This window comes from Eucalyptus grandis, chromosome 9 (genome assembly GCF_016545825.1).
Source record: "Eucalyptus grandis isolate ANBG69807.140 chromosome 9, ASM1654582v1, whole genome shotgun sequence".
Classification (NCBI taxonomy): Eukaryota; Viridiplantae; Streptophyta; class Magnoliopsida; order Myrtales; family Myrtaceae; genus Eucalyptus; species Eucalyptus grandis.
In genome coordinates this window covers 5,370,124-5,442,212 of record NC_052620.1, presented here as the reverse complement: position 1 = coordinate 5,442,212, position 72,089 = coordinate 5,370,124, and the positions used below count along the sequence as shown (strand labels likewise).

The following is a 72,089-nucleotide window of genomic DNA, read 5'->3' as shown; positions in this document are numbered from 1 at the left end:
GTGAAATATGGTTATTGAAGTATATAAAAAATAGAGAAGCGAGACTTATGTGAGTACTACATTTTTAGGAAGTGACGCGAAATTAAGTATACTATAGCTATTTATTCGACCAAGTGACTAGTTGAATACATTTATTCAGACATTTAGAGCCCATCTCCGATTCCTTTAAAAGGAGGTGCCCGATATATGCTGACATTTATCGATAATTATTTGAGAAATGTATGTGCATACTTTCTAAAGCACAAATATGATGTGGTCAATCAATTCAAGAAATTGAAGACATTAATTGAGAAGTAGTCAGGTAACATATCTAATGCCTAAAAATCAATAATGGCATGAAGTTCTATGGCATAGATTTTACCAAGTTCTATGAAAAAGAAAGCATTGTGGGATACCGTACAATACCTAGGCACCATAGCAAAATGGCGTAGCAACATGGAAAAAACATAACTTCACTTAAGTAAGCTCGATGCATGCTCTCACATGCAGGACTTGGCAAGGGATTTTGGGCTGAAGTAGTGAACATGACATGTTACCTTGTTAATTGATCTCCATCATTTGTTATTGAGTGGAAGACTCTTGAAGAAGTATGGTCGAGGAAACTTGTTGATTACTTCGAATTATGCATATTCGGGTGTCCTATATATGTTCATGCGAGTAATGGTAAACTTGAGCCGAGAGCGAAGAAGTGTATATTTCTAGGTTATGCACATGGGTAAAAGGTTATTGATTGTTGTGCACCAATTCTAGATCACCTGATTTTCTAATCAGTAATGACGTAATCTTCAATGAGACTACAATGTTTCAACATAGGAGTTTTGAGACATAATCAACAGAGTAGATAAACCATGGTGTCATTAGTGAGGCGAAGCTTCAAGTATAAACTCCAGAGATGTCGAAGGTAATGAAAGTTGAGACTGCAGATGAGGCTGTAGTTCCCAAAATTGGTAATAATAGACAATTAGTATAGCCATAGCACACTATAACTACAGATAGACAATAAATGTAAATTAAATCACTAGTACATCATAGTTATACATATATTACTTATGCATTGACTATAGATAATGAGCTGGAGATAAATGAACCTTCGTCTTACTCTGAGGTGATGGCTAGTTCATAGTCATCATAGTGGCTAGGAGCTATGAGAGAAGGGATGGAATCACTCTATCGAAATTAGACATGAGAGCCAGTTAAAGTACTCAAGAGCTAAAAGATTGTTGGAAGTAAATGGGTCTTTAAACAAAACAAGATCATTCCCGATGTCAAAATAGCGAGGTATAAGACGAGGGATATACACAGTGAAAGGGCATTAACTATGACAAGGTGTTCTTGAGTTAGAGTAACTATTCATGTTTTACTTGCCTTAATTGCTTTGAAGGATCTTGAGTTAGAGTAGCTAGATGTGAAAATTGCGTTTCATCATTGTGAGTTAGAGAAGTGGATTTACATGGGGTAGCTAGAGGGATTTGCTTTTCCGGGTAAGGAATATCACATTTGCTTATTAAAGAAATTTTTGTATGCACTGAAATAGTCTCCTAAGTAATGATATAAGCGTTTTAATGCTTTCATGGCTAGTCAAGATAACTCAAAAAGTCATATGGATAGTTGTGTTTACTTAAGGAGATTGGAGAATGGGTTTTTATTTTTTTTGTTTATTACTATATATTGATGATATGTTAATAGTAGCTAATAATATGTCTGATATTAATGTGTTGAAGAGGTAGTTAAATGCTGAATTTAAGATGAAATATTTAGGTGTTACAAATAGTATATTAGATATGGAAATTTTGCGTGATAGGGCTAAAGAAGTTTTACGTCTATCTCAAAAGAAATATATTCAGAAAATTGTGGCATGTTTTAACATGCATCAATGAGATTTTTGAGTATACCTTTAGCGAAGCATTTTGAACTTTTAGTTAAATTATTTTCACAGACTGAGGAGGGAGAGGAGCATATGTCTCATATTCCTTATTCTAATGCCATGAGTAGTATTATGTATGTTATGGTATGCACTAAGTCCAATATTTCACAAGTTATAAGCGTAGTTAACCGTTGTATGAAGCGTCTTGGTGAAGCTCATTGGAAAGCTATGAAGTAGATCCTCAAAAGAAGACAATAAACATGGGTATAGTGTATCAGAGGGATAGCAATAGTAGTAAGACCACTTGTTTTGTGGATTTAGATCACTCACCAGTGACTTTGATGATTGTAAGACTTTAGCAAGGTATGTGTTTATGCTAGCAAGTGTTGTAGAGAGTTGGCAAGCGTCGTTATAGGATAACGTTGCCTTATCTTCAATTGACATGGAGTACATGACACTGACCTTTATAGCGAAGGAGACAATATGGTTATAAAATTTGCTATTGGCTTTGGGCTAGATCAAAAGGTATTGATATACACTATGATAACATATTTGGCATATAATCAAGTCTATCACAAGCGAACAAAGCATATCCACATCAAATACCACTTCATTCAAGATGCCTCAGCAAAATGCAATGTTATTGTGAAACAGATTATTACAATAGATAACCTAATAGACATAATGGCTAAGTTTGTTTGTTTGGCGAAGTTCAAGTTCTGCTTGAGCTCAATTGATGGCTATGGAGAATGAGCGCCCGTTGGAACGTTGGGAGAGCAACATGAATGATGAACATTATAACTTGGCTTCAAACATTGAGCTAATGTAGAGAATTATTAAATTAATGTCTCAAGTTTGAATTCAGATATTAATTTGTGAAAATGAATTTGTTGAAAAAGATTTTCTAAAACAGATTAGATTTTTCGCTCTTGAAAACGTTTTCTAAATTGTATATACGAATGAGCATTAAAGGAAAAAAGATGGGCACACTATCTTTTATTATATTTTGCATATGAGAGCAAAATGGCAATTGTCTAAGAAAGAAATAAAGCATGGGTTTCTTTTGCTTTTATTTCTCCTGTAGCTATACTTGGTCTCTTTATAAAAGTGGCATGAAAGGTGAGGACTTTGCAATATATATGTTGCTGAGTCTTTATTGAAGTTGAACACAATGGGGCTAGGTCAAATTTGTCGACTTGACGCACATATAAAGCTGCCTGGGTTTTTCTTCAGAGTGTAGAGTGCCACACAAGAAAGAAGAACGCAAAGCCATACACAAAGAAAATAACAAGCACACAAGTTCTTGTTTTTGGTGTACGCAGAGCATTTTGCTTTGAGCTTTACGTGCAGTGATTTTGTGTGGCACCCCTCGACGGCCCCCGAACCGTTAGGGTCGCCACAGTTCGATTACCATTCGCTTGACCTAATAACATGTCATTCTGATACCATTTCAATTGCAGCGGGTTCATATAACCTGGGGGTTTACATCATTTATAACGGAAACATATCCAACATCTCCCTTCCCTATATTCAGAAAACGATGCATACACACTAAACATTTATAGGTAAAAGCCGTACACTTTTATTTACTTAAACCAGATGGACATCATTCATCGGTACATCAAAATGTCATAGTTTTCTATACTTGTCTATACTTCAAAAGATGACCGACATCTCCTCCAACAGTCGTATACTTAGAGTCCATCAATCAGTGTCGGCATCTAAAAGTTCCTTCCTTTGCTATCCTCCTCCTCGTGGTCATATCCAACCACTTAATCCATCTACCGATGGCAGTGGCAGCAGAGGTATCTTATCTAGTCTAAAATATTAATCTCCAAAATGAGTGAGTACAACCACTCAGCAGTAAAGATCCACCAAACTACTCATTGCGTCACACAAAACACTAAAGGCATCATACAAAGCACGTATCATTCATGCATTCAAGCACAACTTACCTTACAACCATGCATATGTCATCACACCATATGTGCATATATCATCATGCACTCATCATCATTCGTGCATATATCACCACGTCATATGTGCATATACCACCATACACTCATCATCAATCATTCATGCATATATCACCATGCCATATGTGCATATACCACCATGCACTAATCATCAAGCATTCATGCATATATCACCATGCCATATGTGTATATACCATAATGCACTAATCATCAAGCATTCATGTATATCCATGCCATATGTGCATATACCACCATGTAATCATGCATATCTCACCATGCCATCGTGCATATACCACCATGATTCATATCATCCATGCTATCAAGCATACATTACCATGAGATCCATTCATGCCTTTATGATCACATTTTCAATATCAAATAGCATTAATTTACTTTCATAAACAGATTATGCATCATGCCATATGCATACACCCATGCACATGATTCATTTTCAATTCTCATTTCACAAGGATCCCATCAGTTTTTCTTTCTAGGGACCAATGTTTGCATCCCACAATTTATCGCTCGCATCCAACCAAGCATCGCGAGAAACCTCTGGGCATGTATTCAAATTACAACCGAGCATCCGACCCCCCACATTCCAGGCATTTCGCATCCCAGCTAGCATCACGAGGCATCCCCCTGGGCACAAATCTTCAGGGTTTCCGGAATTACGTATCAACATACCACCAGGATTCCCCCCTATGGAATTACGTACCGTATACCACCAGACATCTCGAAACTCCCGAGAAATAACCTCCGGCATTCAGCCATTTAAGGCCACCGGGCATCCGGCACCCCCACATTCCGGGCATCCCGACACTCCCAGGGCATCGTCGGCCCACACCTCCGACGGCCTTCTCATCACCACAATGCATATTCCCATACATCTCATTTTCAATTTCACATTTGATGCAACAATGCCAATGATTTGACAGCAGCCCTTTTTAAAATCATATAATATGCCTTGGGAAAAGTATCATTTGATGCAATGGTTTTGAAAACTTAATTGAGTTCATGAAAATCCATCAATCCTTTGATGTCATAAGAAATGTATGAATGTCATCATGTCATTGCACGACTAATAATCCAGGATATCATGATTTACATAATAAATCCAATAAACAATAAATAAAACAATTTCCAGCTTAAACAGAATGCGTGCTATTCATGAAAAATTCTAGAAAATTAGTAAACGATCGAAATAAATTCTTAAAATTTACCACAATGTAGATAAGATCTAAGAAAACATATTTCATGAAGGACACTATATCAAAAAAGGCTTCACAGAATACGTACAGATTCATATATATCACTGAAAAGGGTTTTTAACATGACCCATGCACAGTTTTGAAAACAATTTCAATTGAACCCTTAAATAAACTCAGAAAATTATGAAATTTTGACATGCTGTATTTAAGACCTAGATATACAAGTTTTATGAAGAAATCATAGTCCAATTCGTTCTGGATTAAAAGATAAAATCGATTTACTTTTCCTATTCTCGGTCTCGTTTTCCAGATCTATCCGTGTTGAAGGAAAATCGTTTCCTTGGTCATTACTAATCTATTTACTCTGAAATTTCAGTATGTTGTTCCTCAGAATATTATCTACAACGTTCATTGAGGACACGCGATCCAATTTTAAATGTATGATTTTATAAAAAAATCCCGAAATCATACTAGGTCGAAGCAACGTTTTTCCCAGATCCAGTTTCTTCAAAAGACAACGGTTTCACCAACCTATTTTCGTTCCTTTCCTCTAATTGTTTGACATGTTCTACCTCAAGAAATATACTACAACTTTCGTTCAGAGATCAAAGTGAGATTTCTATAAGAAAGTTACTTTACAGACCATGAAACCACTGAAGGTCATCACGACAAATTCCAGACCTAGTCTCTCCAAAGGAAAATCGTTTCACCAAGAAATACTTGTTCATTTTATCTTAAATTTCAGTATGTTATTCTTAAAGATTTTTTCTACCACTTTCATGCAGAGGTAGAAGTGTAATTCCAACTAAAAAGTCACATGCAACACACGAAATCACCAAGAGGTCAACAAAACAGTTTCCAGATCTAATGTTTTCGTAGAAAAAGGATTTCACCCCTCAATACTTGTCCATTTTGTCTAAAATTTTAGTATGTTATAATTCAAGATGTTATCTACAACTTTCATGAAGAGGTCGAAACAATATTCCAACAAAAAAGTCACATGAAACACACAAACTCGCGGACGGTTGGACTGGTCTTTCCGAAATCAGCATGCATGACCAACGAATCTCTCTTCAAAGCTCCAAAATATCATCCCATCTACCACAACCAAGACTTACCATCTGCTACACATACACACAGCAAGGCAAAGAGTAGGTTTTAGGACTTCACTTGCCTTAGATTCAAGCACAAAACAGCAGCAAACAGAGGCAAAGCATCGACGAACGGCGGACGAACTCTCTTCCTTCTTCTTCGCACGGCCTCCTCCTCCTCTCTCGGTTTCCCTCTCTCACTCTCTCGACAACTCTGTCTCTCTCTCTCTCTCCCCCTTATGGTCGAAATCCCCCTCCCTTTTTGCTCTTTGATTAACAATTAATCTCTATTTTTGCATGTAAGGGACAAGTGGAAGATGCATGGACAAGTGGCTTCAAATAATGAGCAAGTGGAGGCAATTCAAAGACAAGTGTCCACCATGCTTCACCTCCTTCATGCGTTGCTACCCCATGGGCTCCATGGGCCAGGCCTCTTGGCCCACTTTAGGCCCAACACACTTGGGCTTAAGGTCCAAACTTAAATGGCCCAAGTTTATTTTTAATAATACATCTTAATCCTCATTTAAATAAATACCTAATTGCATAATAAAATGGCCAAAAGACTTTGTGACATTAATCCATAAAATCAAATCTATAAAGTGCATAGTCAAGAACAAAGTCTTCTTTATCAAATTGTCCTATAGCACCAACCTTGATCATCCATTAACATAAGATGTATTTCTACCCAAATAATTCTCCATTAAAATACTCGGCATTAATCTATTAAGATTCTTTGGTCTAAAGGCCATAATATAAATCAATAACACTCCCATCACCTATTCATGGTTCATGGTATATCCAGGGGTTATTATGAAATTTTGGGATGCCACATTTTGTGCTGTAAATTTATGTCCGAATGAGTTGTTTATTCATAACACTTTGGGTTTAGACCTAAATCTAAGTGTGGAAAGAGGGTGTGAATAACTGTAAACTTTGATTCTCCGATTATAGTAAATTATTTGCTAATGGCTATCCCCGTGGATATAGGTACCGACATTCGGATCTAATCACGTAAATCTCTTGTGTCCTTATTATTCATCATTTATTTCTTTGGTATTTTTCACATTGATTTATTTGTAACAACCTATCATTTTCGTGTATTATATTTTACCATCACTAACTATAGTTGGACATCGATCTTCAGCCACGGTTACTTTAAGGAAGTTACATAGGAAGATAGAAGCAGAGGATGTTGAAGCCCCACATTTTTTCACCTTCTGCAGCAAGTCTAATTTCCAGAATGAGAATGGACATAGAGCCATTTATTTGGTGAATTGTCTTGCCCATAAAGCAAGAGATGGGAATGGATCACATCTCCTTAGATAATGACTGCCTAAAGAAGTTGAAGAAACTTAAAAGAGAGAGTTACACGTCACAAAGAAATGCGTGGACAGGAGCAAAGCTCGAGAAGCAGACAAAATCCAAGGCCTAAGTGTGCAGACGTTCACCAGGTTTTGAGTTCCATGGAGTGACAACAGTCAAATGAAACGTTTAAAAAGAGCGATTTGCACACGAAAAAGAAATGTAAATACAAGACACCAGGAAAAAAGCTCGAGAAGCATACAAAATCTAAGCCTCGAGTGTGCATTCACCATGTTTTGAGTTGCATGGAGTGACGATAGCCAAAATGAACACTCAAAAAGAATGATTTACACGTCAAAAGAAATGTATGTACAAGATACCAGAATAAAAGCTCGAGAAGCAGACAAAATCTAAGCCCCAAGAGTGTAGACATTCACCATGTTTTGAGTTGCATGGAGTGACAATAGTTAAATTGAACATTCAAATGTGTTGGCAGACCTAGGGGTAAAATTTGTAATGCAAAATTTCACTGGCATTTACAGGAACAAACAAGTCACGTCAAGAGAATATAGGCAGTAGACAAAGAGCAACATAACCCGTGTGCAGCATATGATCAGTCCATACCTCTGAAATTTCTTGTCCTGGCATCAGCTGCATGATTTGCCTTAGGGTGTATCCAATCTCTCGCATTGTCAGTTGGGATTCGCTTCCTGGCTGAAGACAGCGAATAGCGAGCTCGGCTAAGTGAAATGCAGTGTCAGGAGGAGTAGATGTATTTGAGTTGGAATCCATCATCGTGTCAAGTTCAGTGTAGTGGAGATCCGTTTCTTAACCCACTTCACCTGACTATTCTGCAGATGGTCCTGTCTGTGCTCATCAAAAGGCAAGTGTCACAGACCGATTGAACCTCTGGACCGTGACACAACCCTGATATCATCTCAACCAGGAGAACACCATAGTCATATGCATTTTACTTCGAGTGTGCCATTTCTGTTCCATCAACTATGTAAAAATGCATTCACATCGAACCAAACAAGCTAGAGTTGAAAGACTTGCCAACATAGATGTACAATGCAAACATTGATGATTGATGACAAAGTAGAGCTTAAACAGGTTATCAAAATATTAGGCAGCTACATGTTCCATTAGAATCTTCAAGAGCTAGGCTCTTCACCGCAATTTCCGCATCAAAAGGAAAGCCCAATATCTTGACTTTATGGGACTGTACAGACACTGAACTCACTACATTTTAGCTGACAAACCTAGTGGGATTCTAAATTATACTACTCTCAATTTGTGCCAACATCCTATCCTACCATAAACCGTTTACAGAATTAAAGTGACTTCTATGAATTAAACGGATTTTGAAACATATCCATTCTTTTCCTTATGCTGACAATCTCAAGAGAAAGGAAGGACAGGGACTAAAACCACAGAGAAAGTAATACGTTGTGACGGAAAGACTAAACCAAAATGTTGACTGAAACCACAAAATGAGGACCAAAACAAGAAATAAAGATATGGGCATATTCAGGATTCTATTCCCTCAGAAGAGTGTCAATAGGTATGCATGAAGAGGCACGAAGTACGTTTCCACGTGCAACATATTATTAGGGTAAAGAAATTGACAGAATAGAAGGCTTAAATATAAAGCTGATCATGATACTCACATTGTGGGTATTGCTTATATTTGTTCTCTTTATTTGGACAAGTTGCTGAAAACAATGCGAAGCCTCTTTCTTATTTCGGTATAAGCAAGAAATTCTTTGAATGACGTATAAAGGGACTTAGCCAGCTACAACCTCAGTTGACGTCGCTTCAAGTTTAAATCAACTCATCTGAATCAACTTCTGCATTTCACAAGCCAATTTTTCAAGCATCCTTCCCACCATAACAAGATGATCTGTCATGACCGAAGCACTAAAATCTGTGTCTGTATGTGGATCTTTTGTCTTCTATTCACTTAGAGTTTCACCAAGAATGTCAACCGAATTTTTAGGTAAGACATTAAGATCATTGCACAGTTTTCACATGGAAAAACATGACAGATTCCTTCAAATGATTATAGACGACTGACAAGATAGTAAAACGAATTTGTGTTCTATCTGTCTTTCTGTTGCGCCACTTAAGCGGGAAACTTGAAAGATTAAGGACAGAAGATGAAGACGAAGCCAAAGCAGAAGACGAAAAGGGAAAACCACATGTCAGATCATCTAGTAGCATTTGGAGGATTTTTTCCTTCAACACAATATTCAGCTAAAATATGATTCAATGCCGTGTAATTACAAGATGCCACACATAAGAGATTAACGCTTTCCTTTAGCCAAGATCCTGGCCCTACGCCTGAACCTACTGCTATCCAAATACTCATCATAGAAATTGCGAGGTAGCTAGATTCACACTTTTGATGGGAGAATAATAATAATTCGAAAAATATCTAATCAACACAACGGAATAAAATAACGTCCCCTCTTATGTAAACCTAATAGGAATCGATATAGTAGAGTAAAATAAATACTAAGCACGCGAACACAAGATGATTTTTTACGTGGAAAAACCTCCTCGATGTGAGGAGATAAAAAACCGCGGGATGAGTCCACCCGAAATTCTTCACTATCAACAACATTGTTCTTCTCTAGCAAATACTAGAGGTACATAGCAGCAAACACCTCAAGAATATAATTCTTGGAAATACACATGAAATTCACAAGAGATCAAGGATAAATCTGACCAAAAATGCAGATTTTGATCAATCCACGAAAAACCTGATGTATAGAGCTTCAAACGAAAATCAAACCGTTCAGATTCGATAAAATTGCACCACAAACATGCTGACAAAATTTCAGCTCAATCGGACCACGAATCGACCTCCGACACCAACTTGATGTAAATCAGATATTGCCCCAAACCCCAAATTTTTTGCTTTATCTTTTTCTCTTGTTACTGTTTCCTTTTCTGCGGCTACCTCTTTATATAGATAGTGAGAAACCATATTTCCTCATATAACTTATTATATGGGCTCAAGCCCCTTTTAGAGCCCCTTTTAGGCTTGTAACTCATTGGACTTCATCCACATAGGAGTGAACCTAGCTAACAAATCTCCCCCTCACGACAATGTGGAGGGATTCACCATCCCTACTATCAATCGGCAATATTCAAGCTTTTCTTTTGGTAGAGTATTCGTCATCATATCAGAGCCATTATGATCTGTATGAATTTTCTCAAGTTCCAACAACTTTTCATCTAGAACATCTCTTATCCAATGATATCTAACATCAATATGTTTCGATCTAGAATGAAGAGATGAATTCTTACCAAGATGAATTGCGCTTTGATTATCACAAAATAGCACATACTTCTTTGCTTGAACCCAAGTTCTTCTAAGAACTTCTTCATCCATAGCATCTCTTTACTAGCTTCAGTCACTGCAATAAATTCAGCTTTGGTTGTAGAAAGTGCAACACACTTCTGCAATCTTGACTTCCATGACACAGCTCCACCCGCAAAAGAAATCAAATAACCAGAAGTAGATTTATGAGTATCAATATCTCCTGCCAAGTCAAAATCTGTGTATCCAACTAACTCAATTTTCCCGGTCCTGAAACTGAGTTTCAAATTTGAAGTTCCCCGAAGATACCTCATAATCCACTTCACTGCATTCCAGTGCTCTCTACCTGGATTTGACAAATAGTGACTAACAACGCCAACTGCGTGCGTCAAGTCTGAACGTGTACATACCATCGCATACATTAAGCTTCTTACAGCTGAAGCATATGGAACACTTTCCATATCTTTCTTTTTCTTTATCAGTTGTAGAACTTTGCATCATATTCAACTTAAAGTGGGCAGCAAGAGGAGTACTAACCACTTTAGCCTTGTCCACGTTTAATTTCTTAAGGATCTTCTAGATATATTTCTCTTACGACAAAAATAACTTTTTAGCATCTCTGTCTCGGGTAATGCTAATGCCAAGAATCTACTTTCGCCGAGCCCAAGTCTTTCATGGCAAAAGACTTGCTCAACTACTTTTTTAATAACTCAATTCTTGAAGTATTCCTGCCAACAATCAGCAAATCTTCAACATAAAGCAAGAAAATAATAAAGTCATCATCAGAAAATTTTTGGACAAACACACAATTATCCGAGGAAGTCTTCTTATAGTCTTGTTCTGTCATAACTGACGCAAATTTCTTATACCACTGCCTCAGTGCTTGTTTTAGGCAATAAAGACTTTTCTTCAATTTACACACATAAACCTCTTTCCCTTTCACTTTGAAACCCCCAGGTTGTTCCATGTATATCTCTTCCTCCAAGTCACCATGTAGGAAGGCTGTTTTAACATCCATTTACTCAATTTCCAAATCTAGGCTAGCTGCTAAGCCTAATACCACACGGATAGAAGACATTTTCACTACTGAAGAAAATATATCATCAAAATCAAAACCCTTTCTCTGACCGAATCCCTTAAGAACCAATCTAGCTTTGTACCGTGGTTGTAAAGTATGTTATATCCACTTGTTCTTCAAAGCCCTTTTACCTTTAGGTAAATTCACCAATTCAAAAGTATGATTATCATAAAGTGACTGCATCTCATCTCGCATAGCATCGAACCAATTGCTTTTGCACTCATCTTTTATTGCTTCTGCATAGCACTCTGGTTCACATGCATCAGTCAATAATACATACTCATCTTTAGAATACCTGATGGGAGGCCGTCAGTCTCTAATAGATCTCCAGATTGGAACATCCAATGGAACATCTAATTAAGCCTCGAGTTCAGGAATAGTATTATATGTTTCAACATGTTCAGGTTGCGTTATTTGGAACATTGACTTCCTGCTGCTCTTCATCAACCCGTGTAGGAATATTTGTAAGAGAAACTGGATCCAAATCAACCAAATTATCACTAACCTGTGGTGCTAAAATCATCTCTACTTTCTCAATATCCTCTATTGTTTGATCTTCCATAAACACAACGTTTCTGCTTCTTACAATTTTCTTTTCAAGTGGATCATAAAATTGTAGCCAAGCATATCTTGTCCATAACCAATAAATATGCACTGTCGTGTTTTCACATCAAGTTTAGACCTCTCATCTTTGGGAATATGCACAAATACTTTGCACCCAAAGACACGCAAATAATCATAAGAAATATCTTTGCATGTCCAAACTCTATTAGGAACATCAAACTCTCAAGGAACGCATGGAGTAAGATTTAATACATGCACAACTGTACTTAAAGCCTCACCCCAAAAGGATCCAAGAGCTTTAACTGTGAAAGTAAGCATCTTACCCTTTCAACCAATGTTCTGTTTATTCTCTCAGGTAAGCCATTTAACTGAGGCGTCTTGGGAGGTGTCTTTTGATGTCAAATACCTTGTTATCTGTAGTACTTATCAAAAGGTCCAATATACTCTCCCCCGTTATCAGTTCTGATGCATTTCAATTTCTTTCCAGTCTGTCTCTCAACTGAAGTTTGAAATTGCTTAAAAGCATCTAACACTTGATTTTTAGTTTTCAAGGTATAAATCCAAATTTTCCTTGAAAAAATCATCTATGAAGGTAACAAAATAAAGAGAGCCACCAAGTGATTTTGTTTTCATAGGACTGCAAACATCATAATGCACTAAATCTAGTATACTTGACTTTCTTGAATGAGGGGAGCTTTTAAATGCAACTCTGTTTTGTTTTCCTGCTAAACAGTGAGCACACTTCTTTAGAGCTGAACTTTTCAATCCTGAAAGGAGCTTCTTCTTGGCCAATATTGACAAACCCTTCTCACTGATGTCACTGAGCCTCTTATGCCATAGCTCGCCTGCATCTTCGCTATCTACTGCATTAATTTTGTCTCGTAGACAACTTTGCCTACATAATGTATAACGAAGAATATTTTTCACCTCTAGCCACAACAAGAGAACCTTTGGTGAGCTTCCATTGACCATCACTGAAGGTGCTGCAATACCTCTCATCATCCAACTTGCCTGTAGAAATCAAATTCAAGCGGATATCATATATATGTTTAACATTATTCAATACTAACCTTGTGTCATTGCTGGTTTTTAGGCACACATCACCGATGCTTACAGCTTGAGCTAGTCCATTGTTTCCCATCTTCACAAATCCGAAGTCACCTGACCTATATGATGTAAAGAAATCCCTACGAGACGTAGCATGAACGGATGCACCACTATCAATTACCCAACTGGTCTCATGAGATACAAAATTCACCATATCACCATAAAAAATAGTGAGAAAGTCTTCTTTAAGTGCAGCGACATGATTGTCACCACTGTCATTATCACTTTTCTTCTCTTTACCTTTCTCCTTTTGTTTCTCCCTTTTTAATTGGCAACAAAACCTCTGAATATATCTCTTCTGATGACAATAATGTCACTCAACATTAGCAAATTTATTATACTTACCTTTGCTTTTGTCTCGACTTTTATCTCTATTTCTCGAACCTCGAGACTCACTTCTCCCCCTTTTCTCAACAACCAAGGCATCAAAATGTGAAGAGGACCATCCATGTATCTTTCTTCTCATCTCTTCATTCAAAATACTACTCTTGGCCAAATCCATGGTAATTGTACCATCCGAGGCAGAATTAGACAAAGATGTTAGGAACGTCTCCCATGAGTCCGGCAAAGTACCAAGCAACCATATTGCTTGTATCTCATCATCAAACTTGATTCTCATCACAGCCAACTAATTTATAATTCCTTGAAAAGAATTTAAATGATTAGTCAAACGAGTACCATCATGATATATCAGAGCCATTATCTGTTTTATCAAAAATAACTTATTATTTCCAGTCTTTCGAGCATATAACTGTTCGAGCTTATCCCATAAACTGCGTGCATGTGTTTTCTCAATAATATGGTTCAAAACATTATCATCTACCCACCGCCTGATATAACCACACACTTGACGATGAAATATAGACCATTCAATATCAGTTTTATTCTCTAGTTTCTCCTCAGCAAATACAGGCAAATAAAAATCTTTCTCATATAAAAGATCTTCCATCTTCCCTTTCCAAATATGATAATTCGAACTATTCAGTATAACCATTCTACTCGTATTTGTTTCCATTGTTTAACACAAGGTAGAAAAATCAAGCAATAACCTGATACTCTGATACCACTCTAATGGGAGAATAATAATAATTCGAAAAATATCGAATCAACGCAATGGAATAAAATAATCTCCCCTCTTGTGTAAACCTAATAGGAATCGATATAGTAGAGTAAAATAAATACCAAGCATGAGAACACAAGACGATTTTTTACGTGGAAAAGCCTCCTCGATGTGAGGAGATAAAAAACCACGAGACCGGAGTCCACCCGAAATTCTTCACTATCAACAAAATTGTTCTTCTCTAGCAAATACTAGAGGTACATAGCAGCAAACACCTCAAGAATATAATTCTTGGCAATACAAATGAATTTCACAAGAGATCAAGGATAAATCGACCAAAAATGCAGGTTTTGATCAATTCATGAAAAAACCTTATGTATGGAGCTTCAAACGAAAATCAAACCATTTAGATTCGATAAAATTGCGCCACGAACATGCTGACAAAATTTTAGCTCAATCGAACCACGAATCAACCTCCGACGCCAGCTTGATATAAATCAAATATTGCCCCAAACCCCAGATTTTCTGCTTTCTCTTTTCTCTTGTTATTTATTTTCCTTTTCTGCGGGTAACTCTTTATATAGATAGTGAGAAACCCTATTTCCTCATATAACTTATTATATGGGCTCAAGCCCTTTTTAGGCTTGCAACTTATTGGGCTTCCTCCACATAGGAGTGAACCCAGCTAACAACTTTAGCATATAGAGAGACCAACCACACTATTCTTCAGCAAATATGGAACTGGCATAGTGCTTCTTGCCAGCCGCCTGGCAAGTGACTGGCAATATTGGAAACTTCATCCTATTGACTGCAATCAATCTCCATAGAGCCTGTTGAGAATAAGTCTCAAGTTTGAGCCTCTAAAGAAAATTTGATCCAAGTACATTACCTAGTTTGAATAGGTTTTCTAGTCTGAACGTTTCCAAGTTGAATGGTTTCCTAACAAGAGGTTTTCTACTTACAATACAAATATTATTTAAATATAGGAGATGGATTTCCACTCGGTAGACACACAATAAAGCAAACAAGAAGATTTTTAGGATTTTCTCTCAATGAGTTTTGTGAGTTAATTCCTTGTAAGAAATTGTAGGATAACACCAGTAAATTTGCTTTGGGTCTAATTGGGAGTTGGGATACACGTGGATCGAGTGTATACTCTTTGAGTGGCCCTTTAAATGAATGGATCATATTCAATGACCAATAACAATTTAACACATCACTATATATCAACTTGTAGATGTGTTTAGCATTCATTTTATTTTTAACTGAAATGGGGATAGATCCCTTTCTTTTAGAGAGAATAAATCATATAAACACTTAAAAGCCAAATCGTTAGTTTTAATTAATACACGTCTCTAAAGTGAAAAGATAGATGAAGGAGGAGGCGCTCTCTAACTCATTAAATGATACTAATCAAGGTAGGATCATACCAAAAAAAAAACAAGGGAAATTTTGTCACATAGGCGTTCACGCAGCTCTGCGTTGGATTAACCTACAAGTGGGATTTATTTTTAAGGATGAGATAAATTTACCTCAGTCACAACATAATCAGAATTTGATTAGAAGAATCAACGAGCAACACTTAGCAAATATTCAACCTAGTGGTCCCATTCTTCTACTCTTTTTTCGAGAGTTGATAATTATTCAAAGCTTTTACCTTGACAACAAAGAAGAGGTCAACACAATGCTTTATTACTAACCTAATTGATCCTGATTTGACATTGAAAATATATCAATAACTGAATATTTTTTATCTTTAAATACTACATATTTGATGTCATCCAAAAATTGATTTTCTTCCCATGAGTTCTAGCCTCAATAAGAATTCAAGTTCTTATTGTTTGTTCGCATGTTAGGATATTGATTGTTGACACCTAAATTATGCCCTTTTTTTTTTTATTTAGGACTTAATCACATAGAAAATTAAGAATTAGTCTTTAAAAATATAAAAGTAAAAAGTAAAGTAAATAATTTTCATTAAAATGTATCTTGTTTCAATTAAATTGCATCACATATAAATATTAGGAACGTTTGCATTATTAGAATTAAAAATTGGAAAGAAAAATAACTTTTTTAAATAACTTTTTAAAATTAATTTTTAAAAAAAAAAGAAAAAAGAAAAAAAGCAGCCAAGCTGAGCTAGGGCCAACCTTAGCCCAACCCCTCCTTTTTCCCTTTTCTTTCTCCCCACCTAGGCCAGCCCATCCCTTTTCTTCTTTTTTCTTTCGTCGGCCCAACCTCACTCTCCTCCTCCTTTCCCCTCTCTTGGATGCTTGTCGAACAACAAAGGAGAGAAGGATGGGGTAGAGGACAAAAGGATGGGGCTTTAGAAAGCTTAAAGGAGAAAATATTAGAAACGTCTTGTGTGCCAATGAGGCAAATAAGAAGACCCTTGAGAACACGACACGTGTCGTCTGCAGGACTTAAATTGTTAGATCTCTCTCTCTCTCTCTCTCTCTCTCTCTCTCTTCTCGTTGCATGTCTAACACCCTTGCATGCTCTCTCTCTCTCTTCTACCTCCCCTCCACACTCTCTCTCCGCTCTCTCCTCTCTCTCATGCAGACCTCTCTCACTCAACTCTCTCTCTCTGTTGCGGAAATGCCATTTTTTGCAATTTTTTCTTCAGCCAAAAAGAATTCCAGCATCGCCTAGCAGACAAGAAGAGATGAACAAAAACAATCGTTTCTAGTATTTCTCTATTCCTACCTAAAATTTGATCAAGTTCCCACTTCAACTCCGATCGTTGGTGTGGCATCCCAAAATTCAAGGCAACCTCTAGATGTATTAAAGCCTATGATTAGGTAATGAAATTACCCTTGGTTTATGCTTTAGTCATTGGTTTTCTTTTAAGACCGAGTGATATATTTTGTGTTCATGAGTTATTAAAATTAGTATTATAGGATAAATTAATAAGAAGAATTTATTCTTGGCTATGCACCTCATAGATGTAATCCCTATAGTTTAAATGCTACAAGATTTATGGCCATATGAAATTGAGAATTTGAAATCTATAAAAGAGAGAATTAAAAACGAATTATTAAAAGTGAAAATGGGATTTATTAAGATTAAACTTTAGGCCCAAGGGTATTGGACCTAAAGTGGGCCAAATTGGCTTGGCCCATGAGGCCCATGAAGAGGGCTGCCGTCGACCACAAGGGGGAGGAGCGGCCCAAACCTTCAAGCCCATCATGCAAGGGATTTGCCAAGTGGCAAAAGGAGGCTTCATCTATTGGTCTTCTTGGGTGGCTCCTAATGATGGCTAATGATGGTATTGAGGGGGAATAAAAGGAAGGAGTGACCGGTTATGGGGGGTTGTTGACCATAAGGGGAAGAGAGAGAGAGGGTTGCCGAGAGAGTGAGGAACCGAGAGAGAGGAGGAAGAAGCCGTGTGTCTGTCCGTCCGCTCGTCCATCGCCCGTTGCCGTGCGTCCGTCGTCCGCCGTGTTGCTTGTGCTTACTCGGTACAAAGGCAAGTTGGGATCTATATTCTGCTCTTGCATGTTGTATCTTGCATATGTGATTGAATGGTGGTGAATCTCGGACGTTTATGGTGTGAGAAACCGAAGCTTGAGTGTGTTGTTTTTGAAATAGCATTCTGTTTTCGAGTATACCGCCTGACCCAGAATGTTGTAGAGGCTTGCATGCAGGTTTTGAGTTGGATTTTGGCTTCGAATTCTTCACAAAAGTTGTAGAAAACATCTCAAAGTATAACATAATAAAATTGGGACAAAATGTCTGAGTTTTAAGGGGTGAAACCCTTTCTCTATGAAAACGCTAGATCTGAAACTGTTTTTTCGACCTCTTGGTGGTTTTGTATGTTGCATGTCACTTTTTACTGAGAATTTCACTTTGACTTCTTCATAAAGGTTGTATATAACATCCTAAATATTAACATAATCAAATTTGAAGCAAAACTAACAAGTGTAGCATAGTGAAACAATTTTTCCTTTGAAGACGATAGATCTGTAAGTATTGTACTGGACTCCAGCGACTTTGTGAACTATAAAGTGAATATCCGTTGAGAATATTACCTAGATCTCTTAATGAAAGTTGTAGTGGACCTCTTGAGTCAAAACATATAAAAAATTCAGAGGAAATGAAAGAAGATAAGTAGGTGAAACCTTGATTTTTCGGAGACAGCTAAACTGGACCGTTTGGTACTAGGAACAGGGGCTTCGACCGTCCATAGTTAATTATCTAGGACGAATCTGGTCTGGATGTCTGCATGAAAAATCTACCTTAGGCTCTTGAATATCACCTGGTAAAATTTCATAATTTTTGGAGGCAATTCGGGTATTTAAATCGAAATATTTCAAGAACTGCGCAATCTGATTTTATCCGAATTTTGCAAGCTGTATTGTGCGAGCTATATCTTTTTGTGTGAAGTTCTTTTGGGCATGTGTTATTCATGAAGTTGCTACCTTTATGTCTTGCCTATCACATGTTCTGATTTTATAATTTTTGAAGATCATATGGATATTTAATTTATATGTTTTCTGAAATTGTGCAAGCTGGAATTTGGTAAATTTCAAAAAGTCATGATGTATGGATTGTTCTAAGTTGTATGGACCCCATGGATTGTGTTGTCATGAGTGATTGGATCTTGCTGCATATATGATGATGATTGGAACTACATATAAGAATCAAATGTTGAAAATGATCTTGTTTGCCATCATATCATATGCCATGTTAAAATTGAGCCATAATTGTGAATGTGAACTATGATAAATGAGAAGGCCGTCGAAGGTGTGAGCTGACGATGCCCTAGGAGTGTCGGAATGCCCGGCCAGGGAGTGTAAATGCCGGATGCCCGGTGGCCTAGTGGCGTAATTCCGGAGGGTTCTCGAGAGTTTTGAGATGCCCAGAGAGTGGGGGTGCTGGAAGCTCGGAGGTGTGAGCCGGCGCATACCTCGTGATGCCAGTTGGGGTACAAGATGTCTGGAGTATGTGTGCAGGATGCCCGGAGGTTTGTGCCAGAGGTTCCTCGCAATGCCAGGTGGGGTGCGAGCGATAAATGTGGGATGCAAATACTAGTCCCGAGAAAGAGAAATGTGGCGGTTCAAAATGAAAGAATAAAATTTGGAAATTGAAATTGAATTATGCATGGTATGGCAACGTGTATGCATGGATGCATGATGGTGAGTGCATGGATGTATGTGCACCTATGGCATGATGGTATATGTGACATGATGATGGTAAGTGCATGGATGTATGTGCACCTATGGCATGATGGTATATGTGACATGATGATGGTGAATGCATGGATGTATGTGCATTTATGACATGATGGTAATGATTATATGAGGATGTATGTACATGCAATATGATGACATATGCATGACATCAAGGTAAGTTATGCATGGATGCATGAATGACATGTGTTATGCTATAATTGTTATGATTATATTGTGTGATGCATTGAGTGGTTTATTGGGTCATTTACCTGCTGAGTAGCTGTACTCACCCCTTCGAGGACCAACATTTCAAATTAGAAAGATGCCGCTCCCTACTATCACGCGGGTTGTCTTTTATGGCCTTCCTTCGGATGTGGAGGTCGAGTGTGTGGAGATCGACTGTCCCACCATCCCTGGTATGACGTTCATTCGAGTTTGCGAATTAGTGATGTATGACGTGGGCCTGGCTAAGAGCCCGGTCATTCAGGAGTTCATATCTGTTCACGTTCATCGAGACGGAGTGATGCGGGGGATGTTGCCGCCGCCACTGCCTGACGCACCGGCATGGGTGTGACTACCCGCGCGCAAGGAGTAGGAGCTGCTACTTTTTGGACAATAGCCGACATTAGTAGATGGAGGATTTTGCATGATCGACATAGAGGGTCGAGTTGTCTCTTTTTGAGGTTATGGCCGAGTGTAGTCAAAAGTCTCGGCCCTTCTTTTGTTATACCGACCCGAAAAAATCCATCATGAAAATATGTAAATAAAAGTGGTTCGGCTTTATCTTTTCCTATGGTGCTTAGTGGTGTGCATTGTATTATGATAGTTGGAGGGAGAGATGATGATATTTCAATTATGCTTCCGCTAATAAGTTGCGCTGGGATCGTTGTAAATATATACATATATATATATATATATATATATATATATATATGCCTATGAGCTGCAATGCTTCTATTAAGAGATGTGACTAGCGTTCATGAGGTATAGCGACAGGTACCTGTGGCGACCTTAGGTGTTTCGGGGTGCCACAGTTGGCTTTTTTGTGGGGGTTTCTATGCATTTTAAATCCAACCCAATTCAAGCTGTTTCCGTCTTCATCGATGCCAGGAATCGGGGCTTCTTGGAGGGGTGTGAGCTCTCCACCTCATTGTCCAAGCGCCGGGATGTTTAGATCAAACTTGTGGTGCCCTTGGCTCAACTTGTGCATGGACCTTACCCCTCAGAGATGCTCACCGTGCTAGCAACTAAGGCATCAAGGGAAAAAGAGGCAGGAATGGGGGCCTTGTAGTGGCACCGCTTGTGCTTGCCAAGAGCTTGGTTGGTGGAGAAGCTCTTATGGCAGATCGAGCACTCATGCGCCTTCACTGACACACCGGAGGAGGTGGTCACCACGAAGGTCAAGGTAATTAGCTATTTGTCCACGCCAACAGAGAGAGAGAGGGTGTTGGGGAGAGAGAGAGAGAGAGAGAGAGAGAGAGAGAGAGTGCACGAGTGTCAAAAGTGCAGCAAAAATAGAGAGATGAGAGAAGTGAGAGGCTTGGCAATGTGATGGGTGTCAAAAGTGCAGAAAGAATAGAGAGATGAGAGAAGTGAGAGGCTTCCCAATTTGGGTCCCACACAGACACATGTCGCATTTTCAAGGGCCTTCTTATTTGTCACGCTGGCACACAACACGTGCAAAAGGCACATGAGAACGCGACACATGTTGCAGGTGGATCGCACTTCTCTCAATATCAAGGGACCTTCCCGCCCGAGGGTGTTTTCTTCTTCTTCTTCCTTTGATCTTCTCACTGGTTTTTTAGGAGGCCTGATGGTCTAGGGATCTTCCTCACTCACTCACTGGGATCTTGGGAACTCTCTCTCTCTCTCTCTCTCTCTCTCTCTCTCTCTCTATATATATATATATATATATATATATATAAATGTCACTCTTGCAGATCAATCTTGGCACCAGCCAGCCTCGCCGTGAAGCTTGAACACCGCTGTCGCAAATGTCACTGCTCACTTGACTCCAACCCGCCTTATTGAACCTCCTTTGCTGCCACTTCCCATCATCATCGAAGGAGAAGACCCAGGTGGCGCATCCCCTCCTCGAGACTGAGAAGAAACCTGAGCGCATCGCTTCGTCTATTGCGATCTCAAATCTTCGGGGTGTTGTCTTAAGAGAACCAGCAAAGGGCGCTATTGTAGGAAACAAATTACAAATGCCTACTTCCATTTCCATTTGCAGAGAGGCTCTCCATGATTGCTCTTCTATTATCTCTCCGGCTGCTCTCACTCTCCAACGTTCAATCTCTTGCACATCTCCACCACCTCAGCTCGCAACTGCAGGCCACTCAGCCTGTGATTGGCAACCGCTGCTTGTCCCGGCTCTTCTCAGTGGTTCTTGACGACCCCATCTCTTGGTCGCCCTTTGATACTTCATCCTCTTTCCCTCTTGTTCAAGGTAGACCCCTCCTCTTTTTCTGTTGTTGCTGCTGAATGTTGTCTTCCGATGACCTTGGTGCTTGATGGATCTTGGGCCTAATTGGTTTTAGTATATCTGGGCTGGCCTTAGTTTTAGAGGCAGTTGGGCTGAGCTTTTTTAGCAAAATGGGCTTAGTGCTTTTTAATTTCAACAAAATGGACTTGGTGATTTTCTATTTGAACAGGCTTGTTTTGAATAAGCCCATCTATGTCCATGGTCCAGAACCAAGAGCCTACCTCAGCCCATATTCGGAGCGGGCCCTAGAGGCCCACCAGAGTCCTTTTTTCATATTAAAAATTAAGAAAATTCTGAAAAAAAATAAAAAATTAGGAAAAGGTTTACGAAAAGGTTTAGAAATTAGTTTTCAAGTAGTTTTCCTAGATTCTAGTGTCAATTCTAGTTTAGAATTAGTTTTAAATTTTCCAAAATTAGAATTCACATAGATAGGATTTTGGTTAAATCTTTGGACAAAAATTGCGCTTAAAATTGAATGAGTACTTAAGGCTTTACTTTAAGGTTTCAATTATTCTTAAAGACAATTGTCATTGATTACGCAATATCGATGCATTGATTTTAGCCTCCCTTTAGTTTAGTTGACATTGTCATTTATCTTTTTTCTTGGTGTTGGGTCTTTGCTATCCCATGCAATTTATTTAATGTTTTTCTTGATTGCTAATTGTTACGTTAATAATTATACACTTGTATAATCACCTCAATGTTAGTGAATAGGTATAAAGTCAATTCAAATTGCTTAACAAAAATGTCTTTTTTGAAATGAACGAGATTAAGTATCGAAATGATACTAATTAATTCATTAGTGTAATCAAATCTTTGACATAGATTCTCCAGTTACGTAGAAAGTGAAGTACGCTCGCACACTTAGTTTCTAACCAACCCTAATAGGCTAGTGGTGACCTTTGTTTAGGAAAATCTCATAGCGTCAATTTGAACACATCAATGTTGCATGAAGTATGGGCTTGAGAGAGCCCGCATTTAAATTATGGGTCGTTAGTCCATCATTTAGGTAATAACCTTAAACTTATGTTTTCCACCCTATCGAAGAATAGGTTGCAACATGGATATTCTACATCAATTCGTAGTGTATGAATGATGTTTTCCATTGACGCAAAGGAGATAGATTTACCTTCAACCGCAGCATGATTAGAGTTTAGTTCAAAGGATCCATGAGCAAACACTTGGGAAAGATTCAACCTAGTAATGATGCTAGAAAAGCTCCCCAGCTCATGACTAGCTCGGATAATGGGCATGTGTAAGGACCTCATCAAGAAAATCATGTCCATAATCGCAATGTTTTGTACTTGGTCAAAAAATTATTTACAATTAAAACTTAATAACACATTCTGGCGAGATGTTCAAATTGTTGGAGAAATCTTTCCAGAATATTTTGAAGCGACAAAACATTTCTATCGGTCTAAGTCTGGATATCGATAGTTAAAGTCTCAAGAATTTATAGTCTCAAGACTTTGTTATCTCAAGACTCAAGACTCAAGACTCAAGACTCAAGACTCAAGATTATTCTCACTCGGTCTTTCTAATCCAAAGTGTTGAAGGAAATCCAAAGTCGAGGTTTATGGTTAAGGATTTGATCCTATCCTCCGGAATAGATTCTTTGGTTGGATAATCATTTCGGATTCTTTAATTCTTATCTAAGATCGATTGAAGATCCGATGGTCGACGAAAATAATCTTGGATTATTCTATTCTTGGAAACCAAGATCCCGATTGTATGGGCGAACAGATTGATGGGCTATCATCGATTCCTTAAATAGCTCGGATGATCTTCTTGATTGATTCCGTCCAACGGGTAGATTGGAGGAATTCCTTTGGTAAGTGCCAACGGCTATGATGGCATGAATGAGTATAAAAGGAAGACGTTCTAGTTGTTTTAAGTGTGTGATCCATAGAAAAATTCCGAGTCCGAGGATCCTTGATTGTTAGTTGAGACCGAGCGAAATTGTATACCGAGAGTGTTTATACTTGGTGAAGCCTTGAGTGAGTGTGGTAGATCATCTACACCTAGAAATCAAGGAAGATCAACACCGTAACAACTCTTTGATTATAGTGGAATCCAGCCAATCGGCTCGGTGCGAAGAGTGGACGTAGGCTTGAATCAAGCCGAACCACTATAAACCGAGTGTTCAATTCTCTCTTTCCCTTACTCAGTCTTGCGATTGAATTTTTAACTGTTGCAAATTCTCTAATTGTTTAAATATCGTGCAAGCTTCGAGAAATTTTTTTTGTATACCTATTCACCCCCCTCAAGCAAAGCCTACAGAGTCTTCAACAAAAAAAGCCGTCTATGGAAGAATCAATGAATGTCAAATTCCAAGACTCAGTGCAAGATGAATCCAGCCCGGACTCAAGACGAAGAGACGAATCCGCTCTAGATCTTCAGATGTCTACATCTCAAGAAGCACCTCAGATTCTGGAAGTCCATCATCAAGACGCTCATGGAGAAAGAGATCATCAACCTAGTAACTGGAAGCACAAATCCAGTCATCCCAAAGATCTTATTATTGGCAAACTTAATGAAGGAATCCGCACCAGATCAAAAAGGCATGAAGAATCTAGTGCTGTGGCTCTCATCTCTGAAATTGAACCAAAAAGCATAGAAGAAGCTTTATCTGATGAAAGCTGGATCGAAGCTATGCAAGAAGAGCTTAGACAGTTCAACATCAATGATGTCCGGGAATTGACATCTAAACCAAAAGGTAAAACTGTATAGGAACCAAATGGGTATTCGGAACAAAATGAACGAAAAGGAAAAGTCGTACGAAACAAAGCAAGACTCGTGGCCAAAGGGTATACGCAAGAAGAAGGAATAGACTATGACGAGACTTACGCACCCGTTGCAAGGTTAGAAGCTATTCGTCTATTACTTGCGTTTGCTTGTTACAAAATTTCAGGTTATTCCAAATGGACGTCAAAAGTGCTTTCCTAAATGGATTTATCCATGAGGAAGTTTATGTGGAACAACCGCCTGGATTTGAAGACCCAAAGAAGCCGACTCGCCTTCGACTGAAAAAGGCTCTATGGTCTAAAGCAAGCACCTCGAGCTTGGTACGACAGACTAAGTAAGTTTTTATTACAAAATGGTTTTGTCAAAGGTAAAGTAGATACTACTTTGTTTATCAAAAAGGAAAACAAAAACTTTTTACTTGTTCAAATATATGTTGATGACATTATTTTTGGATCCTCTAATGAAAGTCTTTGCAAGAAATTTTCTAAGTCTATGCGGGATGAATTTGAAATGAGTATGATGGGAGAATTAACATTCTTTCTTGGACTCCAAGTGAAACAAATGAAGGAAGGAACTTTCATCCATCAAGAAAAATATGCGAATGATCTTGTCAAAAGGTTTGGATTGGAAAATGCAAAAAGATCGACATACCAATGTCATGTTCTCAGAAGATAGACAAGGATGAAGAAGGGAAGAAAGTAGATCAAAAGCCGTACAGAGCATGATCGGTTCACTTCTTTATCTTACCGCTTCTAGACCTGATATTTTGTTTAGTGTTTGTATCTCGTGCTAGGTTTCAATCAGATCCTAGAGAATCACATCTCATTACCGTGAAACGAATTATCAAATACGTTGCTTCATCTTCAAGCATCGGTCTTTGGTATCCAAAGAGGGAGACTTTAATCTTCTAGGATACTCGATGCAGATCTGGCCGGTTGCGAGTCGATAGAAAGAGCACTTCGGAACTTGTCAACTACTTGGAAACAGAACGGTGTCTTGGTTTTCGAGGAAGCAAAGCACCGTAGCTCTTTCAACGACGTAAGCGAGTATGTAGCTCTTGGAAGCCGCCGTTCGCAAATTCTATGGATAAAACAACAGCTACAAGACTTTGGCATTGAAGACTCATGCACGTAAACCGATGTGACAACACCAGCGCTATCAATCTCACCAAAAATCCAATCCTTCATTCAAGAGCAAAGCATATTGAGATTCGTCATCACTTTATTAGAGATCATATTCAAAATGGAGAAATCTCGATTCAATTTGTTGATTCAAAAAGTCAACTAGCGAACATATTCACAAAGCCTTTGGAGAAGAATCAGTTCGACTTTATCTGCTCGAGACTCAACATTTTGAAGCTTGAAGAAGTTAAAGTCTAGAGACTCACCATCTCTAAGACTCTGATCTCTTAGACTCTAAATCCTGAGACTCAATCATTCGTGGCTAAAGACTGTAAGTTGTATTTCATCTAAAAGGTATTAATTGTCATTTAGTTATATTAACTCGAAAAGGTACGATCTTTTGTTTAATAATTTTGGCGCTTATCGATTTTGAAAAGAAGTAATCGTTCACTTTCCTTGCACCGATTGAACTTCCTTTTTCAAAAACCGAGTTATATATATACAGTTTTTTTTCCTTTCCCCAATTTTCAAAACCCTAAAAGCACTCTCCTCTCGATCCTGTTTCTACTATTTGTTCATCGTCGAGAAAGTGGTCATTTTTCTTGGGAAAGCAAGTGAAGGAATCCTCCGATAGACAAAGAAAGATGTCGTCTTCGAGGAAATCATCAAGAATCGCAAACAGGGGACCACAAAGAATGAAGAAGGGACCGACTCATTTCGATCTCACCGAGGAAGAAGACTTACCAAGTCGCGACAAAGTCCGAATCGCTCTCCTCCACGTCATTCAGCATCTCCTGCCCCACAAAGTGCAAGTCACAATCTGGAAGAAGAGATAATCGAGGATGCCGACCCAGTAAGAGTTCAAAAGCCCTCCTTTTTGTATAATCTTTATCGTGCATTGAAAAGCACAGGTACTCCATTGAACTATATAGATGACTTCCTTAAGGACAAAAATTATGGGAATGAGTATCTTTTTCTAAAGAAAATGGAGGAATGGGGAATTGCCCCGAAAGGAAAAGCAAAGGAAGCACTTGCGAACATTCCAAGAGATCCTCGTATGCCAGGACAAAATCTGATTGATGGGAACGATGATGACAAAATGTTCCTTGAATTTAAACCTAGAATGGGTGTGGCGGCAAAGGTGAAAGGAAATCGATTGGATTTGTTTAAATCCAAGGATCAGAAAAAAGTGTATTTCAGTCCGTTGAAAAGAGGGGTAATCAACCCTAGAAGTGTCGATTTTGACTTCCCGGATTCCATCAACTTGAACCTAAGAGAGAAGTTGAATTTGCTTCAACTTGAGACTTTCTCGCTCCGACTCTACGACGGGTATGATCATCGACCGCTTATTTCTATTCAAATCTTAGCTTTTGGATGCGAATAGAATTTCATTCGATGTTCGAGACAAAGTCTATGTGGTAGATGTGAATATGTTGGCGGACATAGTTGGAGTTGAACGGGGACGCTATCTCCCAATCAAAGTCTCACCTGCTCGAACTACTCGGATCTTGTCAAAGATAGGGATGTAGATAAGAAAATTATCTATTCCAGATGAATGCTATCAACATTGTGCTTCACAAGATTGTGATCAATTGTCTCGAGACCTAAGTCTACTTCAAAGACTTCGTGTCTCTTTTCGAAGCAAAGTTGATGTATGCGATCAACTCGGACGGAAGTTCTCTCTCCCGCACACTATTCTTTTCCATATGTACGGAATGCAGTGTCAAAAGACAAAGGACAATTGCCTTATCCCGGTGCCCGTGACCAAGATCTTCGAGACATCTGAATATTGAACCGCCACATACTCTTTGTGTTCAACCGTGTGATAAGATGGTGGTAGGTTTGAAGATGTTAACGAAGATGCGTCTGCAAGAACTTTCCAAGGCAATGGAGAAATTCAAAGTGAAATCTCCTGTTCAGTCTGCTTCAAAGAGAAAAGGAAAGGAGGCCATTGGAGCCTCATCGAAAAAGAAGAGAAGAACTCTTATCCTGAAGGATGAGGATGAGGATGAGAATGAAGATGATGAAGATCCCTCTATTCCAGCACTGACAAGAACAAGACGTTCCGTGTCTTATCCGACAGAACTTCAGCGGAAAGCGAGAGAAGAAGAAGAACTCGAGAGAGAAGGAGAAAGAAGTTGAGGAAGAAGGAGAAGAAGTAAAAGAACAGTCTGCGATAACTGAGAGAAGGGAAATCAAGAGATTGATCATCACTCTTCCCCTTTCGATGTCCTAGAGACGGGGAGTTAGCGAGCAAGAGAGGTCTCCATCTCATGCTACAAGATCCAAGACAATCTCCGAAGACCCGGAAGAAGTTCAGGTCTCTCAATTGCACGAAGAAGATGATACGACGATTCCAAATCTGCCGGACCGTTCGAAGCACCATCGTCGCACACACACCATCCGAGAAAGCCAATGCCGCATACGAGACGGATGATTCGCAGATCTTCGTAGTATCATGAATATTCTTCGGAAATGCGTAACTGATATATATTCTGAATCGTGAAATCCAAGCTTTAAAGCATCTTTGGACAAGCATCTTCGTCTCTCGGAAGATAAATACAAAGACCTCGCTCTGCAACTTCAAGCCAATGCCAAGAGAGAAGAGGTAGCTCATCTGCGAGAAGATCTGAAGAAGCTCGAAGGAGTAGTCCGGTCCATTGGGGATTTCCAGATCGTGCGCATTCCCAAGGAGACATGACTCCTTTCTCACCCTCTTTTTAATGATGACAAAAAGGGGGAGAACCAATTTGAACAAACATTATTTTAAAACTTTATTTGACTTTTGTGTTTGAGTATGACTTGAGAACTTGAACTTGAGTGTTAGACTGAATTGGCTGTGGATTTTGATGCTTGACTGGTTGCATTCATATCAAGTATTGTTACATGGTATTACTCATGAAAGACTAACCAATTTGCTGTGGATGCGAGTCTGGTTGTTTATTAATCTTTATGAGTTAGCCATATTGCTTGAGAAATGTTTTTGCAGGTCAAAGTTGTTCAAATCTTCAAGAAAGTTTTGTCACCATCAAAAAGGGGAGATTGTTGGAGAAATCTTTCCAGAATATTTTGAAGCCGACAAAACATTTCTATCGGGCCTAAGTCTGGATATCGATAGTTAAAGTCTCAAGAATTTATAGTCTCAAGACTTTGTTATCTCAAGACTCAAGACTCAAGACTCAAGACTCAAGACTCAAGATTATTCTCACTGACAGTCTTTCTAATCCAGTGTTGAAGGAAATCCAAAGTCGAGGTTTATGGTTGAGGATTTGATCCTATCCTCTGGAATAGATTCTTTGGTTGGATAATCATTTCGGATTCTTTAATTCTTATCTAAGATCGATTGAAGATCCGATGGTCGACGAAATAATCTTGGATTATTCTATTCTTGGAAACCAAGATCCCGATTGTATGGGCGAACAGATTGATGGGCTATCATCGATTCCTTAAATAGCTCGGATGATCTTCTTGATTGATTCCGTCCAACGGGTAGATTGGAGGAATTCCTTTGGTAAGTGCCAACGGCTATGATGGCATGAAGGAGTATAAAAGGAAGACGTTCTAGTTGTTTTAAGTGTGTGATCCATAGAAAAATTCCAGAGTCTGAGGATCCTTGATTGTTAGTTGAGACTGAGCGAAATTGTATACTGAGAGTGTTTATACTTGGTGAAGCCTTGAGTGAGTGTGGTAGATCATCTACACCTAGAAATCAAGGAAGATCAACACCAGTAACAACTCTTTGATTATAGTGGAATCCAGCCAATCGGCTGTCGGTGCGAAGAGTGGACGTAGGCTTGAATCAAGCCGAACCACTATAAACCGAGTGTTCAATTCTCTCTTTCCCTTACTCGCCTTGCGATTGAATTTTTAACTTTGCAAATTCTCTAATTGTTTAAATATCGTGCAAGCTTCGAGAAATTTTTTTGTATACCTATTCACCCCCTCTAGGTACTCGTACTAGCTATCTCACAAATGCCTTTTGCCTTTTTGCCTTTGGTCATCTCATTGAGAGAAAATTCCGCAAATAACAATAGTTAGTCATAAAGGAGAGACTCATGGACAGATTTGTTTCCTAGTTGAAAAGTGTACATTGTCTTTTTCTCTAGTCATTTTGATTATTCAAAATCAATCGATTGGTCATAACACGAGAATCGAAACACAAGTTTCCCGTCGGGTAGTGTAACTACCTACCTCTTGGACTACTATCATTTCTATTTTTGCTTTTCACTTCTAAAGAGAAGGACCAATCCAAGGCAAATGAAACACCCCAATTCAAGATTACACTCAAATCCTCTCTTCAAATTCTTATTTCTCGTTTCAAGATGCTAACACCACCATTAGACTTGCTGCCTTCAAACAAGCAAGATAGTGAAATCTCATTGTCGACAGAAGCTTAAAGCCATCACAAAGGCCACCACTTGTTGCCCCATCTTGAATATGTTGGGTGTTGATTTCAAAAGAAAATAGTTTCCATGGCACTATATTAACTTGATTTGGAATTCAAACTAACTTAGTCACCTTGAGTTTAAGGGGATGATAAATGAAGATTTCTTTAGGATAATTTCCTTTGTTAGAAATGATTGTAATATTTATATTGATTATTCCTATTTCTTAAGATTGCACATATATCTCATGAATATCACACGTTTGTGGCACGAATGTTGCACATATATCTCCTTTTGACATATTCTTCATTAAAATATATCGAAATATATAAACATTCAAACTTTTGCAATTTTATCAACTAGATCAATCAATATGGGTGTTCATTAAAAGTTCACGATCCTTCTCTTTTTGCCTCTTTCGTTGTCTCAAACATTTTCTAGCTAATCCTTTAGTGATATGATATAGCCAAATGCTTTACCCACAACCATGTGAGTACATCTTGACTACCAACCCTAACCAGAGCCCTTTTTAGCGAAAATCTCATTTCCTTAAGGCCTCAATGAAAGTCAACCCCAAGATGACTCAACTCGCCCAAACCAACACATGCTTGCTAGGACCCAAGTGCCGTAACGAGCATGAGAAGACTACATGGGCCAACTGCCTCTAGCTTTACAAGCACTTGACCCTTTGCTTGGATTGCACCATTAACCGTTAGTGCACTAACAGGGCTTAGCACTACCTTGACAAACCTTGAGACTTGTTGGGCCAAGTTCGTCAAGCTTGGCGTCTTGATGAATGTGTGGCCCTTGATGTCTAATAACAATCTCTAAGTTCATAAGCAATGCTTTGTCCACAAACTATGTACCCTACATTATGCTGAACTACACTAATGAGTTCCCCACATGGGTAAGGCTAGGGAATCTGAAGCTCCAACAAACTTTATCCTTGGCATGTAAGGCCAACATGTTGGTGCTCCAAGATGGTTCAAGGAACTACAAAATGATTAGCAAATCTGTAATGTAGCATCAAAGCGATCTGGCATAGCAAGGTATATATGATTAGCAAATCTGTAACGCAGCATCAAAACGATATGGCATAGCAAGGCATATTATCTATAATAAGGCTAGTATGTATAGGTTACCGTGGTGACGAATTCATCTACCAAAAGACATCACTTTCCGGCACACCATCGGTGCAACAAATCACCAAACAGTTGCTTTACGCTCTGGCTCCAACCTCTTAGTCTACCATCGATCTAGCTTTGAGGGTTACCATGACACCCTTTATGTTCATCCTAAGCAACGGTTTTACAAAGAGTGCGACATCTATGGCACCATTAATTTATCTTTGGAATTGCTATAGTCATTCTCTAGAACTGTAACTTCCATGCTAGAAAACCCTGTACATTCACTGCATAGACCAAACTGACCCCAACCTGAATATAGACATCTCCATCCATAAGTGCAAAGGCACCACAACTTCATACCTAAATCTGATTAAAAGCTCTATCAAGATGTACCTTGGAAGGCCATGGCAAAAGTATTAAAGAAATGACAATTTTCATGAAGTCTTATCTTGATAGCCTAAATAACTCGAATGATTGGTTGGAGTGACATGGTGACTTTGCCCTTATGTCTTTGTACTATAGAGAGTATATGAACACGGGCCCCAGGTCATTGACCAAAAATGGGGTCAAGTGGGCAGGTTACCATGTCATCACAAGCACAATAGAGGCTTCAAAGTTCCTTGCCAATGGCATGCCTGATACATCTAGCCTTTAAGCTTTATGTGACATCCTAATTTTCCAATTCTGTTTTTGATTGAATGAGTTGGGCTTTTTATCAAAGCACCTATAATTCTTTTCTTTGAGTTGATCACTCATGAGATAACTCATCTATCAGGTGAACCCGTTAAGGAATTTAAACGCAATAGACTTGAGAATTCGATCAGAAATCAACTGCTTGACCGTGCTAACCTGCAAGAGTCAATATGACACCGTGAAAATCAATAAAAGATCAGATATAGGTCTGTTCAACTAAGGTGTGTGATTAAAGTGTGGGTGATTCCATCTAATTGCAAAATTCTCGTCAAACGGTACTAAACCGATTTATCTCTCATTTCTGTACCATATGCCCGTATTTGAAATCTCGAAATTTTTACGACAACCGAGAGTTGCCAATGTGTTAAAGATCTATAATGTGGCTCGAAAATAATCGACCACGGGTCAAATGCACTAAAAATTCCTAAAAGCTACCTAGTAGGTTAGAACACGCTAAAATCGCATTCAGTTGAAATTAACCGCGAAATTGAACCCAATTTCAGAAATTAAAAATTCTGCCATATCAAAATTTATTTTAGGAACGTCAATTCATCCTCCGAATATTTTTTTTGCAAACCTGAATTTTTGGCGAAAATCAAATTTATGCAGTTTTGGACCGGAAAAATTAAAGGACTGTTTTTTGTCGCATTTTTGGCATTCAAGTTGGACTAATTGGCAAGGAAAAATGTGGAATGTGATGTGGCACCTTGGTTGAATTTATGGGCACCAATTTGAGTCCAATTGAGTTGGAATTGGATGAAATTGGAGGGGGAAATGTTCAAAATTCATAGGACAAGAGGCTGCAACATTTTGGACACTTTGAATGTCTTGTTGAGGAAGTTTTGGCGTGCAAATGGCTGAGGATTGAGGCAGCCACAAGTGGGGGCCAAGCCATGAGTGTTTAGGATATTTTGTGGCCCCCCTCTTCAGCAGCTATATTCTACTGCTTCCTTAGGCTTGCTTTATCCATTATTGTGTTATTTGAGAACTTAAGAACCAGAGGAAAGCCAGCAACAACCCGTAGACCGCCCCCTGCCGCCGTCATGCGCCGTTGTCACTCGTTCGAGCCGCTGCAAGCCGCTCGCTAGAGTCCTGCCGTCATGCCTGCTCCTACTCACATCCTCGCCGTCTAACGAAGCTAGGCCCACGTCACAGCCATCCTAAGCGACCTCCGTCGTCCAGGCCATTCGTCCAACCGCCAGAGCCACCACCGTCGCTCGCTTGGACCAGCTGTAGCTGCCACCATCCCACCTTGCTGTTTCCAATCGCTCGGCGAAGCCCCTTTGGTCCTTGGACAAAACTGAAGGCCATCAGTGGCTGTTGGGCTTCGTGGCCCGTTTTAGGTCTCTTCCGAGCCTTGCTTGGTGTCATCACAGGCTTGTGTCTCACCCACCTTGGCGTCGCCATTGCTGTGAACTCATTGGCCAGAAAAACTGGTGAGTTTGCTCACTAAACCTTGCTTATGAGGTTAATGACGCTTAATGGGTGATTAAATTAAGTTAAGTGTGATTAGTATAAGTGTTAGCTTGTTTAGTTAAATTAGGTTAGTCAGATTAGTTAATTAAGTGGTTAGAAATGGTAGTTAGTTTAATATGCGGCCTCGTAGTTAGAATGGTTAGATTAATTTAATTAGTCTAATAGGTGGTTAGATTAGCATTATCGTGGCATAAGTATGTATTTATTGATTTAATTTGTATTTATTTAATTAATTTTGCTATTTATTTACTTAATTAATATTTTCCAAAATTATACCGGGATAGCCGGTGATCAGAATTTTGTGCTAATTACGTAGTGTATTTAGTTTATGCAATTGAATGTTAATTTGTGCAAATGGAGTGGTGATTGTAATGTTGAGTATTTATTTCAAAATTGTGAAATTTTGGTATTTAATTAAAAAATACCGGGTGTCGGGTTTTGACATTGAAAATGATTTTTAATGCTATATCAAATTATGAGATTTTAAAATGAAATATATCAATTTTTAAAGTTCGATCTAACCATGTACCCACACACGATTATTTTTATCGAGTGTTTTTAATACGAAGAAAATATGTCAAGTGCATTATCTTAATTAAGATATTTAAGTGTAATGCATGGTGTCCTTGGTCAGAATTGAATAATCGTGTGATGGTTAAGAGAACCCGTCCTCGATGTGCGTCGGGTGAACGATGCCCCTATATAGAATGCCCTAGTAATGGATGCCGAATTGCGGTAAAGGCCGGACCGAAGCTCCTTCGGGAATGCTGTCCTTGATGTGTGTCGGGTGGACGTTGCTGCGCTCAAAGGATGAGGTGAAGCTTGGCTACGCTAGAGGACCGATATGCGTCGGTTAAAACTGCCTGTGTAGATAGTAGTCAATTGGAACACGTGATTGATTGAGATAGACAAGCCGGATTATGGGACAAAATCATGTGACACGAAATAGGACGTGTCATAACGATTTGGCCCTATAATAGGACCCCTGTGATTGATTGAGATTGAGTAAGACGTTCCAATTAATGTGTGCATTTATTATATGCATCTATGATATGAATTGTACTAATTTATAGGAAGGAACTGAGGCGATGTGAGTCTTCTGTGATGTGTGGTTAGACTATCTCTAGATGTATTTTCTTCCTAATCAGGGTTTAGGGGGTGAACTTGCTGAGATATTGTCTCACCCGGTCATGAGCTTAACATTTTCAGGTCCTTAGATGGTGGTCCCTTCGGTTCATTTTAGACAACCTCGGGGAATTTCTAAGTGGAGTATAGACGCTCCTGTCCCCAAGAGTCACTAGATCGATGAGCTTGTTGTGACCACTATCTAGGTCGATGAGGGCCTACCTCAAAGGTTACCTCATCGATTCAGGGCGTGGTTTCACCATGGGCTTAATGGGTATAAGGAAGGTCCCCTTCAGGGTTTTGATATCCCCATCGTTGCGGTCAATGCCACTCCAAGCGAGGGTGCAGTTGACCCTCCTGATGGAGTTGTGGAGAACCCGAAGCCCCTGGAGCTTGTGGAGATGGAGTCCTAAGGATCGGTAAATGTATCCGACTAGTAGGTCGTAGGACAGCTTCTTTTTAAAAGCCGATCTTTTTGTAGACTTTTGTATATAAACCTAGTGTGTTTATAAAAAGTGTTTTGTGAAAATTTTATTCAGCTTTTCTATCCCATATTTGTGTTGTCTAGAGATTTATTATATGCTTTCGTATGTGCAATAAAATGAATGGGTCGGTGACGTGTCCTGGGACGTTACAATTTTATTGACCACCGAGGGATGTGCGTGTGCTCGAGGTTCAGGCATGACATCCTGTCATGCCCCGATCCTCGACCACGTGCCATCCCTTACCTAGTTGATTAATAGCGACATCCTAAGATGCATCGCCAACCCTTTTTAATTTAATACGCATGCGAAAGCATATAATAATCCCCATATAATAAAACACTTGAGATAGAAAAATAGGGCCATCGTTTTCACATCTGAAAATCATAACCACACTTTTCATACAAGCACACAACATAGTATTTTACAATACTATTAACATATGTTTGATCTAACACCTATCCACGATTACACAAAGTTCGCAAAACGGGATGTGATCTCAGTCCTCATCTGAGTCGTACTCGAGATCATCATCCCGATCCTCCTTAGATTCCTCTTCACTGAGCTCATTTTCTTCCAGCTCATCATTTTCTCGTGGATCCTCCTCTTCGAGCTCTTCCAACAGGTAATCCTCCTTTGTTCCTCCTCCTCAGGCTCTTCTACCTTTGGCCATTCCCACTCCTAATTCTTCTCTTGTCTCTCCTCTTGCTCGATTATCTCCCCTTCTTCTAGCATACTCTAGTTGGAGTCTACTACTGATGGCCGGGGGGAGTCGTGATCAGTCTTGAGCTTAGGGTCTTTTGCATCCACTACCGACCCGTCCCTATGATCAGCCATACCCTTCTCGAATGCTTCCTCCAAGACAAACATAGGCACATCTTCTTCAAGCATGGGACCCTCCTTTCGCCCGTCATAATACTCACGATACCATGACCAGTGCTTGTGGGGCCTCAAGGCGTCCTTACCCAAACAACCCAGACGGTTGACTGAAATAGGACGTACTCCAGTCCTTCAGGGTGAGCATGAATCGAAAAGTGGGTTTCTATCTTGATGACTTCCTCGGGTATACCAAAATGCCTAAGAGGACGAGGAGGTGGAGGTGTTGCCATCTAGGAGCCTAAAATGATATCCTACAACCGGGATGAGATTACGTCTCAGCAAGTTCTACCCCCTAAGACTCAATTAGTAAACTAATACGTCATTCGGGCTGCCTATGCACTCATGGATCAGAGTACTTACCTTGGCTTCAGATTCCACTTGCATATTAGCACAGTTCAAATAGGCACCCAATTAGATCGCATCATTGATCAATCGACCTAATCGATTACATGTCAACATTACTTTTCCCCGATCATCTCAACCCATACTATGCATTTTACAAGATAGTATACTTAGTTACCGAGCCATGTGCATTCTCTAAGGCGCCATTTTCGTCAAGGTGAGGTACTTAATCACCGAGTCACGTGCATTCTCTCAGGCATCTCATATGCCACGGCAATGTACTAATCACCGAGCCCTATACATTCTCTGAGGCGACTTATTCACCAAGGCAATGTATCAATTACCGAGTCATGTGCATTCTCCAAGACGATATACCAAATCACCAAGCCACGTGCATTCTCTAAGGTGCTGTTTTCGCCAAAATAACGTAATAAATACCGAGCCACGTGCTTTTCCAGGTGATGTATATACTTTATTACTCACATGAATTCTCTAAGGTGACTTATTCACCAAGGCAACCTATTTGGTTATCGAGCCACGTCTCACCACTTTCTTTGTCACCCCTTTATACAGCTTTTTAGATTTCAAAGGCGCTGTAGACCCACGCTCGGTCATTTCCAAATCAATTACTGAAATTGAACAACTTATAATAAAATCCTAAAATTCACAATTAATTCAATTCAGCAAAAAATAAAGCTCAATTAAATAAACGGATTGTACCACGACAATTAGCATAAAATTCCGGTCATCGAGTATCCTTGCCTAATTTCCGAAAAATAAATAAATAATTAATTAATTTCGAAAATTATTAAATAAATACAATAAATTCAATTTAGGCTCGTAATGCCTAATTGAAAGCCAAGACAAACTGAGGAAAATCCCGAGGTTCGTTCAATAAATACTATAAGCTCTGTACTTGCTAATAACTAAGTCTAACCACCTAACATGCATCATTAAGTCACTAATTTAATTATTCTAAACTAATATAACCACTTAAACATGTTTAATTAACACTAATCAACCCTTAAGCATCATTAGCAAACTAAGCAAGGATTAGTGAGCTAAACTTACCCGATTAACAATCCGTTTAGATCAAATCACTAGGAACATCGCAGGGGACGTTTATCTCTAAAGTGGGCCTCGAGTTCGGGGCTCGGAAACACCTCAAAACGGCTCTTGAAGTGGTTGTGAAACCCACTTGCTGAGTTGCTGGTCTTGGCTGCAAAATAGGAGGAAATGAGCTGGTTTGGCACGGTGAGGCTCGGGAAGGGCAAGTTGTTGCTCGGCGGGGTGCACGGCGGCTCCTCAAAGAGCTCATAGTGGCTGGACGAGGCCGGACAGACACGGCTAGGCGGGGACAGGGTGGACGGCATGCGGCTAGGCGACAAGGGTGTGCGACAATGGATGGCGTCCCGGGCGATGGTGCAGCCGGCAAGCGGGCTGCTCCGACTCCAGCAACACCGGCTGCTATCCTCTCGCTTCTCAACTGCTGGTTTTCACACAAATGGAGGGGAAGAGAAGAAGTGTAGCCAGCCAAGAAGAGAGAGAGAGATAAGAGAGAATGGGAGACAAGGGCCCCATTGGCCTTGTTTTTCCAATGGTTTGTCCCCCAAAGACTTGCCCAAGAAGCTAGCAATCCATGGTTGTGAATTGGCCACCAACACTTCTCTCACAACTTCCCAAATGGTCCAAAATTGCTAGAAATGAGGGGCACAAGAATTTTGGCACAGCCTTCACTCAATTGGACACTTAGATTATCTCAAATCAACCTCATTCGGCCTCCACAATTTCAATTGACATCTCAATGCTCCCATTGATAATTTTTCTCACCTAAGAATCCATCTTGCTTTCCAATTTTGCAATCAAAATTAATCCCTGACTTGATCTGCATAAAACAGTCCTAAATCGACTTTTTCCTAAAAAGTCTCAGTCATCAAAAAAATCTTCTGAGATTGCGTCAACGCTTTTAGAATTTATTGTGATATTATAGAATCGGACTTGAATTATCGATTAATTTCCATTTGGTGCGTTTTTAGCATGACCCAAATTACTGGGTGGTTTTCAAAACTTTTTAGGGCAAATGACTCATGGTCAATTTTCTTTGAGCCACACTAAACCCACTTGACTCAATGGCAACTCTCGATTATCGTGAAAATTTTGAGGATTTAAATACGGACATAGGGTACCAAAACAACAGTAAAATCAAATTAGTGTCAGTCGACGAGAATTTCCCAATTTAGTGGAGTCACCCACGATCAGCCACACATCTCAGTCGAACCGACCTATCTCTAATCTTAAATCTATTTTTAACTGTGCCGTAGTGGCCTCTAAAAATGAGCGCGGTCGAGAAGCCGATTTCTGATCGAATTCTCATGTTTATTTGCCTTAAAGTCCTTAATAGCTTCCTAAAATAGTCTAGTTATCTCGATAGTGATCAGTTCTAAGAATAGCCCTATAAGCGCGTCAATGAAATGCCTGGTTTATAAAGTAGAAAACATGACTAAAAATCTGAAATGTCACACATCCTCGCTCGAAGTGGTATCAAAGCTGGTTAATAGTTGGAGTGATAAAATGTGATAAATTATGGGATAGTTAGTAGGAACAACCTTTATTTTATGCCAATGCATGTGATTGATAGCTGTTTGGTAGATTGTTTTGTGGAGATCACTTAGTTTCTAATTCTGTATTGAATTGGGAACAGGTTCTATAGAAAATCTATATAATGAGTGATCAAGAGCAGAGGATGCCTAGAAAGAGGATCATAAGACTAGTGACTTGGGGGTAGGACACCGACAAGAGTTGGTACCTGAGGTGTTTGTGGTAGAACACAAGAAAGCCAGTGCAAGTGGAGTAGTACCGCCTCTAATCGGTGCTAGGGTAGCAACACTTGGCGATCCGAGAATTGCTGGGATCTTTCAGGCACTTGAGACACTTGGGAATCTAATGGAGCAGCAGGCCTAGAATCAAGCCGCAACCATTACCGCCGCCGCTACGGCCCAAGCACTTTACCATCGCCGCCGCCGATGATGTCGCTACCACAACTGCACTTGCCGAGGTTCCACCTAGGAACGTGGTTGTTGAGAGGCCGATGCACAAGCTCGTAAAGAAGTTCTTGAAGCTAAATCCACCGAGGTTCACTGGTGTAGGAGATCCCGAGGCTGCAATACTCTAGATCCAAGACTTGGAGAAGACCTTTGCACTGCTGATGTGCACTGAGGAGAAGAAGGTTGTCCTGGCAATATATCAGCTGCAGGGTAACGCAAGTACCTAGTGGAGGGCCACTAGAGGTAGAGTAGTCCAAGAATGTGTGGTTCCGGTGTGGAACGCCTTCCTTGGAGCCTTTAACGGCAAGTATTTCTCTGGTAGCGCAAGGATCTAGCACCTTCATCAAGGGATGCTGATAGTGGACCAAAGATTAGGCCAAATTTGCGGAGCTGTCACAATATGCTCCCAGACCGGTGGAAGATCCGGAGGACAAAGCTAGGAGGTTCAGGAATGGCCTCAGACCAGAACTGAAGAATTCACTAGTGCCGCTTGATTTGAAAGATTATCATGAGCTTTATGGACGGGCCCAATTGATAGAAAAGAATTTGAGTGAGCAAGCTACCACATTTGGGTCGAGGTTTAGCTCGAACAGAGATGGAAACCAGTTTGGGAAGGCATTTGAGTGAGCAAGCTACCACATTTGGGTCGAGGTTTAGCTCGAACAGAGATGGAAACCAGTTTGGGAAGGCATTTGAGTGAGCAAGCTACCGTCGGGGCGACCCCCAGTGGGCAGCGGCCCTTGGCCAGGCCAGGCTAGGGCCACCGATCCTCGCCGGATTCGGGCGAGGACTCACGAGCCCTCGCCACCCGGTCGCCGGGTCGGGTCACCGGCCCGGCTAGGCCGGCGACCACGGCCGAGCCTCCCCCTCCGTCGCCGGCCCTTCCCTCGACGACGACGAGGGCTGTGCCCTCGTCACCTCTCCCCCCACCCCCACCCCTTTTTTTCTTTTTCTTTTTTAAATTTTTAAATTTTTTAAATTTTTTAAATTTTTAAATTTTTTAAATTTTTAAATTTTTAAATTTTTAAATTTTTAAATTTTTAAATTTTTAAATTTTTAAAATTTTAAAATTTTTAAATTTTTTAAATTTTTAAATTTTTTAAATTTTTAAATTTTTAAATTTTTAAATTTTTAAATTTTTAAAATTTTTATTTTTTAAAATTTTTATTTTTTAAAATTTTTAAATTTTTTTAATATTAAAATTATTATTTTTAACTATTTTAACTAAATTTAATTTTAAATTTAATTTAATTAATTTTTATATTATTTTTTTACCACGTCAATCCAAAACAATGCCGTTTTTGCATTATTTGGCCACGTTAGCGCCGTTTGCACTCGCTTCGTCGGAAGAATGGCACATATGCAATTTGGCCGGATTTTAGCCGAATTGGCACTCAAGTGATCCATTTTGCTCTAATTTTGACACTTAAGTATACATTTCGTAAGTTATGACACTTAAGTGTCTCTTTCCGCCAAATTATGGCGTTTGAGGTGGACTTATCTCGAAGAATTTATGTATATTTCAATTTATATATTAAAGAAGAATATATTAGTCTATTTATAGGTTTTATTTGATAACTATTTTAAGATAATATCTCAATTAAGATATGTGTAATCAAAGGAAGATATATGTGCAATTTTAAGAGATACGGATAATCAACATAAATATCATAATTATCTCTAACATATAAAAATATCCTAGAAAAATCCCTAATTATCGCTACATCCCTTCTCAAACTCGACTAAAATCAAGTGAAATGGTTCCACAAAAACTTATTTCTTCATGAAATTAGAACTCAGTGGATCCAAGGTGGGACAGCGCATGGTGGCTCATAAGAAGATTACCAAAGCTATAACTATGGCATCAAAGCCATCCGGCACAGTAAGGTACATAATTTATATTAAGGCTAGAACGTAAAAAGAGAATGTTGAAGTTGGATCAAAATTGGGAAACATTGTGTTTGCGGATGATGGTATTGGAATAATCATAATTACCGGAAGTAAAAGTGTTTTTCATGGCCAAATTTAGATCCGCCTGAAAGTCGATTCGATGACCAATTAAAAGACCATACCATGTTTTTAATGACCAGATTTTTAGAGTAATCAAGAAAGAAATGCATAATTATTTATTTATTTTTATCGGAGGGGTACTCAAGATGGAAAAGTAAGGCAGCTTAATTTCCTAGAACTATCCTATGGCTGATTGAAACTTAAGTCAACCTAATTAATTGATCTTAAACAGTTCCATCTGCTGACGAATTCTCCCCATAGGATTCCTAAAACATTAAATATCTATCAAACAGCGACTTAAGGCTCGATAATCTCGTGACCAACCCCATCCCTGGAAAGTTGGGGCAGCTTTGATGATTAGTCAGAAAAGCACCGATTTTCCGTCACCATAAGCGTCACTAAATCTAGCAGCTTCTTTCGTCACCCTACATAGGATCATAGCCTAGGACGGTTTCAGGATAGAGAATTCAACCCAGGACACCAACTTCGACGTGACGGTTTTTGCCCATGACAAATGAATCTTATGATTAAAGTTGCCTTTGGATTGCTAAAGAATGCAATGATACTGATTTTACGAATAGTCCGATTCTTTCAGTTCATATAATTATTACATGAAGTGGGTCCAGATCATGAACGCAAGAATTAGAGAAAATGGTTGTATTTCTAATATGAGGCAGTAAAACAAGCACGGAGAGGTCCGTGTTTAGTTCATGCGGATACTTTTCCCTTTAGATTACACGTACAAGTAGACACACGCATGCTAATAATCTCTCTCATCTTGTGTCTCAACTATTTTTGGTGACAAATCACTTTCCATGCCAAGCAGTTGCTCTTCTCAGTCTTTTGTCAATCTGGCTTTGGGGTTATCAAAACACCCTTTTTGTTCATTCCGAGCAATAGTTATATAGAGAGTGCGATATCAAGGCACCGTTTACTTCATCTTTAGAAATCCTACCATTGATTTCCAGAACTACAACATTTGTGCAAGAAACCGTCCTAACAAGGTCAATATCGTCATTGCATAGGGCCAGACTAACCCCAATCATAATAACCGCATCTCTGCCCACAAGTGTATAGTCATTGTAGCTTCAGACTTGACATTAGTCTAAAGTTCCGTGAAGACGTCCCTGTAGAGGCCTTGAAGAATTAAAAATTGTTTTCATGAAGACTTAGCTTGATAGTCTAATTGACTTAGCTAGACAGCAGGACAGTGACCTTACCCTTAAAGACTCTTTACTATGGAAAGTATATGAACATGGGCCTCAGGTCATTGACCAAAATAAGGTCCTTGGTAGACCTGTTGAACGGGTGGATCAGGTTGGGTTTGGGTCAAGTCATAAATAGTCCAACCCAAATCGATCCATTTAACCCGTTCATGATCAATTTATTGCAATGTAAAATTTTTGACCCATACCCAACCTGACCCATACCTAAATCATACCCGACTTATTTAAATAAACTTAAGAAAGCTTATTTCTTATATATACATATATATATATATATAAATGGTATTGCTAAAATAGTTTTATACAACACAAATTTAATTGACATTTTTTATAATTTTTAAAATATTTATTTAAAAAATCAGATTTTAATTATTTTTTATTTTTTAAAAATTTAATTTTTTAATTGTTTTTTGTTTTTTTAATATAATTTTTAATTTTTAATTTTCTTTTTCTTTTTTCTTTTTGTCCTTCTTCTTTGGCCGGCCACCGGCCACGACGACGGCTAGTGACCAGCCCACCGGCAATTCTCGAGCTCACCCGGCTCGCCGACACCAACCGAGCTCGAGGCTTGCCGGATCCAAGAAGCTCAACCTCACCCGACCCCAACAAGCTCGAGCTCGCCCTCGGGATCTAGCAAGACTCGAGCCTTGCCAAATCCGGCAAGCTCAAGGTTCACTGGCCGGTAGCCGACAATGATGGTCAGCAATCGGAGGAAGAAGAAAGAAAAAAAATGAAAGAAAAAAGAAAACAAAATAAAAATAAAAAATTAATTATAATTTCAGCTTTTATAAAAACATATTTTTGTAAAGTTAAATAGAGAAGAGAGATATTGTGAGGTTTTGGGTGAAAATGGGTTCTAAATCCAACCCATTTAAAACCCACTTAAAACTTACTTAAGACCCACTTATCTTAAATCTTTAGTTGTTAAACCCATTTAACTAACTTTTTCAAAAAACAAGTAACCCATATATGAACATTTTGCCACCTCTAGTCCTTAGGTAAGTCACCATCGTCACAAGCAAGATGGAGGTTTCGAAATTCACTATTGGGAACTTCATTGCCGGCAGCTCTTGGTTGCCCGCCACTGGCGTGTCTTGCACCTCTGTGGGTTAAAAATTCATCAATTTTATTGGAAGTTATAGCGGGCACTCTCTAGTCCAATTCTTTTTTTCTTTCCCCGCTTCTTTGCTGCAAGGAAGTAATTTTACTGCTCAAGCAAAGAATATCTCAGATTGTTTAAAAACTCCGAATTCAAAGAACAATAAAAAAGTTGACAAAACCATAAAATTCTTTTAATTTTCGGCATCAATTTTCATCTCAACTAATAGCCTATCTTAACATCGTGAACAAATCGAATTCTTTCAAGCGATTGGCATCCGTGTCCCTCGTCCATGGATCGTCATATTATCAGACTTTCTGAACAGGATTGCGCCTTCTGCGTTGTACCACCCGCTAAGCCTGAAGTAGCCTACAACAGTCAACTGTTTCATGCTTTTGTTCCACAACCAGCACTTGAAATTGACTACTAGTTCTCCATTTTTAGCAGCTACTGAAGATAAATAGTCAGGCCTGATTGGCGTATCACCTTCATATTTCACCCTGACTTTGGCCTAGTACAGCAACCACTTCTAATAGCCTTTCTCAACTTTAGATCGGATTTAGTATTGCAGCATCAAGAACACAATTCTTCTTAATAATTCTCTAAGAGGCAACATCACGACTTATCTGTTCCTCGCAAGACCTTATTTTCATTAATGGGAACAGTCTAGTTAGCTAAGAATTCTGGGATTGAATTCTCCTCGGTTACGGTTCAATAGTCTCCAAGAAAGCTTGCCGAAAACCAGCAGAAATCCCCCAATGCCCCCATATATAAGACAGGACAGAACACCCGAGTTGAAAAGATCAAGTTCAGGAGAACTTTTTGCTTCAGTATCTCCCACTACTGCGCTCTATAGCTCTGTCTTGTTGAGGATTCGACTTCGAATTAGATGAGGCATAAAATGGATTAAGATGATCAAGCTTATCCGGAACCAAGGAAAAGATCCCCTCTCCTGGTAAAACCGTCGTTGAAAAGCGTTGGCAAGATAGAGGCGAGTTAATGCAACTGTTCGCCTCAAGAAGAGTGATCATGTCTAATAGGAAATAAGTCGGCTTGCATTGACCGAAACCAGTCGAACGGAAGTTCTTTTGGAGTGTCTGAACTCTTTCCGGTGGAAGGCATAGGCTTGGCCGGCGTGCTCAGCGGCGGTGGAGAGGAAGTTGCGAGTGTGCGCTGTTCTTGGAGTGTCTGCAAGTACGGAGTGTTCGGTAGACGAAGAAGAAGCGTGGAACTCACCGATGAAGACAAAATTGACCTGCTTTTCCCACCCAGGGAAAGTTTGATTTTCCGCAGATGACTAGACAAAGAGTTTCTGCTGCACTTTCTGGAGGCCGAATTGACCTTCGAGATCCCTCCTTCTCTTGACCGGCCGGGCAACAATGTGGAGTGTTCCTTGAGTCCAAGAAGCTGCCCGTGAAGAGCCCCCGAGTCGTCGGAGTCAAAGTCCGAGCTACGGAGAAATCTAACTCTCGCACGGAATCGACCGACACATCCACATGCACGTGCAAGTACATGGATATTAATAACATTAAATGACGCAATCATTGAATTTTTCTATCAAAAGGACAACAAAAGAAGCATAGGAGCGTTCTCGGGAGACGTTCATAGGCCTTTCCGCTTATGGTCGTCTTGGAGAAAATTAAATATGTTAGGCACGAGCTATGAGACATCCGATCTGATTCTCTGGAAATTCCAAAGGGACAGTTCATTGCGCATAGCTGGACAATTTAATCCCATAGATTCACAAAAGTAACATTTGTGTCCGTTGTGTCAACGGCGTGTTCCACAACACCTTTTTCGCAACCAGTTGGACATTCTATGATATTGAAACGCAAGTTCCATGGAAGGTGTGTAGCTGCTTCTCTCTTGTCACTGCTATATGCCCTCACTTCTACATAAAGGGGCCAGCCCAAGGCGACCGAACCACCCCAGTTCAACATCACCGATCTTAACTTCTCTTTCACTTAATTCCACTTGGCAATATGCAAAATCCATCAAAATGGGCTTTCATCAGGTGATGATCCTCATCTGTTTCCCTCTTTTGCTATCTCAAACCATCTCTAGCTCTTCCTCTAGCTCTTCCTCTAGCGTTGGAAAATTATGGTGTGGCAAAATGCCTTACCCACAACCTTGTGAGTACTTCTTAACCCGCAACCCAAAGCAAACTCCTCTCAAGCGAAGATCCCATTTCCTCGATGCAAGTCGCCCTTGAGAGAGCACAGCTCGCCCAAAGCCACATATACTCGCTAGGCTCCAGGTGCCGCGATGAACACGAGAAGGCCGCATGGGCTGACTGCCTCAAGCTTTATGAGCACACGGTCCACCACTTGAACCGGACCATCAATCGCCAGTGCACTCAAGACGACATGCAAACCTGGCTTAGCACCGCCTTGACCAACTTGCAGACCTGTCAAACTGGGTTTCTCGAGCTCGGCGTCTTAGACAACATGTTGTCCTTGATGTCGAATAACATTTCCAAGTTGATAAGCAACACTTTGTCTGCAAATTATGTGCCCTACCCTACCCCGAATTTCGCCAATGAGTTCCCTACTTGGGTGAGGCCCAGCGACCGGAAGCTCTTACAGTCTTCACCCGCGCTATCTACGGCCAATATCATGGTGGCTCAAGACAGTTCTGGGAACTACAAGACAATTAACGAAGCTGTAACTGTGGCTTCAATGCGATCTGATACAGCGAGGTTCATAATCTATATCAAGGCTGGTACGTATGAAGAGAATGTTGAAGTTGGATCAAAATTGGAGAACATTGCTTTTGTGGGTGATGGTATTGGAAAGACCATAATTACTGGAAGCAAAAGTAATGCTGGAGGATTTACTACCTTCAATTCAGCAACTGTTGGTGAGTTTATCACGTAATTTATTCATAATATTATGCATTTTATACGGTATAAATACTGAAAAGGAAAAGAGAAAAAGGGGGAGGATTATCAACGTTTAGTTTGCTGAGATCGTAAATTAAACATTTAGAGATCCATGTTTAGTTTGCTGAGATACTTCCCGGTTTAGATTACATGAACTGGTAGACGTACCCGTGCTAATAGTTTCTCATCTTGAGTTTCAGCTGTTGATGGTGATGGATTCATTGCTCAAGACATCACTTTTCGTAACACTGCCGGCGCCGCAAATCACCAAGCGGTTGCTTTGCGTTCCAGCTCCAACCTCTCAGTTTTCTATTGATGTGCCTTCGAAGGTTATCAGGACACCCTTTTTGTTCATTCTGAACGACAGTTCTACAAAGAATGCGATATCTATGGCACCACCGACTTCATATTTGGAAATGCTGCAGTCGTTTTCCAGAATTGTAACATCTATGTTAGAAACCCTCCTAACAGAGTCAATACCATCACTGCACACGGCAGAATTGACCCGAACGAGAACACTGGCATCTCCATCCTCAACTGCAAAGTCACCGCTGATTCAGACTTGGATTTGGTTCAAAACTCCATGAAGACATACCTTGGGAGGCCGTGGCAAAAATATTCAAAAACTGTTTTCATGATGACTTACCTTGATAGCCTAATTGACTCGGCCGGGTGGTTGGAGTGGGATGGTGACTTTGCCCTGGACACTCTGTACTATGGAGAGTATATGAATACGGGTCCTGGGTCATCGACTGCAAATAGGGTGACATGGGCAGGTTATCATGTAATCACAAGCATGACGGAAGCTTCGAAGTTCACCATCGGGAACTTGATCCCCGGCGGCACTTGGTTGCTCACCACCGGCATGCCTTACCCCTCTGTGGGTTACGATGTGCCTAACACCTCAGTGGGTTATGACGCGATTTACACCTCAGGGGTTTACAAATTGTTAATCGGTTTTGGTCGGGGCTATATTGATTACTCTCTATTCCAGCTCTTTCTTCTTCTTTTGTCTTCCTTTTTCTCTCTTCTGGAAATCTAGTCTAGGTGAATAGCTGTTATTTGTCCGCTTTTTTGCTGTAAGGAAGTAATTATATTGCTTATCAAATACATTTGTACTTGTTTAAGAACTCCCAAATCATAGAATAAACAAATTTATCAGATCATTTTCTTTTGATTTTTGGCGTCGATTTTCATTTTAACTAGAAACCTATCTTAGCATAGTGAACAAAATCTGACTTCTTTCAAGCGCGTTTGCATTTTCCGAACATGATGGGGCCTTCTGCATTGTAGCACGCGGAAAACACGAAGTAGCTAGTGACAAATCCCCCCGTTTCCTGCTTTTGTTCCTCAACTCCTTCCAAGCACTTGAAACTGACAAAAACTAGTTCTCCATACTTAGCAGCTGCTCAAGACCAATGGTAAGGCCTGCTTGGCATATTAGCTTAAGATATCACCCTGAACCTGGGCTAGTACAGCAGCCACTTCTAATAGCTTTTTCCCACCTCAAGCTTGGTTGCTGCATCAAGAAGACAATTCTTCTAAAAAGTTCTTTGAGAGGCAACGTTGAGAGTAATCCATCCTGCGCGAGACTGATCTTTTATTAATTGGAGTCTTACTAAAGGGGAGAGAACGTTGAACAGTCTAGCTAACTGGGAATTCTCGAATTGAATACTTCTTGGTTAAGGTTCAATAGTCTCTGAAAAAGATTTCTGAAAACCTGCAGAAATTTCCAGATATTTGACAAGATGGAGTACCCGAGTTGAAGGCGGCAAGTTCAAAAGATCTTTTTCACTTCAATAGATCCCTATACTGCTATATACAGCTTTGTTTTTCTGAGGACAACACTATATACGGCGCCACAGAGGCAGGGCTTCAGCATCAATCAAGGCTGTCAGTCAAGAGCCATGCGCGCCTGCCGGTGGCATTAAAAGGGAGAGAGAGCCAAAGGAGGTCGGGGAGTGAGATTATGTAATGGGCTCAAGGCCTGTCCGCCCAAGTTGGGCCCAAAAAGCCCAGCCCACAGGAATAGGGCCCGTGGATGGAGGGACATATAAAAAGGAGGAGAGAGAGAGAGAACGTACCGTTTGGAAAAACAGAAAACGTACGTACGCCTCCCTGCTTCTCTCTCTCTCGCTTTCTCTCCCAAAGAGGCAAACAGTGAGGCGCGAAGGCGAATTTGCTTCACCGGATCAACAGGACCAAGTTTCTCTTCCTCTATCAGCGTCGGTGTTTAATCTGTAGCTTAAAAGGTACGCTCGAATCCGTAGTGTGCTTTAGGATCGGTGATACGTGTTGTTTTTCTCGGGCTTCGCTTCCACATTGATTTAGGGGTTCGATTTAGTGTCGAATCCGGTTTTTGGGGATCCGTTATTCCTAACATTGGTATCGAGCCCTAGTTCACCTTTTCCCGACTTATTTGACGATTTTTGATTGATTTTTCGCAAAAGCAATCCGGTCGTACGGATTGGGGCGAGAAATCCCGACACCCGAGCGTTGTTCGGCCATTTTTCTGAGTTTTCGTAAGTCGAAATCGTTTTTTGAACACATGGAGAGAAATGCGACATTGAGAGGAGTCTGGCGATACGTCGTGCGCCGCCGGGCGACGCCGCACGCACCCACACGCGCGGCCGGAAGCCGCTGCGCGTGGGCGCGACGCGCACGGAAGCGCTGGCTCGCCCAACGCGTGCGACACACGCGCCGGTCGGCGAACCGGCGCGTGCTCGCCGTCGGCCGGTGAACCGACGCGTGCTCGCCACCAGCCGGCGAACCGACACGCGCCGGTCCGCGGACCGGCGCGTGCTAAACGTCGCATGACGTCACCTAACATCGGAACCGCTAGGGTGACGTCATTGATGACGTCAGCACGACGACGTTTCGCCGGGCGGTCACCGGCCGGCGACCCGACCGACGACCTGACCCGACCTGACCCGACCCGACCCGAGGACGTCGGCACGCGCGCCACATGTGCCGGATGACGTCTGCGTGACGTCATCCCGCGCACGCGTGTGGCACGTGCCGTCAGTTCGCCCGAACCAGTCCGACGACTGTTGACCGTTGACCAAAAAAAAAAAGGGGAAAAGAATGTGTTTCTTTTTCAATTAAGTCTATGTGGAATATAATGTGATCCCTTATTGGTTCTGCATTTGTTGCAGGAATAATGCGTCACCTGAGGTTGCACACACCTATTCGCGCAGTTACCGATGAACAAAAGGATAGGCTGTCTAAGTTGATAGCTGAGCTGACTAATCATCGATGGGAGAGAGGTGACTTAATTGATCATGTCCTTGAAGTCAACGGGAAGATTCAACAGGTCATATGGAATGGTCGTCCTATGTCACAAAGATCGAGAGATGGTGCGATTTTTCATAAACACTCTTCCACCCGAATGGCAAGATGTGTTGAATCGCATATGGGATGTCAACGAGCCTGCTTCCTATAAGAAAATTGTGATGGATTTTGTAAATGAATATTACTGTATTGTTTCAAGGAAAAGATCAAGAAATTGAACAAAAGAGGATCTTTCTCGGTTCGTGTCGACTTGGTATTAGTTGTATTGGTTGATATATGTTAAGTGTGATTTGTGGACATATTATGTAATGATTACTACCTAATTGTGTTAATTGAAAGCATTATTATTTTATTGGATGTCTATTATATGTTGCTTTCTGTTATTGCTGGTTACTTGTGGGTAATTAGTCATGGGTAGTTTTAGAAGTTTTTGTAGCTTCATAGAATTGATTTTGCATAAGATAATTATATTGATGATAGTTTTAAGTTAGGATTTTGGAGGATGATTGGAAACATAGTGACCTTTTGATTCTGAAGCCTTACTTGAAATTATTCATTAATATGATGGGTCTATGTAAATAGGGATGCATAAATGATAGGCATTAATAATTCGTCCATATTTGTCTGATTTGTTCAGATCAATGGCTTCAGCCACAAAGAGCATAGTTGCCGAGCTGAACAAAGGTGAAAAGCTCAATGGTGACAACTATGAAATTTGGCAAATGAAAATCCAATATGTGCTGGAAGACCAAGAAGCACTTGAGGCTCTTAACCTAACCATGGTAGAACCTCGAAGAGGGAACCACCGCACAAAGACAAAAGAGACAAAGAAGCTTTTTCTGCGTGGAAAAGAAAGAACTCTCTAGCTCGCATCACGTTGCTGAGCAGCATGGAAAATGACGTCATGCGAGAGTTTCGGCGTTTTGACAATGCCAAGGAAATGTGGGAGGCATTGGCAGCTAGATTTGGTCATACTTTAGTGACTAGACTGAGACAGCTCACTATCAGGTTTGACTCTTATAAGAAGCCTCATGGTCAGACCATGAAGCAACATCTTAGAAAGATGTCAAACATGATAACTGAGTTGAAAGATGCTGGCCATGTCCTCACAGATGAGCAGCAAGTGCAAGTAGTGATTCGTTCCTTGCCTCAGAGTTAGGAGCATATGAAGGTGCACCTGACTCATAATGAAAATATCAAAACCTTTGAGGATGCAATGCGTCATCTTGAGCTGGAAGAGGATCGCCTGTTGGCGGCTAAGCCGAATGCTGAACTCTATCATGCTAGTTCTAGCTCAAATGGAGCTTGAGCCGCAAGCGCAAGCGCCCTAACCGGTTTGATAAGGGGAAAGGCAAGGAAGAAGCAGGTCCTTCGGGGAAGAAACCCAAGTTTAACTAACATGAAAGAGGGAAGCGTCCTCACATGAAAAAGCTTGCAAGGGTGAAATGCTACAACCGTGACAAGAAGGGTTACTATGCTCGGCACCGTCGTGAGCCAAAGAAGGTATGCACCCCTTGTACTTTTCAGAACTTTGTTTTTGTGTCGAGTTCTGTGTTCTTAATTGAGTCTAATCCTTTGTGGACTGTGGATTCAGGAGCGACGGACCATGTAGCAAAGGATAGAGGATCCTTCGTGGAATTCGACGAGTACCAACCGGAACTAAGTGGATCTATGTGGAAACAACTCCCGAGCTGAAATGAAAGGAATTGGCACATGCCAACTGAATATGCGTGGTGGACGCACTTTTTTCCTTCATGATGTGTTGTATGCTCCGGAGATTCGTCGAAATTTAGTGTCTGTATTAGTGTTGGTTAAATTAGGTTTTAATATGAACTTCTATAGTAGATGTGTGAATTTGTTTTTGGATACAAATTACTATGGTTGTGGTTATTTTCTGGATGGTTTTATTGTATTAGATATTGATTATGTTAATGCTAATGTTTGTTATTCCCTTCTCACGTCTCCCAATAAATATGATAATGATGTGAACGTGTGGCATGCTAGACTTGGTCACATTGGCCAACAAACGTATGAATAGACAAGCCAAAGAGGGCTTGTTGGGCAATATTGAAAAAGTCGATTTGTCCATATGTAAGCATTGCCTAGAAGGGAAAACGACAAGGAAACCATTTGGAAAAGGAAAAAGAGCTGAATTTCCTCTGCATTTAATCCATTCTGATGTCTGTGGTCCAATGAATGTGAAAGGAAGGCATGAGGCTGTTTATTTCATCACTTTTATTGATGATTAAACTCGATTCAGATATGTCTATTTGATTTCTCATAAATCTGAAGTAATAAGTTGTTTTAAAAGGTTTATGAACCTGGTAGAGAATCAATTAGACAAGAAAATAAAAGCATTGAGATCCGATCGAGGTCGAGAATATTTATCTGATGAGTTCAGAAAATTATGTGATGAAAAAGGAATAGAAAGACAGTTGTCTATTCCATATACTCCTCAACAAAATGGTGTTGCGGAGAGAAGAAACAGAACCCTACTGGAAATGGTTAGGTCCATGATGGCGCATGCTAACTTACCTGTTACCTTTTGGAGTGATGCGTTGTTAACTGTTGCATATATACTTAACCGTGTGCCTTCCAAATCAGTTACTTCCACTCCATATGAGTTATGGACAGGTAGAAAACCGGACTTAAGTTTTCTTAAGCCATGGGGTTATGCTGCCTATACACATGAGTCCTCTCACAAATTTGGGAAATTAGGTCCCAGAGGAAAGAAGAGTATTTTCATAAGGTACTCTTAACACTCGAAAGGATATGTGTTCATAGGTGAGCAGGAAAGTGGGAGTATAACTGAGTTTGAATCACGAGATGTCACATTCCTAGAGGATGAATTTCTAAGAAGGGCGAAATAGGGAAGATCGTTCCTATTTGAGACCTTGGATCGGGATAATGATGTTAGTGGAGTTCGTCCAAGTGGGAGTAATATGAGAAGTGATGAATTGAATTCAACTCATTCTCAATTGCAACCACATGATGAGACGACATCATCATTACCTAATCCAAGTGGGAGCATGATGGGGAATGATGTGCAAAGTGTACAATCTCTCATACGGCGAACAAGTCGCCAAAGTATTCCTCGTCGACGTTTTGACATTGAAGGGGAAACTTTTATGGTTGCTCCACAAGATGAGGATCAGCCAATAAATATTAATGAGGCTCTGAATTGCCCTAGTAAGGAAAAATGGATTAATGCAATGGAAGAGGAAATGGAGTCAATGAAATCAAACCAAGTCTGGGAACTGGTTGATCTGCCAAAAGGACGCAGAGCTATTGGGAACAAATGGGTTCTCAAAATAAAGCGAAAGGCTGATGGCTCGATTGAAAGGCATAAGGCTCGCCTTGTGGCGAAGTGGTATAATCAACAAGAAGGAATTGATTATGAAGATACGTTTTCTCCTGTAGTGAGATTTACCTCGATTCGCATTATTCTGGCAATAGTGGCTAGTCTGGATCTTGAGTTACATCAAATGGATGTAAAGACTGCTTTCCTCAATGGAGAATTAGAGGAAGAAATATATATATATATATATATATATATATATGGTCTTAAGCAGTCATCAAGACAATGGTATATACGTTTTCATAATACCATAATGGCATATGATTTTACAATGATTGATGATGATCATTGTGTATATATCAAAAGATCCAATGATCAATTTGTGATCATATCATTATATGTTGATGATATACTAATTGCCGAAGCAATATGGAGTTTGTTAAGACTGTCAAGAGTTGGTTGTCTTCCAACTTTGAGATGAAGGACATGGGTGAGGCTGCATACATTCTTGGAGTTAAGATTTCAAGAGATCGTTCGAAAAGATCGTTGTCTCTTTCGCAAGAAACCTATATAAATAAGGTTCTTGAACGATTTCGTATGCAGGATTGTAAACCCATAGACACTCCTATTGCAAAAGGTGAAGGATTGAGCCATAGACTGTGTCCAAGGACTCCACAAGAGAATGAACAAATGAAACATGTTCCTTATGCAAGTGCTGTTGGGAGCTTGATGTACGCTATGATGTGTACAAGACCCGACATATGTTTTGCAGTTGGAATGGTGAGTAGATACCAATCCAATCCAGTCCAAAGACATTGGAAGACCTTAAGAGAATACCGAGGTATCCGAAGGGACTGCTGATTACAAGTTGAATTACCAAGGAAAGGATCTCGCGACTTGAAGGCTATTCAGATGCTGATTGGGGAGGAGATTTAGATGAAAGAAAATCTACCTCGGGATTTGCTTTCTTCGAGCAATGGCGCCATATCATGGAGTAGTAAGAAGCAAACGTGCATAACCTTATCCACGATGGAAGCTGAGTTCGTGGCGTTATCGGCGGCGAAGATAAAAAGGAGTTTGGCTTAAGAGATTTTGGATCTTTTAGGTGTTACTGAAAAAGCTGCAAATCCATTGTTGGTTAACTATGATAGCCAAGCAGCTATAGCGTACACCAAAGATCCAAAATATCATGGCAAGACCAAACATATAGATACCAAGTATAACTTTGTCAAGGATATGGTTGCACGAAAGGATGTGAACTTACAGTACATATCTATGCATAGAATGGTAGCAGATCCTATGACAAAGCCAATACCTAGAGATGTGTTTTGTGGTCATGTAAAATCTCTAGGATTGCGTAGAGTCTGATGTACTGGATTGTAATTTCCCTGATTTGTTCACATTTATGAACTAGTGTTGTTTCATTATTAATGCATATGAATGTTTGTTTGATCTTTATGCATCTTAATGCTCAGTGCATTACTTTAAGTTGAGAAAGTATGTCGGATAGATAAAAGATTAGCCCACTCACACGGGTAATCGCCTCTATTTACTTTGTGATAAATAGAGATGAAACTATTTTTAAGCTTATTATCTAGGTGATAATCGAGAGCTCAAGCTTAAAATACGTATGTCGCCTTAACTGAGTGTTAAGATGATGACATAATACTTACTATGTCTAAAAAGTAAAATATCCCATATATTTTACTTTATCTGTCTAAGATGCCAGATGTGAGTTCTGATGAATTTTGTAAAAGAGTAGATACGTGAACTCAAGTTAGACATTGGGTATGTCTAAACTATCATCTGTACGGTATTGAAAAGTGTAGACATGCGCTCCATGGGAAATGAGTTAATACCGTAATACGTATTTCATACTACGTATGCATAAGACGACCAATAAGAGTGGCAAAAAGTTTGATCTCAACTTTTATGACGTGTGAGACTCTTGAGGAAAAGAGTTCCTCAATTTTAGTGCCCTCATGAATTTTACTTATTCTCAATGTTTCTATTTAGTGTTTGCTATCTTAGGATGTTGCCAATGGTCATGAGTTGATTCGATCGAATGGGACATTTCTAGAAAAGCAAGTTGAACTGAAATTGAGAGTTTGAAGGAAAGAGGAAGATCGATTTTACAAAATCACATTGTAGTTTTGTATTCACTGGTCGACCAATTATGACTGTCTTTGTGATAATTATAATTGTGAATACAATATATATATATATATATATATATATATATATCATTGTTTAAAGGAGATCCGATCGATCTAGGGTACTGCATACTAAGTCTACTTGGAGTGTGACGCCCATTATGAGTTGCTATATATTCCTAACAGATGTATAGCAACGAGCTCTCAAAGTATGCTGGTCGCACGGATTATTCACCGGTATAAATGTTGAAAAGAGGTAAAGAGAATCCTGTTCGGCCCACCATGTGCGAGTGGGAGATGATGGTTTATATGTAATGGGCTCAAGGCCCGTCCGCCCAAGTTGGGCCCAAAAAGCCCGGCCCACGGGAATAGGGCCCGTGGATGGAGGGACATATAAAAAGGAGGAGAGAGAGAGAGAGAACGTACCGTTTGGAAAAACAGAAAACGTACGTACGCCTCCACGCTTCTCTCTCTCTCGCTTTCTCTCCCAAAAAGGCAAACAAGGAGGCGCGAAGGCGAATTTGCTTCACCGGATCAACGACCAAGTTTCTCTTCCTCTATCGGCGTCGGTGTCTAATCTGTGGCTTAAAAGGTACGCTCGAATCCGTGGTGTGCTTTAGGATCGGTGATACATGTTGTTTTTCCCAGGCTTCGCTTCCGCATTGATTTAGGGGTTCGATTTAGTGTCGAATCCGGTTTTCGGGGATCCGTTATTCCCAATAGGGTACAGAGCGAGTGAGTCAAGGGAGAGGGGCTCAGATAGGGAGAGTGCAGGCCGAGGGAGAGATTGAGAGATTGAGAGGGAGTGAGGCCAAGAGACAAAAGGGGCGATGAAAAAACACAGAACTGAGGGTGAACGAGACCGTGGGGGCTCTGGAGGTTGAACCAGTGGGAGAGTGAAGGGAGATAGAGAGAGAGAGATAGAGGCCCAGAGAGTGAAAGCTGAGACAGAACGACGAGTGAGGGGGAGCCTCGGCCAACACATCAACCGCGTGCGAACTCCACTTGATGACCCCTCCCGGTCGACGTCTCAAGCCCGAACCTGTAACTCTTTCTGTTTGCTCTGTTTTTGCCCTGTTTTTGGGCACGTCCGAGCCGGGCTCGTGGCCGTTTGACTTACGCCAACTCCGGCACCATTCGTCCTTCGCTTAACTGTTGCGTGCATCGTTGTTTTTAGTTTTTATGCTCTTTTTTTTTTAAGAGTCCCAGCTGGGTTTGATGCCAATTGAGTTGAAAACCTTACGATCAGTTAACGCACTCCACCAGCTCGATGAAATGCCTCAATGAGATCTAGTCTTCTCGTCCGCAGTCGAAATCGAGTCGTTCGTGCGCATCTCATGTTATTGTGATGTTTCTGTGATGTTTGGCGTTCCAGGTGACGGTCGTTTCACCACATTTTCACCGCCGCCGTCGTTTTTGTTTGTTTTCGGCCCAGAGGCATGCTTAGCCGGCTATGCTGAGGCCGGCCAAGGAACGATGGCCAAGCGGAGGCAGAGCTCTTGGCCAACAGGAGAAGAGGCCGCGCACCGGATTGGCAAGTCGGTGCCAGGTTGGGCCTGATTGGCTGGTTTGGCCGACTTACAGCAAGCCTGTTCAATTTTTCTTCGGGCCACTTTAGTATAATTCTAGGTTAGGGCTTACTTTAGTTTTTTCGGCCAAGTTAAAATTTTAGGTTTTTTCGCCGGGGGGGTGGTGCATTTCAAGTTGAACTGGGCCCACATGTCAGACCCAGTCCGGCTGAGGATTGCCGGAACCAGGTCAGTCTTGTCCCGACCTAATCCAGGGACCCGACCTGGACCCATTTTTCTGATTTATTTCATAAAAGTATTTACAGAATCAGGAAAAAGCTTAGAAATAATATTCTTAATAGTTTTCTTTAAAAATGTGCAAGAATCTTTGATAAACTCTAAATTTAACAAGCTATCAAGCTATTAGGGCTTTACAATAAGATTTCAAATGTCTTTTAAAGACAATCATTAGGTAAGAATGGAACCTTAGGACACATAATTAGCAAGAATGTTGTCTAATAACTGAAAGGGCGCTAGTTGGATAATTAATATAATCAAGTTCTCAACTCTAAATTCTCTAGTTGCATTAAAAGTGATGTATACATCCATATCTTATTTGGTTTCTAACCGACTTCAAAATGCTAATTGCGACTCCTTATTTGAAAATCCCCATAGCATCAATTTGACTTAATTTTGAAAGTCCCAATGTTACACAAGATAGGGGCTTGAGAGAGCTCACGCCTAATCGAGAACACATAATCAAGGGCCATAAGCTTGCTTTTTAGGTGATACCTCTAAATTTATGTCTTTTTTCTCCCATTAGACAAAAAAGATTGGTCGCAATAGCGTAGTGACTCCATTGGAGACTAGAGTTAGAAATTCTAGTGAACTTAGGCAAAAATTTATCTTGTTCAAAAAAAATTTGGCGGCAAGGACACTAAGTACATACCTAATGTCAGTGTTAAATATTCTTGTAGTTGAGAGTTATAAGGAGAAGAATAATTGTTGACCCATTATTTTGCAAGTTTGGAGTTTGGGAAAGAATGTTCATATGTTCAAATTTTTCAAACAGTTTATTTTTTAAAAGAAAAATGTTGTGCATGCTCTAATGCATAAGCACTATACTATTACACACACAATCATATCACTAGACTTGAGCTATGATAGGATATTTGAGGATATTGTTAAGAAATATATAATATATTGACACCTAAATTTTTGCCCAAAGATCATTTCCGAAAAATAGGAACTTGTTTTTCCACAAAAATATTTCATGTCTAGTTCTTGCATATATATTACCTAGGCGTTTAGTATATTTTTAAAATGAAAGATGTTTTTCCTTTAAAAACATAGAAAAAAAAAAAAGAAATAGAAAAGCAAGTTGGGACCAATGATCTAAATGTGACTAGCCAAGCTTTGGGGATCGATTGGAATTAAAATAACAAGCTAGGGCCAATATGCAATTTCCAAAAGTTGAGGGACCAACCGCAAAATTTACAAAATTTCACTAAAGCCCTTAAATCATCATCTTGGCCTCCAATTATGTTGAAATTGAACTTGGGTTAAATCAAATTAATCAAATCAAGCCAAAAGGTCAATTCGGGGTGGGTTAATTAGAAGTCCAAGTGAAATATCGGGAGAAATACTTCACTTCTATGCAATTAGAGAAATTAGTATCGAGACTTGATTACACTAGTTAATCACTAATGCCCTTTTAATATCTAATATTTTTTAAATATCAAGTAAAGTATTTATACAACATTTTATACCAATCATGAATTCTAAGATTCAATTTCTAACTAGATTAAGGAAATAGAAATCCATGCATCATAAGGGTGTGATTAGAATAAGCCAATATTTGCTTTCAAGAATTCAAACGCAATTTCTTTTTTTTTTTTTCAAGGGTTTTCTATGCATTCATAGAGAAAACTAACCAAATAATATTTTTTAGACCTTTTCTGATTTTTTTGGAAAACATAAATCATTTTTTGGATTTTCTATTTTTATAAAAATATATTATAATAATATTATAATATATTATATTACATTAAAACAACAGATCCGGGTCGAATCAGACTCAACGGTCGGGTCGATTTGGATCCGGCCCAACCGACCCAGGCCGCACTTCTCGTCTCGTCCCCTCGATACGACAAGCACGCCTTTTTTTTTCTTTTCATTCTCTCTTCTTTCATCTTTTCCTTATTTATTTATTTTTTTTCTCTTCTTCACATGGTCTTCTTATTAAAGACCCCTCTGCACGTGTCAAACTTGACGGTGAGCAGCACCTACTTTTTCAAATTTTTATTCTTTTCTTTTTTACTTTTATTTTCTCTCTTGCCTCCTCCTTTTTCCCCTCTCTTTTGTCTATTCCTACTCTCCCTCTGCGCACGCAAGAATAGCAGAAGGTGTGCAGGAATAGCAGAAAAGAAAAGACCTGTTTTGTTCTCCTCTCTTTTTATCTTTTATTTTTTAATACCCTTTATTTTCCTTTCTGTGCAGTCGGACAAGACGAGAGAGTAACCTTAATATTTCAACTTTACTGACCAAGGGGCAAATAGATCCCTTTTTTTATTCTATAAAATTACTACCCATCCCTTTTTTTTTCATTTTATTCCCCCTTTTTTTCCTTATGCAACCCGAATGCCCCTCCTTCCTCAACTCCTTGTCAAAGCCATGCTAAAGACCTTCCTTGATACTTCGCCGGAACAAGCTGCCCTTTGACCAACTACGCCAACAATCGACACTACCGGCAAGCCACACTACTAACCCTATACCTTCATCATCAACCATGGCTGAAGGAGAATACACAAACGAAAAATGGATCAGATGAGGTATTTTATCGAACGTTCAGTGGGCGTCAACAGAGGGGGACCCCAACAAGCAAAACTTGGATCGAAACCAACAAATAAAGGACTAGTATAAGTTATCTTTTGCACGGGACAACTCATAAACATGGAGCTTCGCGAGTTTCAGCCACAAATGAGGGGTACAATCACATGTTTTGGTTCGAAAGTGGCGGCCAACAGTGGCCCTCTCAGATCTCACAAATCTCACCCTCACAGGTCTCTGTTCTCCTTCGCTTTCTCTCCGATATCGCTAGCCTGCTTACTCTCGGGCCTCCCCTGATGTCTCTCTGGGGAAGTCTCTGAGCTTGCTACCTACTTTAACTAAGCTCACAATCTGCCTATTTATAGGCGAGGAGGGTTTGGTCGATGGAGGAGCTTTGGCCACTGGTCCTTGGCTCGCCGACCGGACCCACTCTTGGCCGAACTAGTGTCCCATCCCTTCTTCTCTACGAAGGCCTACTTGGCATCGAAGGCAAGCATTGATGGTGCCTGCGACACATCCCCTTCATGGCCTGTCTATCCTCCACTCTCTACTGTAGGTAGCCTGCACCTATCTCTTTTGTGCGCGTCATGTCTAGAGCGAGGAGGGAAGGAGGAAGAAGAGGAGAGGGTTAGGCCTGGAAGTCAGCAAGCTAGGGGCATGATGGGCCCTAGGCCCGTGCAGAAAAGAGAAAAAAGGGCTAGCATCAAGCCCAACCCCAAAGCCAATTTTTTTAATATAATTATTTGAAAATAGTGTAAAATAAGGGAAAAATTAGAAAATAAAAGTTAGTAAATTCAAATAGTAACTAAGACCCAGGTGATGTGAAAATCATTTTTGTTATGGCTAAATTGGTCCCTAATTTTCTATGCAATTTTTATCATTAATATTTAGCTAAAATTTAGGTGTTAACTCGCCAGAGTAGTTGGATCCTCGTCGACATGATGACGTGATATGGAGTCAAGCCTCTGCAGCTGCAAAGCAAGGACCAAATGAGGCTGCTCCCAAACGGCCAGCCTTGGTGGCTCAGGAATGGCGGTCTCCGGTGACAACTAATGACCGAATTCTCCTTTGAAAGACCCGATTCCCCTCCTCACTTTTTAATCTCACTTTTTGTCTGTGTGTTCCAAGATGTGTAAGCCATTTTCTGTGTTCTCTCTTTTGCTTCTCCTCCGTGCGGTAATGCCGCACTCCCCGCCGCCTTACGTGTCCCTCGCTCACCTCACACTTTCCTTTGCTTCGTTCGTCGTTCATGTGGGTGAGCATGTGTGTATTGTGCGAGATTGAGCGCGTGTGCCGTGAGGAGGAAGATAAGCGAGCGAGAGATGGGCCGGGAGAGGGAGAAAGAAACGACCGGGCCACGAGAGAAAAGAAAGAGGGAGGGACTGGGCTGGAAAAGAGAAGGCTGGAGGGTTGGAAAATGGCTAGGAAATGGGCTGGGAGAGAATACTAGGCCGCGTGTAAGATAGCAAGGGGAGACCGGGCTAAGCTCTACCGCGGGCCGGTCGCGCGTTCGGGGAGCTGGGCTTCTCTCTCTCTTTCATTCGTTTTATTAAGGGACCTATTTTCTAATATTACTTAATATTTTACCTATTTGTCTATTTTGTTGTTTTATGCTATTTCGACCTTTTATATTCTCATGATGGTTTCTCAATCGGCAAAATTAGGTCTCAACATATGTTATGTGTTGACACCTAATCTTTTAGAAAATAATAAATAAAATAAAAAATTTGGTTGTGGAGGAAGATTTTGAATTTTTTTTAATAAAAAACATCTTTGTTGTTGAACATATATCCTCATTTCAAAATTCAAAAAAATTAGTTGTTGTGTGATTTTGGAGCCATTTTTCTTGTTGAGTTGTTGAGTGAATATCTCACTTGCAAAAACAACTTTGAATTTTCCTCTATAAATAAAGGACGGGAGGCTTCAAAACAGGGAGGGGGGTTTCTCTTCATCTTCATCGAAGGAAATACAAAAGGTGAAAATATAGAGGAGAAAAGTGAGAGGACAGCAAATAGGGGTTGCAGAGAGAAGAGTCCAAGAGAAAGTGACGTGAGAGAGAGATGTGAGAGCAGAGAAAAGAGGAAAAAAAAAAGAAAAAAAAGGAAAAGCTACGCCGTCTTCTCCGTGGGCGCCTCACGCCCTTTGGCCTCTATCCACCACACCTCCGCCTGCATCCTGCCACCACTGAGGCCGACCCGTGACCTGCAGATCTCGAGTCACCGGTCGCCTCTGCATCAACGACGTCTACCACTCCACAGCCCGTCAACACTCGTTGTGCCAGTCGTCATACGAGCACCCCTGTTCGTCTCCCGTGCCCGCGTCGATCCACCGCACCTGCACTGCCTCCACCGATATCGCTCCGCCAGCACCAACGCCTGTTGAAACCACGACCTAGTGCCTTTGCCTGCACTTCCGCCTCGCCAGTCACTACTAACCTATTTGCTGCGGCGACCCCGACGCCGCTATGACTCTTTTCCGCGATCACCCAAAACTCAACACCATTGTTCCCTCTGCAGCAACCTGGACCAGTCTCAGTAGCCCGACGCCCCTGCACACGACTTTGCTGCTCCTTTGCTCGCTACTGCACACTCAAACAGAGCCATCTACTGCCTCCCCTGTTTTGTTGCAGGTTCAGTTACTGCCTGAACCTCGCCAGAAGTCCGATGAACAGCCCCTGTTCCAAACGGTGACCCATCATCGAACCACCATCACAGACCACCATGGTGCTGGCGCCACCCCTCGAGAAAGCCGTACCCTGGAATAGGTAAAAAATTTAGGCTAAATTTAGTTCTAGTATTTGAACTCTTAGTTTGTGGTCCTCGACTTGATTTGTCATATATAATTGTTATCCGATCGGAAATTTGTCATATTAAACCATAATAATAAAAAATATTGAACCGCGAGACGGCGGATTAAATTTTGATTATTTCAATTTTTATGACAAATTTGTGGATTGCTTTGTTTAATTGATTCGCATTAAGATAATATGTCATTGATTTACATTAGTGAATTTTCAATAGGACATATATTTTGGTGCATTATCATTATTCGCTCATCATATATCATGCATCATATGTCATATCTAGGATTTAGGTATTTAGGTCCATACACATTTCTTGTTTAAAGCAATGCATTTCAATTTTTTAAGATTCATATAGAATTAGGATAATTTTCGTTTAATAAAACTAAAACAAAAAAAGAACAAAAAATGTTATTTAGGTTATATAGATTTCATAATGTGCACACCACATGTTGCGCTTTAATTAATGGGTCATAGGTTAATATTTTAATATTCCGGTCATATAGTTTTTTAATAAAAAAAACCAAAGATTAGTATTGCATCATTATATTGTTTTTCTTAATAAGAATTATTAAGACGTTTTAAAAAAAAGAAAACACAAAGGTCATTTATTTGGTTGGTTAATAGGTTAGTTCATAATTAATCCCATTTCATGTCATCATTGTTAGTGTAGGTTGCATATGTGTAATAAAAAAATCATTAAAAGAACATGCATATAGAATTACCACGTCATACATCCCATATCATATAGTACATGCATATTTAGGATTATGTAAATTAGATTGCATACATATTGTAATGATTCAAATTATGTCACATGAATTGCATCTCATATGTCATTAAAATAAAACTCATGCATATCAAATTTAGATTAAGATTGCATATAATTAACATTTTTTAAAAAGAAAAAGAAAAATTAGGTGTCATGTCATTTAGAAATAATGTTTAGGGCATACATTTTAATTAACATTTTTGTAAGTTTTTCTTTAGAGAGTGGACCTTAATGAAGTTGTAGTTTATAATTTCTTACAATTTATCACTTCAGTTGATCGAATGTTATTTTACCGATTGTGCACACGCATGACCACCCTTTGTATGTTAGTAGCTTAGATTAAATTTAATCAAGACTAAGTGCACATTATTTTTGAAATTAAAATGAAAAGGTACCGAAAGGGTGTTAGATTAATTTGGCGTAACCATGTCCCCGGACTTGTTGAATCTCTGGTTCACAAAAATAAAGTATTCTCCCATACTTTACTTGGGTTTTTAACCAACCCTAATTGGTTAGTGGCGGCTCCAAATTGAGTATAATGGCATGTTTAAATGAGTAAATTTCTTAGTATTAAGTCGTGATTGGTAGGACTTGGGAGGGTCTGTGCCAAGTCTTCGGACTTAGTAATCCAATAGCATTCTTTGAGTAATTCACCCTCGGGAAGGCCGCGACAGCTTGGCGACTCCGCTGAGGACAAAGTTAAAACTCATAATGGACATAGGCCCATTTCTTTTTTAAAAAATATTTTGTTTGGCAGCGTGGAAATAAGGTACGCTCCTAACGTGAAGTGTTAAATGTTTTTATAGAAAGAAGGTATAAGGGGAGTAGTGCTTTCTGACTCTTTGTTTTGTAGGGAGGTGTTGAGATTAAATATTTTTTTTTATCATTGAAGTGTTGCTTGCATTATAAATTGTTGTGCATGATTTTCAAATTGTTTTAGCACTACATGTTGCACACACAACCTGCCGTCGGACCTGGACCGCATTTAAGGATTCTAGGATGGTGTTGAGAAATGAACCAACCTTGAACGCGAGACCGCGATGTAGAGGTTGCCTTTCTCAACCCCAAAATTTTTTCTTGGTGTCAAAATGTTTATCCTTGTCCGCGAGACTGTGTGATCATGGGATTTTCCTTTTGACCGAGCCAGAGTTAAGAGGACCCGACATTTGTACGCGAGACTGCGACTAGTCGGCCCATCCCTTTGGCTCTAACTTGCTAAGCCTTGTAGTTTAGGTGTTAAGCCTCACATCTCTTGCGCCTGTCTATGTGGTTGCCATTTTTCTTTATGAAGTAAGTATTATTACCTTATATTATGCAATCTATTTACTTTATCACACTTTCTTTTGGTCCATGACAAAAGGTCGATCGTGAGTTTTAATCTATATACAATGGGGAGATCCGATGTTCAATTCATTCCAACTCCCAAGATTGAGCTCAAAGGGTGGTGGAACAAATTAAGTAAAGAAGGTCGGGATTATGTGGAGTCAATACTGGGACGGCTCATCCCTCTTTTGGACGTTGGAGTCCATAGTGGTGTTTTGCAAGCTATATCACACTTTTGGTGTCTCGAGACGGCTACATTTATTTTTGGTAAGAATTAGCTAACTCCAACACTAGAAGAGTATAGCATTATCATAGGAAAGCTCATTGAGACTAAACTGGTTAGGCCACCTCTTGGTATAGAACCCACTTCAATTTTATCTCAATTTCTAAGAAATAAAAATGATGAGGTTAAGAAAGTTTTGAAAGCTAATTGTAACGCCTGGCCATTCTCATTTTTGGCTGATCATTTTTTAAATCAATCTTCAATGCACCAAAAGGCTAGAATATTCATCTTAGCATTCTTTGGACTTATAATCTTTCCTCATCGAAAAAATGCTATTGATCCTTCGATTGCATGGGTGGTCAGACAAGTATGTGCTGGCATGAACTTTATAAACATGATCTTAGCTAAGACATTTTTATCCCTCAACCGTTTTAAACAAAATGGAGGAAAAATGATGAATGCCTCTCCTGAACTTTTACAAATTTAGTTTCTTTCTCACATGAATAAGTTTGGTCATTTCATGTGTCGAGGTGAAATTGATGATTCTAATCACACAATAAAGAGATTTTCAATCTTGGAGAAAAAGTATACCAGAAAATCATTTTCCAATTGGATAACTTTTTTTTAAGATCCAGATCTCAGGGGCTTCCTATGGTATGCTAAATGGTTCCATGTTAGCGTGGCTCGTTTCTCTCACAGGATAGATAATCCAATTCCACTAATGGGAATTACTAATGCGACATCTTACTATCCTTATAGAGTGGCCCGCTAGTATCAAGTGCGCCAAGATATCCCACCTCCTCTCCGAGTGGATCTATTTCAAGCCCGCTTCGCGTGCAAGGATCACAAATACCTCGATGAGATCGAGCGTCTTGAAAATGCATGGAAGGAATGCCATCCGGAAAAGATAGTGGTGCCTAGAAGATTGAAAAGAAAAGAGAGAGTTTTTCATGCCTCGGATTATTATATCCACCATCATGAGATCCCTCATGCTCTACTTCCTGTGATACCTGAAGTGACCATGAAGCCCACTCGTAAAGCACAAATTGAACGTCGTGAAGAAACGGTGGAAAGGAAGGAGGCTCGTATCTCTGAGTTGGTTCGACAGAACAAGAAGCTTCGAAATACTGTGATCTCCCAATTGTATATGGAAAAGAGTCGCTAGATTTAGGAGTTTAATTCTGCTTTAGGGTGTTATTTCAATTTCTTAGATTGATGTTTTAGGAATTTAATTTCCTAGGGAGTTATTTTAATGTTTTAAGTTGATGTCTTTAGAATTTGATTTCATTTAATAAAATAAACAATTGACCATTGTCATGGACCCAGTCTCATTTGTTATAATGCTTACTGTATTTTTTACATTGATAGGTAACAACATGGCTCACCTAAGATTGCCAATCCGTACTCGTTCTAGGGCAACAATGGCTGATAACACCGAACAAATGCGTGTTGCTGAACAAGCTCACGTTGCTACCCTCAAATAAGAGATGAAGCAAGTCCTAAATGTTCTTGAGCAGCTCTCTAAACAAATTGATTCTCTCCAAGCAAACACTGCCCCACCAGCTCTGTAAGTTGAAGTGGTGTTACCACAACATGCTCCCATGGCTGATCCGAGAGATAAAGACAAGAATACATCTGCAGTTGGGCCATCAACCTCTGATGATCCCTCTAGGGTTAAAATTACTAACGCGCCTCAAATTGTTGTTGATGATGAAGTACAAGTGGTACATTCGGCCGTACCGAAAACTAAGCAAGAAAAACTGTTGATAAAAATCGGGGAGAAACTTAAGCAGTTGCAGGGTTCATTTAGCCAAGACCCAACTGATCTATCCCATTATGCAAAGATGAAGATGCCAAAGAAGTTGAAAATGCCAGACTTTGAAAAGTATGATGGCACATTTTGCTCGAAGATCCATCTGAGACTTATGTGGTCGAGGAGGACCCAATATGTTGATAACATACCCTTGATGATTCAACAATTTCAAGCAAGCCTGACAGGACCGACGCTAGAATGGTACATTATGAAGAAAATTAATCTCCTAGAGACTTGAGAGGATTTGACTGATGCCTTCTTCAAGCAATATAAGTATAATATTGATGTCACTCCATCTCGAGAAGATTTACTTCGCACTGAGAAGAAGAAGACGGAATCTTTCAAGGCATATGTCACGAGATGGAGGACGCTACTCAAATTACTTGGAGCCGACGAAAAGGAGCTGATGGATTTGTTCATGAAGACACTCCCGCTGAATATCGAAATCGAATGTCTTTGGGTTCGATTGTCGAGTTGTTCAATCAGCTAATCCATGTTGGCGAGCGAATTGAAGTAGCATTACGTGATGGATGGGCATCTGATCAAACTAGCTCATATAGGAGAATCTCAACCAAGAAGGATAAGGAACCTGTAGTAGAGGTTAATACAACTTATGTTCAACCACCTCACCCTACCTCGACACCCAACAAAGAGGAGCATGACCATTCTTTGGCTAGCAAAAAAACTCTTCCAAGCGTCAATTTATGCCACTTCCTAAGCCCTTGTCCAAGATCTTGCCGACCCTTCAAAAGAAATGATTACTCGCTAAGGAACCTAAGCAATCTAATACCGAACGTTTCCCCAACTATAATCCGTCCAAGACATGTGCTTACCATATAAAGGAGGTAGGGCATTCTGTTGATGGTTGCTATACGCTGCGACATAACATCCAAAATATTTTGGATGCCAAGGTAGTCTCATCCCGCGATGCACAGCTGAACATTCAGAATAACTTACTTCCTGACCACTCAGAAGCTATGAATGCCATTTTCAGTTTTGATGCTGGTAGAAAGAAGAACTTGGAAGTGCATGTAGACGATGTTTATAATGGCTTAGTTCGAGCTGGATATTATTCAGATGCAAAAGAGCCACCATGTTTCAGATGATGCAAAGAGTTAAGACAATGTCCAAGAAGGGGATGATTGTTTATGCAGATCATACTAGCATAGTTTCGACTATCACTCCAATCATTATTGATTTGGAGGATGAGTTCTCTGATTTTGAGGATGAGTTTACTAGCTTGAATATTAAAGCTAACGATTCCCTAGCTCTTGACATGCCACCGTTGGAAGATGCGTTGGATGAAGATGGATTAATCATTAATGACGTGCCACCATCAGATGATGAAGAATTGATTCTCGCTGTCACACAACCCTATGCATACATGAATGATAAGGCGGTACCATGGTGTTATGATGCGGAGATAGATGTGGTCACTCAATCGGGACGCACTTATGCTCAAGCCAACTCACAACCTGTCAAGCCAGTCACTGATGAGGAGGCTAAAGAATTTTTAGCTGTAACTAAGGCAAGTGAGTATAAGGTAGTGGACCATCTTCGTAAAAGGCCGGCACAGGTCTCCATATTAGAGTTGCTTTTGACATCGGAAAAATATCAAAAGTCCTTGATGAAAGTCCTTAACGAAGTACATGTCCTAGAGTCTATTGAACCTGAGAAATTGGAGGAATTTGTGGGGGTCATTTTGTTAAACGACCAGATTGCTTTCTCAGATGATGAAATCACAGATGAAGGACACGGACAAGCCCTTTATATCTCAGCCAAGTGTCGAAATACCTTGGTGTCCCGCGTACTCATTGATAATGGATCGGCTTTAAACATATTCCCTCTAGCAACTCTAAAGTGTCTTGGGTATGATTTGGAGAAAATTCGCGCAGCTAAGACCTCTGTTCGAGCATTTGACAGGACCAAAAAAGAAGCAGTTGGGGAAGTTGATTTAGATTTGCAAATAGGGCCAGTGCTATTTAATGCAGTTTTTCAGGTCTGGACATACCTACAAAGACGAGTCAACTTTTTGTTAGGTCGTCCATGGATTCATGCAGCAGGAGCAGTCCCTTCAAGTCTTCATCAGAAAGTGAAGTTCGTGACGAAAGGGAAGCTTATTACAGTCTAAGGACAAGGACGAACTGGTTTCACTATACCCCATATTAGGTCCACATTCCCTGGGCCTGCGAAGATGATGCATGAGGAAGAATGGGCAATTGATACCCTGTGTTCAATACTCCAAGCCTCCAGATGCTGATATCGATATCGGATGGGTAAAGGTTGACAAGCCGGTTGCAGACACCATTCAATTCATTGGAAAAGATGACGCACTCGAAGGAATGACTGAATTGTTCGAAGAGAATTTAGTGTTTTCCATCAACGACGCTCGAGAGTAGGAGAATTTTAATTATTTACACACTCCTCTACGCAGGAGTCTTTATTGCTTTCCGTATTTGCATGTTAGCATTTTCATTTCTAGGATTTCTCTCATTTCAATAATGTAATTTGCTTTTCATCCAATAAAATACATGGAGATTTTCATGTTTTAAGGGCATGTTGAAGTACACCAAACTAGCCTTATGATGAAATCCTACCAAAAGAAAGCGGCAGGGGCTAATTCTAAGGCCGGGCTTCTTCATGTTCCCTTTAAAAAAATTTCAAAATAAAATAATTTTTCAGCATGCATCTAATTTACCCTGTTTGTTTCTTTTAATTATCTACTTTATGTTTCAGGTGCAAACCTATGCACATTTACTTTAATGAAGATGAAGTGTTAAGTTCAAGTTATGAGGAGCAAGATAATTCAATGGATATTCAACGTAGTTGGAAGCAACAAAAAAAATTCAAAACAATCACTGTTGGGCAGACTATAGCCATAAATCTTAGTAAAACATAAGGCACCAAGGAGGTCAAAATTGGGGCTCGCTCAAAGTTGATCATATCTCTAGTGTATAGTGATGCAGATTTTATTTTTGCAGGGGCAAAGAACGGATGTGAATGACGGTGTCTTCTATTATTGTAAGGAGCCTCTATGAGCTCCCTTGCAAAGAGGGGCAAGATATGGACACCTAATAGTTTTGACTTTATGATCCAAGGAGCAAGAATAGAACATGGCCTCTCTATCATTATATAATGCTTTCACATGATGTTGTGCAATTCACCAATTCCACTTAAAATTTATCAAAATGGATAATTTAGTGAAGAATGTCAAGTTACTTGAACATGCTAAATGAGGTGTGAAAGGCAAGCCTTATCCCATACACAGTCCTTTGTCTATACATTGTGAGGTGAGTATGGAAACGTTTTGTGGTGAAGAGTTTTCTTGCAAAAAGTACGACAACTAAAATGAGTGACGGTTCATTTCTCTACTAGTGAACCCTTGTTTAACCCTTCTTTGAGCATAAATTCTTGAAGAATTTTTTTCATACTACCCCTGTCAAGGATCACCCCACATCGAGGCAAATGGAGGTAAGTCAACATTGAAGGAGAGGGAAATGGATAGAAATTTTCTTGCTCTCACTTGCATCAATCTTCAAGTTGTGCTATTACATTGAATTCATGTGGTAATTTAAGTGCCTTAGGATGATGAAGAGCATTTCCTTCGCTATCTTATACAATTATATTATTTGCATAACCCACTTGAGCCTATAATTTCATTTCTTTAATCCCAGTTGGTGATCATCCCCCACACTAGGGTAAGGCAAGAAAAAAATTCAAAAGCATGGCTTAGAATGCTGATGAAAGATGGGGGCTGCGTGAGTCCAAAGAAAGTAAGTGCAAAAAAATAAGGGGCATGAAAAAGCAGTGTGCCTAGTAAAGGCAAGGCCAATGCCCAAAGAGAAAAATCAAACACTTGATGTAGTTAATCGTATCCCCAACAAGGCGATACTAAAAAACTCAAATGCTGTTGCAATCAATGGAGTTGTGATATGAAGAAAATCTCAAAGGTGGAAAAAGAAAACTTGTGGTAATGTCAAGATGATCACCAACTCTTACCTTTTACACACATTTTGAGCCTAACGATTCTTTCGTTTCTCAACCCATAAACCCAACCTATGTTACATCCCTTACAAAGTCTCTTCAAATTAGGGCATTTGAATTAACATGGGAGTTCACATGTTTTAAGCATTGCTCGACGAAGTGCGAGCAAGATTATTTCTTCCTCATTTTACAAGGTTCTTGACTTGTAAATCCGAAGATGATTACAGAATTGTTCTTTCAATTGCCTTGACTCAAAGAGTTCATTTGTTAAGCCTTTGACCCAGCCCACATTACAGTCCTTATCAAAGACCTCTTAGATTGATAAGGTCGTATCGCTTGCAAGAAAATTCGAACTCTTATTGACAAGATGATGATAAGATAGAGTGATATATTCCCGCGTCAATGGTCGGGACAAAACCGAAAAAAAAAAAAAAAAAAAAAAAAAACCCTCATAAATGAGAGTGAGTGAAAAGCCTTTCACACCTAAAGTGTCTCATTTAGCATGTTCAAGAGATTCATGCTATAAGTGAAAATTGTCTTAATGATAATTTTTTCGGTGGAAGTTTTGATAAAGCCATCATGCATGGACCTTCATTGAATTTAAAAAATGTCTTTGAAGCCTTGAGTTTGTTCAGTCATCTTTGAATATTTGATGAGAATTCCAAGTACCCATTTATAAAATGTTTTCAAATGTCTAGTGTGAATTCTAGATATTTAAACCTTTAAACACTTGATGTGACTTCCAAGTGTTTGTCTTTTCAAACATCTGATGTGATTTCTAGATATTTAGTAAAATGTTTTCAAATATCCAACATACGAATCGGATTTTTGAAATTTCAAGTACTTAATGTAATTTCCAGGTGCTTGAAATCTTATGAGAGTTTCAAATCCCCGAAGACTTTGAGCCTTTCAATTATCTGAAGAGAGTTCTAGATGTTTGTCAGGTCTCATAGGAATCATTTCATACCTAATAACACTCTTCTGAATCCTAGACAAGTTTGACAGGTACCTATTCTTCTTTGCATTTGCATTGGGCATAGACACATTGAGATCTATGTCCCTGACCAAATCATTGCACTTACATTGCATTCTTTATTGCATGACCTTGCATTTCAAAAGGGGTTAGTTTTTTTTATTTTTTATTTTGGTAAAAGGTAAGATATATATTGAGGAAGGGCCAAATGTATAAAAGAAAAAGTCATTACAATTAACATTTGCAT

General features: G+C 39.8%; 2 pseudogenes; both read left to right on the top strand.

Moving 5' to 3' along the window:
* Positions 1-20,077: 20,077 nt before the first annotated feature.
* Positions 20,078-32,273, top strand: LOC104446301 (annotated as a pseudogene).
* A 13,720-nt stretch (positions 32,274-45,993) lies between these two features.
* On the top strand, positions 45,994-57,177 carry LOC120288356 (annotated as a pseudogene).
* The last annotated feature ends 14,912 nt before the right edge of the window (positions 57,178-72,089 follow it).